Source organism: Glycine max, chromosome 18 (assembly GCF_000004515.6).
Source record: "Glycine max cultivar Williams 82 chromosome 18, Glycine_max_v4.0, whole genome shotgun sequence".
Classification (NCBI taxonomy): Eukaryota; Viridiplantae; Streptophyta; class Magnoliopsida; order Fabales; family Fabaceae; genus Glycine; species Glycine max.
Window position 1 is genome coordinate 2,613,628 of NC_038254.2, and position 71,079 is coordinate 2,684,706.

At 32.7% G+C, this 71,079-nt stretch overlaps 7 protein-coding genes and 2 pseudogenes across 21 annotated transcripts in view; 3 read left to right on the plus strand and 6 right to left on the minus strand.

Moving 5' to 3' along the window:
* Positions 1-196: 196 nt before the first annotated feature.
* Positions 197-5,198, minus strand: LOC100798829 (protein DA1-related 2). Of its 2 annotated transcripts, none has more exons than XM_006601915.4 (12): positions 4,953-5,198; positions 4,241-4,398; positions 3,263-3,350; positions 3,066-3,180; positions 2,608-2,746; positions 2,315-2,398; positions 1,767-1,886; positions 1,444-1,656; positions 1,303-1,365; positions 1,082-1,197; positions 795-853; positions 197-703 (listed from the first exon to the last, which is right to left on the minus strand). In XM_006601915.4, exons 1-12 carry the CDS (start codon positions 4,999-5,001, stop codon positions 378-380), a joined length of 1,530 nt encoding a protein of 509 aa, XP_006601978.1. In that variant the 5' UTR covers positions 5,002-5,198; the 3' UTR covers positions 197-377. The 2 variants fall into 2 exon arrangements, with proteins under 2 accessions (XP_006601978.1, XP_006601979.1); XM_006601916.4 differs by lacking the exon at positions 4,953-5,198 and adding an exon at positions 4,762-4,933.
* A 6,187-nt stretch (positions 5,199-11,385) lies between these two features.
* Positions 11,386-19,091, plus strand: LOC100810539 (folylpolyglutamate synthase). 3 transcript variants are annotated; one of them, XM_003552685.5, is made up of 16 exons: positions 11,386-11,568; positions 11,709-11,851; positions 11,960-12,025; positions 12,518-12,627; positions 13,315-13,375; positions 14,422-14,505; positions 14,613-14,669; positions 14,798-14,858; positions 14,965-15,011; positions 15,390-15,467; positions 16,094-16,258; positions 16,363-16,653; positions 17,017-17,095; positions 17,312-17,464; positions 17,919-18,067; positions 18,751-19,091. In XM_003552685.5, exons 1-16 carry the CDS (start codon positions 11,559-11,561, stop codon positions 18,808-18,810), a joined length of 1,614 nt encoding a protein of 537 aa, XP_003552733.1. In that variant the 5' UTR covers positions 11,386-11,558; the 3' UTR covers positions 18,811-19,091. The 3 variants fall into 3 exon arrangements, with proteins under 3 accessions (XP_003552733.1, XP_040867959.1, XP_040867960.1); XM_041012025.1 differs by having other exon boundaries at positions 11,712-11,851; XM_041012026.1 differs by lacking the exon at positions 11,386-11,568 and having other exon boundaries at positions 11,726-11,851; positions 11,937-12,025.
* Positions 19,092-23,194: 4,103 nt separating this feature from the next.
* P5CS (delta-pyrroline-5-carboxylate synthetase) lies at positions 23,195-28,670 on the plus strand. Its single transcript, NM_001251224.1, is given in 20 exon segments — positions 23,195-23,254; positions 23,395-23,466; positions 23,573-23,676; positions 23,789-23,891; positions 24,077-24,238; positions 24,392-24,669; positions 25,198-25,348; positions 25,442-25,606; positions 25,716-25,793; positions 26,134-26,223; positions 26,572-26,658; positions 26,776-26,862; positions 26,965-27,061; positions 27,165-27,268; positions 27,344-27,419; positions 27,572-27,722; positions 27,847-27,915; positions 28,132-28,198; positions 28,290-28,360; positions 28,595-28,670. Coding segments are annotated over 20 exon segments (2,148 nt in total).
* A 1,999-nt stretch (positions 28,671-30,669) lies between these two features.
* LOC100818016 (glucose-1-phosphate adenylyltransferase family protein) lies at positions 30,670-34,685 on the minus strand. 6 transcript variants are annotated; one of them, NM_001255333.2, is made up of 6 exons: positions 34,307-34,454; positions 32,750-32,858; positions 32,444-32,579; positions 32,105-32,167; positions 31,756-31,995; positions 30,670-31,604 (listed from the first exon to the last, which is right to left on the minus strand). In NM_001255333.2, exons 3-6 carry the CDS (start codon positions 32,552-32,554, stop codon positions 30,933-30,935), a joined length of 1,086 nt encoding a protein of 361 aa, NP_001242262.2. In that variant the 5' UTR covers positions 32,555-32,579; positions 32,750-32,858; positions 34,307-34,454; the 3' UTR covers positions 30,670-30,932. The 6 variants fall into 6 exon arrangements, with proteins under 6 accessions (NP_001242262.2, XP_040867581.1, XP_040867579.1 ...); XM_041011647.1 differs by having other exon boundaries at positions 30,675-31,604; positions 32,750-32,823; positions 34,307-34,685; XM_041011645.1 differs by having other exon boundaries at positions 30,675-31,604; positions 32,750-32,835; positions 34,307-34,685.
* Positions 34,686-38,929: 4,244 nt separating this feature from the next.
* Positions 38,930-42,020, minus strand: LOC100799352 (probable mannose-1-phosphate guanylyltransferase 2; annotated as a pseudogene).
* Positions 42,021-42,191: 171 nt separating this feature from the next.
* LOC102660119 (blue copper protein 1a) lies at positions 42,192-43,012 on the plus strand. The gene is made up of 2 exons (XM_006603039.4): positions 42,192-42,357; positions 42,627-43,012. Exons 1-2 carry the CDS (start codon positions 42,192-42,194, stop codon positions 42,929-42,931), a joined length of 471 nt encoding a protein of 156 aa, XP_006603102.1. The 3' UTR covers positions 42,932-43,012.
* An 861-nt stretch (positions 43,013-43,873) lies between these two features.
* On the minus strand, positions 43,874-52,465 carry LOC100799880 (wall-associated receptor kinase-like 20; annotated as a pseudogene).
* Positions 52,466-52,652: 187 nt separating this feature from the next.
* Positions 52,653-58,943, minus strand: LOC100781488 (ultraviolet-B receptor UVR8). 2 transcript variants are annotated; one of them, XM_003552714.5, is made up of 11 exons: positions 58,542-58,943; positions 57,344-57,417; positions 57,170-57,254; positions 56,811-56,942; positions 56,351-56,575; positions 55,956-56,183; positions 55,482-55,525; positions 54,562-54,744; positions 54,262-54,352; positions 53,444-53,487; positions 52,653-53,265 (listed from the first exon to the last, which is right to left on the minus strand). In XM_003552714.5, exons 1-11 carry the CDS (start codon positions 58,729-58,731, stop codon positions 53,143-53,145), a joined length of 1,419 nt encoding a protein of 472 aa, XP_003552762.1. In that variant the 5' UTR covers positions 58,732-58,943; the 3' UTR covers positions 52,653-53,142. The 2 variants fall into 2 exon arrangements, with proteins under 2 accessions (XP_003552762.1, XP_014626592.1); XM_014771106.3 differs by having other exon boundaries at positions 54,262-54,355.
* Positions 58,944-65,508: 6,565 nt separating this feature from the next.
* LOC100786636 (BTB/POZ and MATH domain-containing protein 3) overlaps positions 65,509-71,079 on the minus strand; it is a 5,731-nt gene continuing 160 nt past the window's right edge. Inside the window, exons 1-6 of one of the 6 annotated variants that reach the window (XR_419311.4) lie at positions 70,465-71,079; positions 68,975-69,320; positions 68,136-68,412; positions 66,321-66,610; positions 65,828-65,897; positions 65,509-65,716 (exon numbers count right to left, since the gene is read on the minus strand). The exon at positions 70,465-71,079 is cut by the window's right edge and continues 156 nt beyond it. Coding sequence is in view for 2 of the 6 variants with exons in the window: in XM_003552724.5 (XP_003552772.1) it covers positions 66,396-66,610; positions 68,136-68,412; positions 68,975-69,320; positions 70,465-70,871 (1,245 nt within the window). In the remaining 4 variants the exon portion in view is untranslated. Of the gene's footprint in view, positions 65,720-65,827; positions 65,898-66,055; positions 66,611-66,827; positions 66,869-68,135; positions 68,413-68,974; positions 69,321-70,464 lie in introns of those variants that run through there. The other 5 variants (XR_001386190.3, XR_419312.4, XR_419313.4 and 2 more) reach the window with 5 other exon arrangements.

Below are 71,079 nucleotides of genomic sequence, written 5' to 3' on the forward strand. Positions count from 1 at the left end.
ACAACACCAAAGTGTGAATAAATATGTTCGAAAGTAATAGATATAGTAGAAAATATTCGTTGGAATTTTTTATTATCTCATCTAAAAAGCATATAAAATGAAATAAAAAAATAATTTGATGATGTTAAAATTGAACATACTGAGTTTATTGGCTTATTGCTAGCAAAAAACATCATAAATAATTTTCTCTCATAAATTAAAACAAGGAATGCATAATATTATTCAACTTGGACATAGACATCCTTACATATATAGGGACATCACATTCCCCCGGGGAATGAAATAACAGGAGGGAAACTGTCCAACCTTGTCTCTTATATTTGAAGCAATCCAACATCAAACACTAGATTGCAAACTCCTATGAGAACGTGTCCTTATTACAGTGGGAAATGACCAGTCAAACGAATATGCTCCAGAGTGCAACGCAAACCATATTTATTCACAGCCTCATTGGCTGCTCTAAAGCCACCACCATAAGCTGGGGAAGAATCATTGGCAATCTGGTTCATGAAAAACTCACCCAATTTATTTTCAACATGAGATTTCACACCTTTCTTTGATGAACTAGAGTAGGAGGAGGAAGAAGCTGCTGCTGATGTTGATGACATGGTTCTAGCACATGACATGACCTCTGCATCAAGCCACATGTAAGAAAGAACCTGACAAATACCTTCCTCTACTTCAGGACTAAGGTTTTGGTAACCTGCTTAATTGGTTCAAGGCAAAGTGAGAGAAAAAAAAAATCATGTGATACTTAGAAGTTGAATACCAAGATAAGATCAACATTATATAACCTTTGAGGCGTAACCAAGCATGCATCAACTCATGTGCAAGTATAGCACCTGTGAGTAACCTGCATCCAGTAAAAAAATATCATAAAATTTATTATAAAGTTTGGATCAACATTATCACAAGCATAAAGTAGCGTTGCCTATCATTGGTTTTGGCCATTGATGGCCTACTATACTATATTTATATGAATTCAATAGTTGAGCACGAGTTATTGTAAACCCATCTGACACCTGTCTTCAATTCCTATGAATAAAAAAAATGAATTCAATAGTATTTTAATGTTACTTACCTTGGAAGACCATACAGAACAAGAATAGCTGTAACTTCACACTTTCTAGGCAGCCGTTGAGCTTGAGATCTCATGCCTATTAATCGATGGCCTCCAATTTTTGGCCATCTATATACCTGAAACAACAGAAGATCATAAATCAGAGGAAATACCTGACAGATAATTTATAACTTGGTTCATGAAGGCTTTATAAAACAAGAAAATAATAATAATTAACATACACTTGTGACAGTTTGCTCTTCTGAAAGGCATAATCCCCTTGTTTCTGGTAAGTGATGGAAGCCCTGGTAAAAGCCAATAAAGAGTAAGAGGAATGAATTAATTCTATGACTGAAAAATGAAAGAGTGGATGGTTTCATTACATTCTTCTCCCCAACAATGGCTTCATTAAGTGCTTCTCTCCCAACGAGAAGCATTGGGACTTGTTGATCAATTTTCATATTCATTCCTTCATAATAGTCTCTGATAGCATGATAAAGGGGTTGACATTCACCAGTGTCCGTTATAGCAGATTCCATGCACTCAAAGCACAAAATCCTTCCATCTTCCAATCTATAGTATCTTTCATCCCGTGACTTCAAGGAGAAGATAATTTAAAAGAAAATGAAAGATCAGAAAAAGGAAGAAGCATATAGCAAAATATTATTTCCCTGTTGTGAAAAAAGTAATGTGATCATGTTAGTACCTCTAATCTTTCACAACTACAGCAGCGAGCTGTATTATCATATTCATGAGATGGACAATACTTTTGATTCCAATAGGGGTGGCATCTATACTCAATCAAACCAGCAGCATTTATTGGTATCTGAAAGTGAAAGACAATACCACAAGTGTTAATGTTGCTTATTTGTTTTTCATCAACTGTAAAGATTACAAACCAATAGTAGTAGACACATAGGAGAAGTCTTCTGATAAATAAACAAAATTATCAATGGAAATCTCTTATGTAATGTCATCTGATTAACTAATGTAAAAAAATATAAAACATAATTTTCCCAATCTTCTAACTATTCATAAATGAATAGAGAATAGTGATATTATGATGACTGTAATTTATAATTATTTCAAATGTCATACCGTCATTATAAACTAACTAGTGTAACTGTCACTTATAAGTTTATAACTATAAGGTATATGAAATTCACTGAAATTTAATGACCTTATTGAAGAAAACTAAAAGTAACAAAAGCAGAACAAATGTGAATAAGCAAAACAGAAGCAGACTAATCTTACATATTGATGGCAAACTTCACATTTAGGGTGTGTCAATTCCTTAAAACAGGTTTTGTGATATGGATGCTTCCCTGACAAAGAAAACTTGGAGCAACAGGAAAAAAGGAAGTAAGAGACAGATAAAAGAGTAGTGTTAAAAATTAAAATCAATACTTTTGCAAGCTTAGATTTGAAAGAGTAAATAACATGAATTTGTTGTGGGAAAATACCGGAGACAAGTATAATATATGTATGAGCACATATGTAAAATAGAGTATATCAGATTCCTCTTAATCTCAAGAGGATCAAAATACCTCACGCTCAGTAATGGGGTAACGACAAGAGTGACACCGAAAGCAGTCTGGATGAAAATAATTATGACCAACTCCTAAACAATTGCCATAGAGTATCTCTTGGTTGCACCCTCCACATGTTCTATTATGCGATTGCATACTGCACATTACCAGTTGTCAATAAGAAATGATTGAGCACGGTCATCATAATGCATTAGCATCACAAGAATGAAATCAAAATTAATTACATGTATGGAGAAGTCAACAGAGAAATCAAAACTTATTTTAAAATTTTGTTCAAATTTATGCTAACAACACAATGACATACATATATACACATTGCCAGAGAAATCCTTTGTGATTTTGAATAGCAGAAGCCAATTAAAAATTTCAACAATCATGCTATTGATCAATTTGGGAATACTTGATGTTTGGCCTACATATATAAAATACAATGTTTAGGAGAGCAAAAAATTTACCCATATCCCCGGGTATAAAAAGGTACAGGGGCATATGGTGGATGGGCAGATGAGAACATGCGATCTTGAAGAGCCTTTGCATAATCTTCATCAGTTCCTGTTCGCCATCTATATCCTTGATGATCAAATAAAACCAAAAGTTTAATTAGATCACAATAGCTAGAGATAAATTACATTTTTGAAAATTTAGCACCTACCAGTTGGTCTCTTAAAATTTTCGCCTAAAGAAAGTGCAATTGCATGATCTAGATCCTCTTCCTCCTTCCGAGATCTAGCACAATCATCCTGATGACATCAAGAATGTTACTCAATACTTCTTCAACAGCCACAGTTATGAACATATGTTGATTAAAAGAAACAAAAAGATTATTGCATATCCAGTTACGAACATATGCTGCATTACTCATCACTACATGATGCAGCACAACTCATGTTGTGGTGCACAATTAAGATACAAGTCAGCATTGCTTAACCAAATCTTTTGAAGGAAAAAGTGTGGGAAAAATTCACTATGTGCTTTAAGCTGTAACCCCGAGTAACGAGAGGATATCTAATCAACCAAACAAGCCAATAGAAGTCAACTTTCCAGTACTTATGATTGAGTTAGTAAACCCCTATTTTAGTCCTTAAAATTGTAAAGTTGGATATTGTAGGTCCTCCTGACTTTACAAAATTCTCAGTTTGATTCCTGACTTTTCAAAAAGTCATACATTTTAATTGGTTTCCACTTCATTTTCCACATTATTGTTTTACTTCAATAAGGAATGAATGTGGTTTTACAAATCAGGACTAAAATGAGAATTTTGTAAAGTTAGAGATGAATGCTTACAATTTCAAGGACTAAAATGAGATTTTACTCAATTGAGTTATAAATTTTTTTTGGGTGAACCCATTGAAAGCCAAGGACTAACAATAAGATCAATTTAAGAAGCTGGACTATCTGATACCCAATTGAGTTATGAATGATGACAATTAAATCATCTTGATTCGGCCTAGAAGTAGCATATTCCGGTGAACTAACTAACTATTCTCCTTTTATTTTGAGCAAAACAATAACCATACTTATGACTTATGAGTGACAAGAACAACAAGTAACAACAATTGATATAAATATCCTTGAATAGCAGTGTTATGAATGGAACGGAACAGAACAGAAAGTGAATGCTTCTGTTTACCAAGGATTTAGCTGGAGCTGGCCAAACCATGTTTTCCTCTACAGGCTGCTGCAGATGGCGACCACCACCCCTTCCTCTACTGGACCCAATGTTGAAAATCTTACCAAACCATTTCATAAAACCAGACTTTCTCTCTGTATATGAAGAAACAAAGTCCCCTGCTTCCCACCAAATTGCAAAAACAAAAAAAAAAAAAAAGTTCAATTAGAATTTAGAACCGCAACTGTTAAGTCATATTATAAATCGAATTTGGCTTATCAAGTCGGTTGTGACTTTATTTGGATAAATTTCTCCATAAGAAAAGAAAATAAGAAAGTGAAATGAATCACGCAAGCTTACACATAAACTAATTTATAGAACCTCTTTGATTTAACTTCTCCATAAGCTAATTTATAAAAATTCTACCTAGACTGAATTTTAGCTTTATCTAAACATGGCCTATATCTTATTACACACTTTACATAATCTTCTAGGATCGTATGCAAAGTAAAATGAGAAATTTTGAGAACAGCCATCCATACCCATTTAGTAAAATTAACAACCACCCAAAAAAAAGGACTTAGAAGTTCAAAAAAAGTTTCACGTGGTTAATCTGAACTTTGCAAAATCTATTTTGTCTTCCACGTGATGATGGCAAGTGTTAGGCACATGAAGCTCTAGTTTGTGTGTTTTTCTTTTAACAGAAGGAAGAAGGAGAAGAAAGAGAAAATACCGTATATACAAGGGTGAGAAAGATGATTGATATCTGAGGGAGGAGCCATAGGTTATGTATAGATTTTCTGGTTACGTGAGAGGTGGAAGAGGCAAAAGGAAGCACGAAAAATGAAAATGATAGAGAGAGAAGGGGTTGGAGAGAGAGAGAGGAGCAATGAAAAACAAGGTTCATTAGAGATCGTTAATAATGGTTGAAAAGGAGGGATAGGAATCTATGAGGAAGTGGCAGAGAGAGAGATTCTTGGCTTCGAAAGCAATGAAGAGAAAGTAGACAATTGCAGAAAGATATGTTCTTGAAGAATGGGAGAATATTAAGTAACGGTGGATTGTTGAGAATCAAACTGGAATATATCTATGAGAGAGAAAGAAAGAGAGAGAATAACACAAAAGAAAAAAGGGGGTTGTGTTTGCACGCATGGAGATTGGAGTTGAAGACATAGTGCATGAAAGTTTTCTCTTTATGACTTTCTTGTTGGGAGCATTTTGGCGGGTAAGATGACAGAGACAGAGTGAGTTCAAACAGTTTCATTCTTCTCCCCAAATGGTCAACTATTTGTAGGGTCATTTTATGAGCTAGCTCCTAGCTGTAGATGGGAGAATAATGTCATCATATTCGACTAATCGCCTATTACCAATCAACTTTCACATACAAGATACTTCGAGGAAGTGTATGTAATTGTAGTGAAATTAGTGTTGATGGGATTCAATGATAATTATAAGATTTTTTTTCTGAGTCTTTATGTTATAAATAGAAGTAATACTAAAAAAATACTTTAGATATTATAATTAAATTTTATCCTTGTTGTTATCACAAAATTGAATTCAACTAAATAATAATGTTACGTCTAAGATAAATGAAATTTAAAGTTCATATTTTACCTAAGTTGGACTATCTCTTTAAAAAGTCAACACATGATATAAGTTCTTGTTTTCACAAGGTTTAGCACTTGAGGGACTAAAGATTATCATAAGAGGTCAATTGTATAAAACGATCTTAGAAAGTTAACATGATACAAGTGCTATCGCTTGTAACTTGTAAGGTTTAGCATTTGAAGGATTCTGATTATCCTAATATATTGACCTTTGGAAGGTTGACCAACGATACAAGTACTTGTTCATGCAAGACTTAGAACTTGAGGAACTGTGGATGATCATATGATACAAGTGCTTGCACTATGAGGCATAATTGCTTAACACTTGATAAGTTGTAAAAAATCCCAAGAGGTTTAACCATGGAAGGCCTACCTCCAACACAAACATGGTTGGCTAACAAAATACAAATCTTAATATGACAAACCAATCTTGGATCAACTCCCTTTGACTTACCAATAAATAAATTCCCAATAAATTATCTTAGATTAACAAAAAGACAAAAACTTTAAAAAGGGCTCTTGATTTGAACAATTTTGGTCACTTATGATTCGTATAGGAATCTTCAAAAGCATTTATAGTGGTTTAAAATTGTTAGAAAATATCTTTTACTTATTAAAAAACTATTACGTACAAAATATATTTTAATAATTTTGAATCACCACAAAATTAATTATAAGATAATATAAAATAAAATCATGTCATTTAAGGTGATATTTGACGACAAAGATCAAAAGTGATAATAAGAAAAATGTTTATGAAATTTCACCGATCTTTTTTTATGAACTTATGAATCCTTTAGTCAAAAATCAAAGATTAATTCTTCGAGTTATCTATTTAAGAGGTTGACTTTTCTCAACATATATTTTTTGGGTAATGTATATGGGACAGAAAATAATCTCATAACCATGTGTTTAAGAAATAAGATCACTTATCAATGTCACACTATGTTTATTGGAAACTTTTACCAATTAAATATTAATTGAGGGATTAAAAAATAATTTAAAAATTTTCAACGAGTAAATATATTTAATCGTAAAAATTAAAGTTGTAATTTGATATCCCCTATATCATAGCCAACAAAACTCAACACCATTAATATATAAATAAGTCAATATGAATTAAGAATTACTAATTTGTGCTTCTTCACAACTCAATAAAAAAGTTTATCATCGAGATGAAACAAAAGTATTAGAAAGGGGAAAAGAAAGTACTCCTATGAAGTATTCACTATAAAGCAATAGTTTGTAAATTAATGGTGCTCAAAGAACAAATTTAGAATATTAATGGACATTAATATCTATATATAGTAAATAGTAATAGCGTTTTGACAACTGCACTCTCTTTATCTTTTTCAAATTCCGTTGATCCTTAGCTACGAATATAAATCGTTATCCTATTATTCCTCATATCAAAACAAACCCTTTTCTTCTGTATATCTTCTATTTGACATGACAAGCAACAAGCAAAAAGTTTCTTCATCATGCTCATGAGTTCACACACAAAGGGAATCTACGTGCACTTAATTAGGTATGTATCATTTATTGGAAGGAAAGAAAATTAATCCTGCCTTCGTTAACAAATTAAAAAATTAATAAATAAATACATAAATGGGACGAGGATCGTAGATTCGTAGTCGTATATTTTGTTGTTATTGTGATGCTGTTTTGTAAATGAGCTCATGATACGCTAGCTTTTTCTTTTAGTTTATGGACCAACCATAACATATGAAATAGAAAGCGAGAGGGTTATATCGCTTATAAATTATAATATCATTTTTTTACAGTCACTTATAATATCATTAACTAAAGTTATTTACTCAAAACAGAAAGATATTGAACTAACGAGTGAAAGTTACCCAAGGGAAACATTGCTCATGCTGATGGTAAATAATACGAAGCTAATGGTGAACGTCAAAAATCGGAATTAATTTTCATATTCCTGCACAAGAGGAATAATAACAACGGCGTGGAAATAGCAAATACAACTCATTTTCTCATAGGAATATAAATGGAACTTACCTTAGAATAATCTTTCAAAACTTAAACCAAATATAAGAATCAATTTTTGCAAGATTCTCAAGAATAAATTAATAAAGCTTGAAACAAACCCTCGAAAACGTTCGAATGGAAATGTCCTTGTAGGGGGTGACCGAAAATTATATTTATTATTTAAAAATATATTTATCATTTTATTAAAAAAAATGATGAGTTCAATATGGGGATTTATTAGGGTACGACAAGTCTCAATCAAGATTCATACAGTGTTTACAAGTGTAATTATCAAGGTTTTCACATTAATAGCGATCTTTATGATTTTTATCAGCTAAACTAATTTTTGTTGGGAATTGAAAATTATATTATTCTTCAATTTGGAAGGCTAAGAAATATGTGTATGCGTGATGGTATTATTGTCCAAGGTGTTGTAATTGCATACTTGCAACGTTTCGACTTCCAAATACATTGCTTCAAAGGAAATGTCAAATGTTGGAAACAAAACAGAGAAATAATAATTTCTAATACTCAGATGCAGCTTTATTAATATTTTCCAGTTTTTTGGAAAAGAATCTTTGCCTTTTACTAGCTTCATGTTATAGTATTTGTATGAGATAATTAAAAAGAAAAAGTACGAAAGAAAAAATAAAAGAAAACTGAAAAAGCCTTATCACCTATTAGAAAGATGATATCATTGTAAATTTATAGAAGGGGCACTGAAAACTAGGAGTTTCAAAAGTAAACAGTAAAGAAAAGCATCTTACAACCATGCCGTCTTCCTTTACCTGGCTTTGCAGCTATATCCGATGCATATATATATGGATCCGTTTACCAAACAATTGGGTAGTATTAACCTTTTAGTCTTGGTAACATTTCTCTACAAATCAAAGAATTAATTTACTTTGCTGCAAAATGGTTAATTAATGGAAGTTCGGACTAGTTAAACTAGTACTACTACCAATGCGAGTTAGCACAAATAGTTAAAAATTTGATATGAACTCCCACCTTCTCAGGGTCTGAGTTCAAATTTTCTGATGCCACTTTTCTCCCTTGCGGGTAAATTTCCCAAAGAGATTTCCCAACACCTAGAGATTAGTTCTATTACTTGTGTAGTTGTATTCAGGTGGAACGTACTGTTTAAGAGCGGTTGGAGCATATGTAATAATTCTTTAGGTAGGTTTTTACTAGTAACGTCATCATGCATGTCATTAACGTCCTATGGCTAGTTTGGAGTGTCTCTCCATTTTACCGCTTTATGTTATCAATAAAGAAGAAGAAAAAGTTAACCTAGTTCTTTTTTCTTAATTTCACATGATTCTTGGAGGAAAAAACTCTTAGAATTAAGCTGAAGCACATGTTTCATCTGGATAAAGTGGATGTCTGTCTTCATTCTCCAAAGTGGATATGTACGTCGCCTTTAAGCATGTGTTTCTGCTTTGGCAGCTTTGAGCTTTATCCAGTACTAGTAGCTATCTATATATAGAAGTTAAGATACATATTTTATAATGAAAACAAGGGAAGAAGGAAAGCCATCATCCTCAAATCTCTTTAAATTTTCTTTACGAGAAAAGCCATTATTTATGACTCAGACCACATGTTAGGGTAACCTTGTAGATACTAATTTTCTCTTACATGTAAAACACGGGCGTAGAATCTTTAAATTTCAAGTAATTGACATAGCCATATGTTGGTCACGAAATCAGAAGAAATTGCGGTACAAATGCAGGATTTGTATCTAAGCACCAATTACTAACTAATTGCAATTTAGTAACTAGCAATAATATGTATCCTTTGTTCTTAGCTCCATAATTTTGCTTCCTCTTGTCTAAAATAAGATCATTTCAATCAAAAATATAAACATGTTCCAAGTTTTTATATAATGTATTTTTTATCCATAAATATTAATTATTAATTTTATTAGTAAATAGGATTGAACATGTGACTTTTTTTTTTAATCACCCAACCAATCTTATCTTATATCTCCCGTTTTTATATGATCTATAAAAATAAGCAAACAAGCTTGCAAAACCTTGTGGCTTCCTCTAACAAACTGGAAATAATTTTGCAATTTTGAATAAATCTAAATCAATTTTCCATTAATATTACATTGTCATGACAAAATTATTTATCATAGCAGAAATCGAAGTAGCAACATTAGGGCGAACAAATTTATATTTACCATAATCGGTCAATTTGTTTAAATTTAAAAATTAATTTTATATTAGTATTTTTAAAAAATTGATTTTATTTTTTAAAAAATAGGATTTGGTTCTTAAAAAAATAGAAAATTACTTTTTTTTTTATAAAAAATAGTTTAAGTATAAACATTAAAATATAAAATTTACTTATTTTATTAAAAAAAATACTTTTTTTACAAAATAAACTAATTAAACAAACGACCCTAAATATGCTTGCCGTGAGGTACAGAGTTCAGATGATGAAGACAAGGGGAAACATATCACGTGCATGCAATCAGAGTTAACTAATATATAATTATATATTATATATTGATAAAAATGAGGGTCTTTTTATCTTCTGAAGGAAAGCTTTCATTAATCCGTAATGTTACTTCCATATTTTCATCTGTAACTTATTTCTGATTTGGAAACATGACCGAATTGATAACAAATTCAGTTTCTAATTAAACCGAACCAGACGGTCCGATCCAAAATTTAAAATACCGATTGAGCAGTTAGCCTATAACTTTAGGGTTGTGCAAAATTCATTTTTCTAAACCAGACTATTTAAAACGGTTTGATTCTTAATCCAAACTTGCAAACAGTACTAGAGAACTGCTTCTGAACTAAACTATTTTTTGAAGAATCAGTTTTTTAAACTAAATTGGTTTAGAATTGATTTTACAAATCAAACTAATTTTCAAACCGAACTGAATTAAAAGTTTTTGTTTTATTATACGGCTATGAAGATAATAGAGGGCAAATCAATTATCAGTGCATTTAACTGTTTTTATAACAGTTTGATTCAATTTTGATAAATTGGTTGGACTATAAACCAATTCAATTCAATTGGGTTCTAAACCAATTGGGTTCAAACTTATGGTTGAACACTAATAGGTATGAATTAATTCATATGAATCATAATTACGTAACTAAGTTGAATGAGTTAAATCATAAGGATCATGTGTTTTTTAATTTATTAATAAATTATTTTTTTAATAGTAAATATTTTTTATTTATAAAAAAATATACAGATTAAATAATTTGTATGATTTATATCAAAATTAATTATTACAAAATTAATTATTTAAATTTATATGTATATTAAATATAAATATACATTAGAAATTTTAATATTATGTATAACAATATCATTTATTTTAAAACTAATTGGCCTATTAGTTTTTATTAGAGCGTTGTATTAATTACCTAAAAAATTACTAGGTGTACCAGCAATTTCGCTCACTTCTACCATTCCATTACATTCCCAAAACCCAATCCAGAAGGCAATGGAGTGGAGTGCCGAAAGAAATATTTGGAGGTGCAGGTAGCAATAGTCCAAAACCACACCTAACTAAGCACGAGCGGTAAAAAGAAAATTTTTAGGCAGCTCTGGGTTCTTCCGTAACAAGAAAGACTCTATGACGTGGCAATTCCGCTAATGTTTGGTCAGCATCGTTCAGAAGAGAATGTCATTGACATTCTAAGTTCTAACTCAAGACAAAACACTACTCTTCTCTTTCCATCTTTCGATCCAACCTTCAGTTTTCTCACAACACCCCCATGGCTCAAGGTATTTCCTTTCATCTCACGTGTATTGTTAATTTCCAGATTTGGGTTGTTTCAATCCTAGTGTTTCTTTTCAACTTGAATGCATTCTGCTTTACTCAGCTTTAAATTTTCATGCCCTTTTTTCTGTCGATTTTGCAAAAGGAGATAATGGGTCCTCCAAATCTTCGTCAGTGACTCCGTATGAAGAAGCATTGGATGCCTTGTCATCTCTGATCACTAAACGCACTCGTGTCGGTGATGTCAATATGGAGGAACGATTCAACGTGCTTTATAAGTACCTAAAGGTGCTATTTTTGTGAATTGGGTTTTAATATACATATTTGCTCACATTGCTGGAATAACAGTAGTAATAATAATAATGAAGTCTAGTTGTTTGGTGATTCATTCCATAGATGCTTGATTTGGAGGAGGCGATTTCAAATATGAAGATTATCCATGTTGCTGGCACCAAAGGGAAGGTACTTTCATTCAACTTCAATGGTTGCTTGGAAATGAAGCCATGTTAGCAGTTAGAGAATACATGCATTCACACAGATGGTTAATCAGAACAGTGGATGAAGATTGGACAGTTCATATATCATGTCGGTAAATCCCACTTAAAATACACATTTAAAATACAAACAATCCGATCTTCATCCAAGAGCTATGAATCTGTGAATGCATGGATTTCATTTCCATTAAGAGCTCTAGAGTATTTGGTTTGCTGTTCACATGGAGTTTTTTTTATTGTATAGTTAAACACTTTAACTAGCTAAGCCTGAGGAAATTCAAAGTTTTTGCAATGATCGATGTGGTTGGTGGTTGGTGGTTGGTGGTGCCTTAGAGGAGTAGCTATGGATTTCTACTTTCATGTATATATAGACAGATAAATACATAGATAGGTTGCCATATGTATTTCTACTCGTGCATTTGTAACGATAAACATTTTCCTCTTGGCTTTGCTTCCACAGGGATCTACATGCACCTTCACAGAATCTATATTACGCAACTGTGGATTTCGCACTGGGCTTTTCACTTCTCCTCACCTAATTGATATCCGAGAAAGGTTTCGTTTAGATGGGTGAGTATTTCAGATGCATAGATTGATTTTATTTCTATTTACTATAGTAGTCAGCTTGTGTTATTTTGCATATTGGGTTCATTCTCTTTTTTGAATTGGCCATTGTATTCATTTTTAATCTTCATTGTGTCTGTTATTTACTTTTTTAAGGTTGCATATTAGTTAAACATGAATTCTGATTACTTTCTTCATACTGGAGCGGTTTTGTAACAAATGGATCTTTTTATGTTGGTAGCTACTGTAATATCATCTTGTACTTTTAACTTTTAAGTCATACTCCCTTTGGACTCATATATAAGCAAAAGAGTGGTCTTGTATGTCGGACTTAAATATAAGCAAATCTAACTAATTTTGTCCTATTTAATACTTTCATTCCTAAAACACCCTTCATTTAATTCTAATTCTATTTCCAATAACTCTTTTTTATTCATGATAACAAGTTCCAATGAAGGACATTTTAGAAATAACCTTATTTTTTATTTGAGATTAGTAAAATTAAATGATGTGAACTAACTTTCTTAATAATGTGAAATTAGTTATTTTTTCTTATATACGAGTCCAAAGGGAGTACCAAATTTCACAAATGTACTAAAATGTATTATATGCTTCTTTTTAATTCATCTTTGCTGCATAGCTACTTAGCTACTGTGCTCTGATCTATTAACATTATTCTCGTTGCTTCTGCAGTGTGGAAATCTCTGAAGAGAAATTTTTAGTTTATTTTTGGTGGTGTTATGATAGACTAAAGGTATATTTCTGTGGATAATTACTTCATTATAATTTTTACAAGCAGAACTTATAAAAGCAGATTATCATTTTTCCCTATTTTTAATCTGAACTCGAACCAAATCTTATTCCTACATTTTTGAGCTGGTGGAAACTTTCTTTCAACTTAGTTATACAGGTCCATGTTAGGATCTGATTGCTAGGTATGAGACTTGAGTCCCATGTTAGATGTATGAGATTCTAGTGTAGGGTTTATAAGGCCTTGGACTCTCTAACTACAATGACTAGCTTTTGGGGTGTGAATCTCTTAACTTTTGTATCAATTGGTATCAGAACTTTTCACCATGTCTCTTGGCTGCAAATGAGCAACACAGGTCATGACAACAGCTTTGCAGTGCTTACTTGAGAATAGTCAAGGGCTAGTGGCCTAGTGCACAGCCAGGCTCTGTGAATGCCGTGACTGCAGAGTATGGTGGTATGTTAGGATCCAATTGTAAGGTATGAAACCTGAGTCCCACATATAAATATGAGATTCTAGTGTGAGGTTTATAAGGCCTTGGGATCTCTAACTACAATGGCTAGCTTTTGTGTAGTTCTCCCAAGATTCTTATCAGTCCATAAATGAGTTTACCAGTTACAGTTAAGAGTGACAAGATGGATATTTCCTGCCAATTGTGCTGATGTTTTGAAGCTATTTCATTTTTCTTCCTTTTTGAGTTGTTGCGTGGCAATGGCTCTCAAGTCAGGAGACAACTGATGGAGAAAATACCGAAATCACTCAAAGTATTATTGTAAATGTTTTATCAATCTGAGCATCATCCAGAACAGTAGAAAGAAAGTAAGAAAAAATGGTTTTTATTGTCACTATGGTGCTTTTAGCACAATCAACTTCTATTCTGTGCTCCAACAAGATGCTGTCTTAATAATTAGACTTTGGTGTTGTATAACAGTAAAGCCATATTAAATTCATGCATGACTAATCATCACAGTGATCTCTTCGAATTGATGTTTGCAGAATTTTAAAAAGCTTTCATGGTCTGATATGCTTGCTAATATATGGTTTCACAGGAAAATACTGATGACAATGTTCCAATGCCTACATTTTTTCACTTCCTTGCTTTACTTGCCTTCAAGATATTTGCAGCAGAGCAGGTTTGATCCATGTGCTTAAATACCTACATTGAGTCGTTCCATTCTGATACCACTTCTTGTATATTTTACTACCAATGAATAGAAGCAACTTTATTTCTTTTATGCAGGTAGATGTTTCTATAATGGAGGTTGGATTAGGTGGAAAATATGATGCAACGAATGTGGTATGCATAATTATCATTTCAGAAGAAATGTTTGTTCTTTAGCAGACTACCACTATAAAACTGCTTGAATATTGATATTTTCTGTGAAGTTAATATTGGAACAAGCTGATGATGTTTTGATTTTTCAGGTCCCAACACCTATTGTGTGTGGTATAACCTCCCTTGGGTATGACCACATGGAGATTCTTGGTTAGTTCTCTTTTTCTGTGTTCTGGGTAACTACTAATTTAATGCATATCTAGTTGATTTATTTAACCAGTCGGGTTTACCTCCATTTGCTGGATTCTACTAATAGGGAATACTCTTGGAGAAATTGCTGGTGAGAAAGCTGGTATCTTCAAGGTAATTTTTGGAGTAGAGTATATTTTCTCTCTCTATTCTGATGTAGAGAACAGCCCAGTACTTAAAGCCAGACTGTTAAGAGGAGATAGCCTCAACTTTAAACGGGAGTTCTGTGTCTTACAACCATGAGCCAACCAATAATGTAGTCACACTCCTGTGTCATTTTATTTTTTATTTTTGAAACAAAAGAAAAACTCCTTTTGAAGTTTGTATCAACAATGTGCACTTTCATGTGCTGCAATTTTATGTATCTTTTCTCTTGCAGTTTCATGTCCTCCCTTGTAAGTTGCAACACCCAACACCATTTTCTATCCTTTCTTCCTAAATATTTCCTTTTATTCCTTTTATGTATTTATTTTATATTTTGATTTGGTGTAGCATCGGATTCCAGCATTTACTGTGCCTCAACCTGATGAAGCAATGCATGTACTCAGAGAGAAGGCTTCTCAGTTAAATGTAAGTACATTCTTTCATGTCCTTACATCCTCCAGAACTTGCACAAACAACTCTTAACTTGGCATAATAGTATAAAATTGTTATGTCAAAGTCCAAAAAGAAAGTACTAGCTGGTGCTTGTTTTTCTTGCAACAAAATTTTAAATATATCATGGTTATAGCTTAGCTGCATTGTATTTGATGTAAAACTTGTCAAACAATGCAAAATTTGTCAACAAATTTCACATTTTCACTGATGTTTTATTCTTTGTACTTGAATGTTTGACTATTTGCCTATATATGCATTACTTAGTCGCTTTGCCCAAAGTTCTGTCCCATGATTCTATAAGTATGTCTGTTTATTGTGTCATAAGGATGATATATCATAAGAACTTAATCGATGGTAATTTTTTCATTGCCTTGCAAAGAAAAATAATTGCTTCAATAAGATTTAGCATGTTTGGCCATACTAATGCTGCATGTTATCAAGTCGTGTCTCCGTACTCTCTGCATGTTACATTGGTCAATCATCTTTTGAAAGTTTGGGGACTCCTAACTTCAAATGTAGATAGCCTTCCTCACTTACCTAGTTGGAGTAGCTCTTTGGTTTTCACATTCAATCAATTGAGGTGATTTTCCTGACTGTAGGTACCTCTTCAAGTGGTAACCCCATTAGATGCCAAATTGCTAAATGGTTCAAGACTAGCGCTTGGAGGTGAACACCAATATATAAATGCTGGTCTTGCTATTGCATTATGCTCTACGTGGCTGAAAATGAATGGGCATCTTGAAGACTCGTACTTGAAACATATAGTAAGTTCTAGATGTGAAAAAATAGTTCTTTTATGACCTTACCCTTTCGTGTTTATGTCTTGTTTTTGTCATGCTTCTGAAGTGACTCATCTGCCTGTATGAAGCAACACACTTTACCAGAGAAGTTCATAAAAGGGTTAACAACTGCAAGTTTGCAAGGAAGGGCTCAGATTGTTCCTGATCAGTTCATCAATGATGAAATACCAAATGAACTTGTCTTCTTTTTAGATGGGGCTCATAGTCCTGAAAGCATGGAAGCATGTGCCAGGTGGTTTTCTCTTGCTATTAAAGATCAAGACCAGATTTTGTTTCATCAGAAACTTGATAATTCTAACTTCTCAAACCAAGTAGTGAAGATGCACAATGGTGAAACTGTACAGAAGAAATCCACACAGGTAGAAGAATAAGCTGTTGTTGAATATTCAACAAATATAACCTGACAAATTAACAGTAAAGTTGAATGTCTAATTTCTGTTGAGCATGTTACGTGGACTGAAATTAGAAGAATGTCACTACCTGTGAAGAAAACAAAATAAGAGTAACTAATATTTTTTAGGTAGTCAGTAGTATGGCAAATTGCTTTGTTGAATGGAAATCATAAATATAAGTTCTTGGAAGTGGTTTGCATGGCTCATGTACAGAATGATTTTAAAAAACAATTAAAATCTGGTGAGATAGGATGGTAATGCTAATGTTTATTTCAATCTTCATTATTTTTCATAAATATATTTAGCTGAAATCATTGAATTTTTTTGCAGATTTTGCTGTTCAATTGTATGTCTGAGCGAAACCCTCAGTTGCTTCTTCCCCACTTGATGAAAACATGTGCTGATCATGGTGAGTAATATATGGACTTTGCTAGAACATGGTTTAGTCCAATAAGGATTAAAAAAATCCATGGATTAATAAATGTTTAGCAAATGAATGCCTTTGTGTCCATGTCCTCAATTAATTCTGTGATAGTTTAGGTCTATTGGGAGAAAAAAAAATGCCAAACATTTTTCCAACTGACAATTTTTTCTGAAGAAATAAACAACTATATTGAATCTGTAGGTGTCTACTTCAAGAAGGCACTCTTTGTACCTGGTTTATCAGTGTATCACAAAGTTGGATCCCATGCTTTACCAGCGACAGATTCTGATGTTGACCTGTCGTGGCAGCTTACTCTACAAAGAGTGTGGGAAAATCTCATGCAAGGGAACAAAGGTATTGTTTGATCACATACAAATTATATGTTTCTTTTCAAGTTCTTCAATAATTAGGCCCTACTCTTGCCATAGAGTGGTCACCAAAATTTGATCCAGTAGGCATATAAAATAAAGCTAGGCCCTCTAAGATTATTTTTGGATTTTTTCTGTCTCTGTTGGATCCCTGTCCATGATCAATTTAAACTCAACATGAGAAATTCTTAGGCTGGCATTACTTACACCTAGTTAACAGTTTACATATGTAAAATCATTCTTTAGAGAAACATATTTATAAATGTTATTGATCATTATGTACTTATGACTAACAGAGCCTACTTTAGAATTTCATTGAGATTTACTGCATCATAGGAGAGTCTTTTTCCTTACTCATTTATTTCTCCTTCATATTATTTATTTAATTTAGAGAAATGGACAATTCTCTGACTTTAGTCTGTTTTGAGTCACTTGGCTAGAAGGCAAGAGTAATAATTCTGCTCCTGAAGAATTAAACATGGAAATGAGTGCCAGCAATTGTGAACACAGTGCCGTGTTTTCCTCATTGCCACTGGTTCTCAAATGGCTTAGGGACACGGTGCAACAAAACCAGTCAACTCGTTTTCAGGTAACATTAATTCATGGTTACACTGGAGAATTGTGAATATCTGATATGGTGATATGTTAGATATTGATTCCTTTTTTTTTTAAAGTGCGTTAGTTTGAGTATGTTGTAACTTTGCTTAAGTGACGGGGTTTGTCATTTGCACAATTGCACAGAATAAGTTTCTTCAACAGACTCACAAAACTGTCATCTCTATGATCCCCCCCTTTTTTTTTCTCCCTCATAAATGGGTCTCCTTTGAACTCTGAGGTCTGTGAAACACACAACTCTGCAAGTAAAGCAACTCCAGTAGGCTAGTAACAGTGATAGTCCCTATCATGCCCTGAAGAACTCCTGTATATAAGCAGTAAAAAAAATCAATGCAAGTAGCACTCCTCGGACCATTTTGGTACAAACCATTGGTTCATCTCTCTCATTTTAATCCCTATGTTCTTACCAAGATAAGAAATTCAGGAACTTGCAAAAAAATTGTATAAATAATATGAAAGATTCAGTTTAAGGAATGCATGTGTTGAGAGACATATAAAGTGAAAGAAGATAATCTTGACCATTCAATCATTCATGAATGGTCAAGATTAGCTCCATTTAATGTTACACGGATGATTAAGATTAGTTGCTCCTTTGTTCTGTTTATTATATGCCATGTATAGGATCTGACTGCAAAATTTGTCTGGTTGATGCATCAGGTCCTTGTTACTGGTTCTATACATCTTATTGGTGACATGTTGAAATTAGTCAAGAAGTGATTCGTTGGGCTACTTGAAAGATTGGCTTTCATTCAGATTTTTTAAGTACCACTATTTGAGTCCATGAAAGTGCTGTTACACTTGGTTCAAAAGCTGTTGACAGAAGGTTATCAATATAATAACTACATTCTTGATTGTAGACATTGATGCATCCATTACATTGGTTTAAATCAGCATCACTCTGGCTACTTCGTGGGTCTTTCAACTTTCATTTCACTGTAATTGAAAATAAAGGTGGATTAAGGGACATGAATAAAGAATAACATCTATCAATTTTCTTAGCATCATTCTTTAAATTTTTTTAATCATTTAACTTATTAATTAATCAATAGAAAATCACTTTTTTACACTCATACAAATTCGTTAGTAAAATTGTCGTGCTATAAAACAGTACTCATGTTAACTTTTCTGTAGCAAAAAGTGATAAAGTGGAGACACTTTCTTTTCTTTTTTTAGATAACAAAAGGAAAAAATGGAAACACTTTCAATAATATCATATAGGGTATCAATGACATGTTAGAGCATCTTCAATAGGAGATCAAATTTTGTGATTTTAATCAATTTTTTTGATGAATCTTGTAGTTTCACATCACTCGGGAGATTTTTATAATTTTTTGCTCTAATAAAAGATTAAATTTTATAATTTTGAAATACTTTTCTAAGTCTCACAATAGATTTACCTTTTAATATTTATTCACATTTTATTTTAAAATAATTATAACTAATTATATATATATATATATATATATATATATAAATTAACACAAAAATAGAAAACATATGAATGACTAAATTTAATCTCCACCCTCTCATCCCTCCATTGTATGTTAATGACATGTTAGAGCATCTTCAATAAAAGATCAAATTTTGTGATTTTAATCAATTTTTTTTTATGAATTTTGTAGTGTCACATCACTCGTGAAATTTTTACAATTTTTTGCTCTAATAAAAGATTAAGTTTTATAATTTTGAATCACTTTTTGTAAGTCTCACAATAGATTCAGCTTCTAATATTTATTTGCAATTTATTTTAAAACAATTATAACTAATTATATATATAAATTAACACAAAAATAGAAAATATATGAATAATTAAATTTAATCCCCACTCTCTCATCCCTCCATCGCCCCCCTCCCGGTTCAATCTTGATGGGATGATGTGTAATACTATATTTTTATAAATAAATTAAAAAGGTGTTTTATTTATAAATAAATAGAGTTTTAAAAAAAATGATGAGATTTTTATAATTAAATAAATAAGGAGAAATAATTTTATTAATTAAAATAATAGTTTGAAGGAAAATAAAAAAAATATTTTATTTATTCATTTGATAAGAAATAAAATAGAGTAAATAATAGACTAAAATACTTAGCTATAAAGAGACATGTTAGGTATGAGAATACGTCTATAAGACGTGATCCCATTTTTTTCATCAGATTCGAGTAGAGACCAAAAGTCTTGAGCGACCGATCCGACAGAACAACTCAAAAGATAAAAAAGTATCATTAATTTCTTCATACTCTTCCAAGTTCGAAGTACCATTTGTACAAATAAGAATGAGTGCTTCCAAGCGTCCTTTTCTTTTACAACACAAGCCAAGTCAAGTGAGTGCTTCTTCATCCTACTAATGCCCCGCCACCCATACCAATTGTGCCTCTGCATTAACCACCCTAGATCTATCCCAAAACTCCCTCTCCGCTGGATTTCATATTTTCATCCCCACAATTGCTATTCTCACCATTCATGTGGGTGAGTTTTTGTGATTCTAAAAATGCTCTTATCACCAAAACATGATTCCTTTATGTAAATTATACAATAGGATCATGTTTTTGCTCGTATCTATTTTTCACCTCAAATAATTTTATTATGTATATGTCTTATAAAATCATGATTTTGTTATACATAGTGGGAAATATGAAAAAAATATAAAATAGAAATATATTTTTGGTATTTGTGTTGTTATTCTCTTTTTTTGTCATTTTTAAATTATCTTACAGATTTTATAATGCATACTCTAAAACTATTTGTTTACATGGTATCCTATAATAATTTCTGTTGTATAATAATAACCTTTATATAAGCATAAGCTCTAATGTAAGTCATAGAGCTTATAGATAAATATATATTCTATTCTTTTAATTTTTTTTTGCTTGTAATCTAAGAGAGAGTACAAAAGACTACAAAATAAAAATGTTTCAATAAAATATATAAACAACGAAAATATATTTCTATTGTGTATTTTTTATTTCTCTTATACAATGAAAATACATTTTTATGGTATATTTTATAGATATGTTAAATTCAAATCGATCCAAAAATACTACAAAATGGTGAAAATCAATATTTTTTTATTTTGGTAAACTATGTTATTTCACTTTAAATTTTTTGATATTTATGATTTTGGTCCTTTTATAAAAATTGATTAACGTCATTGAATTTTTTTCCATCCAATATTTTGTTTGAGCTATTTCAGTCATTAAGTGATGATGTATTATTAGTTTTTTATTTATTTTATTATGGTTAATTTTTTAACAAATAAAAACATCCAGAAATTGCATGAATGAAGATATTTTTAAAAGGATTAATTTGTAACAACTTTCAACCAAACAAAGATTTGAATTATATATATATATATATATATATATATATATATATATATATATATATATATATATATATATATATATATTCGTATTTTGAAAAAATCAAAAGAATCATATACAATAGAAAATTAATTCTTATTTCAATCGAATTCTTTCTTAAAATTTGTCAATGAACTAATGCTTAACCATGCCACAAATTGCAAGAACATGAAAAAAATAAACTAATTTATCCATAAAAAATTGTTCTTATCTATGTATCACAAATTGATCTCATTTATGTTCTTAGGTTTATAATACGTGATTTATAATTTTATAATATGCGGTTTTTGTTGTTCTATAATAAATATTCAATTAATTTATAACGTTCTTTTGATATATAATTAAGATGTATAATTTACTCGTATTTGTTAAAAAAAAGTGTATCATCTGTTCCTAAATTAAATTCTTTCAAAAGCCTCTAAAAAAAACTATTTCAAAAGTATCCAATTTACACTGCATGCGGATGAGGAAGAAGGGCACCATTAAGAGACATGTACTTTGCACATATGGATTTGTTACTTTACTTTTTGACAGGGACAAGAGTAATAAATCGGAGTCATATGATATGATTTTTAATTGGATTTTTAATGTTATATTTTATATTTTTGAAATTTTAAATTTCTTATTTATACAATTTCTCTCTCTCTAAAATTTTCATTTCCGATGCATAAACTTTTAAAAAATTAATCTTGTACTTTGAATTTTTAAAATTTAAATTGTTTTATACATATATTAATCATTTTTAATATACAGTCACATATTCCTGTAAAAAAAATATATACAGTCACATTAAATAAGATATTCTTTAAAGCTGTAAAATATATGCTTGTTGGTTCAATCTGTCATAATATTTTTGGAAAAGAAATAGTAAAATATTATACCCACATTTAATATTTCTAGTGGCTTATATGACAGTTGGCTCAAAAACATTCAACCGTGTGGACTTAGGTTTAAAATGAGATTGCCTGCAATTCTCTGCAACCTTTTTCGTTAGGAAAAGAAGAGCAACAATAAATATCAATTAATGTGAGGCATTGGTAACACTAATTAACAATTACACTACTTCCGTTTTGGTTTTACTTTAGGCCAGTCTTATTCTTCATTTTTTTAGAGTGTATAATCATTTATTTTGTTTTTATATAGAAAGTTGTATTTATAAAATCAAAACGTACTCCACTGTAATCTATTTTCTGGACACAATTTTTTCTTATTATCAACTTGTAACTAAATAAATCCTTTAAGAATTTTCACTCTTTATATAACTAGATAAGTTTTAATGAGAATGCATGAGTTGTTATAATTTTTTATATCTGAATTTGATTTTTATAAATAAAAAATATTTTGACAATACAGAAAAAGCTGATAAAAAACGTGAATAATATATATAATAATCCAATTATAAAAATTTAAAACTAAGCGAGGGAAAATGATAGAAAAAGAATAAAAAACTACTCCATAAGACGATTGTCATTATTAAGACAAATTCAAGTATGATTCGAGACCAAAAGAGTATACAGTAATTAGGATTTATCTGGAATAATTCCTCTAACCATAGGCTGTAATAATTAAGAATAAATAAAAGAAAATGTAAAAATATATGTGGTGATAGGATAGTGTAAAGTGTTAACCTTTTTATCAACACGTGACATTAAGATTAAGAAGTAAGAACTGTTCACGGCTACACTCTCTTTCTTCTCTGCCAACCACACTGAACAACAAACACAGTCTGTTTGGTCAGAATATGGAGAACACAGATCCTTGTAGACATTTTCTCAAGGATGTTAAGCGCATCATAATCAAGGTTCTCTTCACTCTCCAAAAACTACTATCACTATGCTGTTTCGTTTTTTTTTTTTTTTTTGTGTAACAAATGGTTGGCGTGCAATGCTTGAACCATAGGATTATGCAAATGGTTAAGGATGTTTTGTTTGGTTTTTTAAGGTTGGGACTGCTGTGGTCACTCGCCAAGATGGAAGGTTAGCTGTTGGAAAATTAGGGGCACTCTGTGAGCAGGTTGCTTTTGTATATTTTTGTTTTGAGTTTTTTTTTTTGTTTGTTCAAGGAATAAAAATTGGATTTTGAGTTTGGCATGTGTGACCCATTTGAAAATCAATGGCAGATTAAGGAGCTGAATTCTCTTGGTTATGAGATTATTTTGGTGTCATCAGGTGCTGTTGGCCTTGGTCGCCAAAGGCTTAGATACAGAAAATTAATTAACAGCAGGTAATAAAGTTGTAACACCTTTGTTTTTGTTTTGTTTTGTTTCTCTCAGCATGCACATGTGAGGTTGGTTGAAATTGTAATTTACTTGGGTCTTTCATGGGACATGTCACAGCTTTGCTGACCTTCAGAAGCCGCAAGTTGAACTTGATGGCAAGGCTTGTGCTGCTGTTGGACAAAACAGCCTTATGGCTCTTTATGATGTTTTGTTTAGTCAGGTAATTGTTGTTGATTGATGTTCATGACTGAACTATCATCTTATGCTTGCTCGCTCTAATTCCAAATGTCATCAAGATTTTGTTTTGTTTATCCTTAATGCCATTTCATTTTCCTTATAATTTGTTGCCTTATTTTAGGATAGCTGACAGTGATGTGTTAACTCCTTTCTCTACCTGTCTTGCAGCTGGATGTGACATCTGCTCAGCTTCTTGTGACGGACAATGATTTTAGAGACAAAGATTTCAGAATGCAGCTCAGCGAAACTATGAAATCATTGTTAGCATTAAAAGTTATTCCCATATTCAACGAGAACGATGCAGTTAGTACTAGGAAAGCTCCATATGAGGTTTGTTATTCTACTTGTCTGGTTTGTTATCAGAGCAGAACTTAATCTTAGAGCTGATTGCTTCAAGCTATGCACCTTTATAAAAAAAAAAACAGGTGACGTATGAGACTAGACTAGAGAATACTTAAAGTGTCACTAAATCATTTTATGCAGGATTCTTCTGGCATATTTTGGGATAATGACAGTTTATCAGCTTTATTGGCATTGGAATTAAAAGCTGATCTTCTTATTTTGTTGAGTGATGTAGAGGGTCTCTATAGTGGCCCTCCAAGTGATCCACGTTCAAAACTTATTCATACATACATTAAGGAAAAGCATCAAAGTGAAATTACTTTTGGAGACAAGTCTAGAGTGGGAAGAGGTGGAATGACTGCTAAAGTAAAGGCTTCTATTCATGCAGCTGAAGCTGGCATTCCTGTTATCATTACTAGGTGCTCTATTATACGATGTTACCTATAAAAATTAAAACTGAAACTTGGTTTTTCATTTTTCAAAAGCACTGCTATTGACAGCATATTTGTATCCCTTCTTTAGGTTTTATTTAAATCATTTTTAAGTGGCTCTGGTTTCAATTAGAAATATTTTATTTAGGACATGACTTGTGAAATCACTAATCACAACTTTCACTAAACCACAGGCTATTTCGAGAAATGGAAATAAAAAGGCTCTTATCTATTTAATATTGTATACAGTTATCTCTTGATTTGTTCTATTTGTTTTTCTCTTTGGATGACTTTTTGTTGACCACATGTTTAGTCATTAAATTTAAATGAGACATGCGTGCATTGCATGCGCAAGGATGGGAAAGATCACTCTTGAAAATTTCCCCTTTCAATTTTTGATATATTAAAACAGAAATTTTAATTCCAAGAACACTATGAAATCCATTATTTATGCTACCCACTTTATCTGATTTTCATCTTGCAAATTGGTTTTTCCTTGGTTCTGCCACATTTTAGTGGTTATGCAGCTGAAAATATCATTAAAGTTCTCCAAGGACAACGGATTGGAACCCTCTTCCATAAAGATGCACATAAATGGGCCCCGGTAAAAGAGGTTGATGCTCGTGAGATGGCAGTTGCAGCTAGGGACTGTTCCAGACGGCTTCAGGTCTTCCTTATGTCTTAACACTAAACAAATACTACTGAGCTGCCAGTATACATTCCTACTTTAGCCTTCTGATCTCCTTATTCTCCATTACAGGCCTTATCTTCAGAAGAGAGGAAACAAATTTTGCTAAAAATAGCTGATGCCCTGGAAGCACATCAAAATGAGATCAGGATTGAAAATGAAGCTGATGTTGCTGATGCAAAAGAAGCAGGATATGAAAAATCCTTGGTTGCTAGACTGGTTTTAAAGAATGAGAAGGCAAGAAAGTTCACCTAAAGAAATTGTTTAAATTTTACCTAACTGTACATAATGATTTAAATTTCAACAAACTGTAAAATTTGTGATAATAAATCATGATAACTGACAGCTTGCAAGCCTTGCTAACAACATTCGAATTATTGCAAACATGGAAGATCCAATTGGTCGAGTGTTAAAACGAACTGAGGTAATAAAAACTTTGCTATAGCTATATATTACAGGTCATGGTAGTTTTACATTATGCTAAGTTGAATTGTTTTCCATTTTATTTATTGTATTTATTACATATTCTAGTTTTACATTACGCCTGTCAAAAACAACGAAATGAGTTGTGTTATTTAAATATTGTATAAGTTGTCAGAACTCCCCAGTATGGGACTGCAATTGTTGCTTAGTCATTGTTCATATAATACATAGTTTATGATGTTTTGAAGAAGCTTTTCAAGGACATTTGATTGTACTGAATTTTTAATTTTTAATAATAGTTATTGATCTATAATATTTCTGACAGCTACCTTTTTATTTAGCTTGCAGAGGGGCTGATTTTGGAGAAAACATCATCTTCTTTAGGAGTTCTTTTAATTGTTTTTGAGTCTCGCCCTGATGCACTAGTACAGGTAAATTAACATTTTCATTTTTCTTTTTCACCTTCTGTTAATACCTGGTTAATTATTCTCAATTTCTCGCTTTTACCTTTCCTCTTGCCTTTATTTATGATTCTTTTTCAATTTGCTGTCTAGATGACATGCTTGGACAACTTATATTACCTACTATGCCGTGGATCAGGCCTTACTTTAAAATAATAATATGCATTCTTCTCATATCACATAAAAAGATTAATCTTTTTTTTTAGATTAAAAAAGATGTCTAAGTTGCAGTTCAGAAAACTAAAAGTCTAGATTGAATATCTTTTAATTTTATGTTTATCTGCATCCTAAGCCAGTAGCTTCATGTAATCTGAACAGATAGCTTCTTTGGCAATCCGAAGTGGGAATGGGCTTCTCTTGAAAGGAGGCAAGGAGGCTAAGCGATCAAATGCAATTTTGCACAAAGTATAGTTTCAAATTAAATGATAATTTGTGAACCTTTTTCTTTTTAAATTAGATTTGATTTTTGCAGGCTCATTAATAAACATTTTTCTGGGCAATTTGTCATTGCTGGAATATCAGGTAATTACTGAAGCCATACCAGATATTGTTGGCTCAAAACTTATTGGACTTGTGACATCAAGAGCAGAAATTCCTGAGCTACTTAAGGTGAATACAAAGTAGATATTCATTTATGATTTATAGTCCTGCTCACTTTGAACATTGGTACCTTTAACAAAAGCTAGAGTTTGCATTCTACTTTTCTTTCAGTTGGATGATGTAATTGATCTAGTGATTCCAAGAGGCAGCAACAAACTTGTCACTCAGATCAAGAGTTCCACTAAAATTCCTGTCCTGGGTCATGCAGGTAAGACCTTTCTGCTTAACATGCAAGAAATGCTTAATGTGATATGGTAAATCCTTTTGTCAAAAGAATTTGCCATAACAAGGCCACATTATTGTCCAACCAGATGGAATTTGTCATGTCTATGTTGATAAATCTGCTGATCTGGAGATGGCAAGGCGGATTGTACTAGATGCAAAAATAGACTATCCAGCAGGCTGCAATGCCATGGTAATTTCTATGTACTGGATGGCAGTGCTTTGTTTGCTGGCTATTTTTTCTTACTCTTCAAATTTCAATTTTTAGGAAACTCTTCTTGTTCACAAGGACTTGGTAGAGAAAGGTTGGCTCAATAGTATTATTATTGACCTACGGACAGAAGGTATGACTTCTGGCTAACATTTCTATTAGACTGGTGAATTATCTGACTGACATCTTTTCCCTGATTGAAGAATGGTTTCTTGAAGTCAAATACACTGTTAAGTGTAGTTTGTAAGGTTTCTGGAATGCTGAAATGGTTTAAAATTTATGCAGGTGTTACATTGTATGGAGGACCCAAGGCAAGTCCTTTGTTAAATATTCCAATGGCTCGTATGTTACATCATGAGTACAATTCGTTGGCATGCACAGTTGAAATTGTGGATGATGTTTATGCAGCTATTGATCATATAAATCTTTATGGAAGGCATGCCACTCTTTATTTCTTGATAATGTGTTGGAAGCATATTTTCCTTTCATCCATCTAATTAGATCTGTAGCCGTGCTGTAGGCTTAGATTGAAATTTTTCACATTTTCTCCTTTGTGGCAGTGCACATACTGATTCCGTTGTTGCAGAAGATCATGAAGTAGCCAATGTGTTTCTACGCCAAGTAGACAGGTAATATTTGAAATATAATGTCTTATTATCTTGTGTTACTAATCACATTATCTACTTTGCAGCATTTCATTATTGTGTAATTTAATTGCCTTTTATGACTGAGTTATGTATTTAATAAACACAACAACCCTTTTTCTTGTAAGCAATCAACCCTTTTTGAGATATCAGCACATTGTACAATGATAGCTATGCAAATAATGTTTGCTGTATTGGCAGTGCTGCTGTTTTCCACAATGCTAGTACAAGATTCAGTGATGGGGCACGATTTGGACTAGGTGCAGAGGTATGATATTCTTTACATTCTTTTAATAATCATTCTCTTATGCTAAAGTCATTGATTTAATTCATAATTCTCATGTCATTGGCTTTTATAGGTTGGAATAAGTACAAGCAGGATTCATGCTCGGGGTCCAGTAGGAGTTGATGGATTGTTAACAACCAGATGGTATGAGCTTGATGGTCATTAATTCATTATAATACTTTAGAAACAGTACAAACATTTTAGTTTCCTGTACAACTAGCCATTTCATTCTGTCTCTTATTTAGTTGACATGATCTATTAGAATCACACAAGGTACAAAAGATATGTGAATAGTTATATCATATACAAACTAACATACCAATAGGCTTATAAAAGGATAATAACTGACACTACAACCATTCATTTCCTTGTGTGCAGGATTCTCAAAGGAAGTGGACAAATAGTGGATGGTGACAAAGCAGTTAACTACACTCACAGAGACCTTTCTATATGATTCATGATTGTTGCAAGTAAAAATTCATGGATTGGAGGGATGGGAGAAAAGGAGGGTTGCTAGGCTGTGCTTTATTTTCTCTAGAGTGGGGCTAAAGTTGTACAATTCAGTGGAGGAGGGATATTTATGCTATCTGGTGCTGCTGCTTTTACGTTCAAGATGTTATACAAGGGAATTGCTATTCTCCCCAACGTTAGAAAATTGATGTTCATTGTGTGAGTTTTTTTTTTGCTATAAATTTAAACGTCAGTATAAATATTTATTATAAAATCAGTATGAATGTTTTTTCTCCCCAACGTTAGAATTGTAGTTATTCATAAATAAATAATATCAATATTAAATTTTAAAATACAATGCAATTAAGAATATAGAGAAATGCAAAGGATACGAGGATTTTTTTTTTTGGCTAAGTAGGCATATTGTGTCATTTCTTTTTCAGCAGACGTTGCAAAATGAACTTTTGAAGCAAATTTCTTCAAAAAAAAAAATTTGAAATATCCTTTGGATGACTTGGGTAAGACCTATTTTTGGAAACAACAAATTGATTGAATATTTGAGTGAAAAAAGGAATTCATGATTATTCATTGTTATATTTCTCTCGAGTGCATATATATAAAAATAAATTTCACTTCAATTTTTTCTAATCGTTAGATCGATCATTTAACTTTATAATATTTGTTGGATTCAAATGAATCTAATGTTTTTAACTGTATTTAGTGAAGAATTAAGTTGTTGACATTAATATTATTTATATATATAATTTTAATAATTAAATATTAATTTTGACAATTTTACCCTTAATGTTGAAGGACTAATTGAGTAGCAGCAATTGGGTGGAACTACTTGTAATTCGAGCATAATTCTTTTAGGTGAACCTTTGCTAGCCGTCCCAACATGTTATTGGCGCTCTCCATAGTGTTGGGAGTGTCTTCCCGTTCTACTATTTTCATTCAACAAAAAAAATTATAACATGTTGAAAGTCAAAATTTGTTTCAAGGGTCTAACAGCTATTACTTAATGTCAACAAATCTAATACACCCGACTTAGTCATCATCTAGTGCTCTCAGGATAAATCGTTAGACAACAACAAAATAGGAGTTACACCTATATGACAGGTGTAAGTAAAAAAAAATAAAATACTACAGCTTCAATTAAAGTTTAAGTAAAATAGGAATATACATTATACAACACTGAAAAATCTAAAATAGGTGGAAATTACCACCAACAAGAAGAACAAGGGGTATTAGACGACTGGAAAGATGCTAAGTAGCCATGTTTCCTACCAATAACGTATTCTAGGACATAGACATCAATCAATTTACATTTAGTATTCGGTTAAAAAAGCTTCCTGATTGTCTACTAAGCGAGAAAAGTGACAATAGGAGATTCAAATCCGCACCGCACCCATGGAAAAGGTGAAAATTCGAATCTCCTGTTGCCTAATATACTCTCAAATGCTTTTTAGGTAGATAATTTTTCATGAGCTTTCTAATGGCAGATACTGGTGTTGCCTCCTCACCGGCACAAAAGGTTATGATCCGTACATTCTAGATGTGCTAAATGATTGTCATATCTGAAAATTTACCATGGTTATCATTAACTAATGTCACGTTCGTCCCGTGAATTACAAATTTCACAATCATATTACTGCAAGAACTAGATTAATCATATATTGCTTTATTAGTTTTTTTTTTTTTTGAATCCTATTAGTTTTATTTATGTAGACTTTTGGATTGTAAATATAAGATTAGAATTTTGACTCAAGAAAGGCTTGAAAGAAATTTGCTGAATAAGATCCAAATTGGGTCTCTCATGGTCCCGGGTGGATCCAACACAGAATGAAAAGTGCAGAACACATATGCACACCCATCAGGATCCGTAATATGGAAATATACCTAAGACTAGGAAAATTCTGTTTCATGACAAAGGCCCACCATTATCTGGTTGTTGGCGGAATTAATCTCAAATAATTACAGAGAAATCTTGGCAAAAAAAAAAGAGAGATAAACAACACTGAATATATTACACAACTTAGGAACAGTAAACCAACTTTATACCCTTTACAAAGACACAGACCTTTCAACATTGTAAATTATGGCATCACTCATTCTAAACTAAACGAAATTGACTTGTACAATACGTAACAAAGAGAAACGGATTGGGATGCGGAAAAAAAAGGAAAAACAAATGAAACAAACAAACACATTTCAGACACAAACTTAGAGCTTCCTAATCACATGCTATGAATTTAAGACAGTAACCTCACATGACAATCTCTGGCTTTAGAATGTTTGACTTGATCTCCTTGTGGGGCAAAACTACACCACCATTGCTATAAACTTCATCACAAACATGGACATCTTCTCCAAGGATAGTCATATTCTCCACACGGGCCCATTGCCCAACAGTGGAATGCCACCCAATGATACTGTTAGATATGCAAGTATGCTTTTTAATCCGAACTCCTCGCATAACTGTGCAGCGTGAAAGCCTGACACCTGACTCAACAACACAGCCAGGACCGATTGCAACATCAGGTCCAACGAGACATCCCTCGCCAATAGTGGCAGTTTCATGCACAATGACATTCCCCACAAAGTGAGGACCACTGGCCAGTTTAGAAGGAGACTTTTTCCTCAGCGAGTCCAGGTAAAGTGTCAGGCCAGAAATATAGTCCTTTGGTTGTCCAATGTCCATCCAGAATCCTGGCAGGACCATTGCATATAGCTTTTTCTCTGCTGCAATCTTTGGAAACACCTCTTTCTCGATAGAAGTGGGCCTCAGTTCAATTCGATCCAAAACTGAGGGGTTCAATAGGTAGATTCCAGCATTGATTTTGTTGCCAACAAACAACTTTGGTTTCTCTACAAATCTCTCAACCTGCCCGGTAGTCTCCTCCATCACAACCACACCATATTTTGATGGCTCATCGACCTGTATAAATAAATGAAAAAATAAATATTGAAAGCTCCAATCTGTATTATATATAATATATAATATGCACTATATATATATATATATATATATATATATATATATATATATATATATATATATATATATATATTCATTTCAATTTTGTTACCTTTGTCACCATTATGGTAGCCTCTCCTCCATGGGTTTTGTGGAATTCAATCATTTCTTTAAGTGGGTACTCACTGATAACATCACTGTTGAGAACAAAAAATGGCTCTCCAGAGTCATCTATTAGCTTATCCCTCGCAAGAGCCAAGGGGCCTGCAGTACCTAGCGGTTCAGTTTCTTGAGAACAAGTGATTTTGATACCAAGTTTTGCCTCAAACTCCTTCAAGAAATTCAACATGACCTGCAAGAGGAAATTTTGCAAAAGTCAAATAAAGAAACTTTATTTACATTAATCTCGTGTAAAGAAAAAAAAAACAGCATAGCGTGGTGAGGGGATATGAAATCCTTACCTCTGGTTGGTAATTGATAGCTAGTACCACTTCATTGACGCCAATGGCCTTGAGAGCTTCTATCTGTAAATCAAGTATAATTAAAAGATAAATCAGCAGGGTGGTATACTAAGAAATACTTATGACAAATATACATATAAGGCACACACATATTCAAGTATGCATCTGTGCATACACAGACATCAATAGGATGGCGAGGAGAACAAATACAAAACAAGTACAAAATTCTAGCAAAAATAATTCTGGCTATGTAGAATTTCCCTAAAAGCTCATCTCTAATTTACTCATGTAACACACAGATGTAAGACTTCAAGAAAAGAGACATAAAAAATGCCTTACCTGATGCAGAATCATGGGCTTGTTAGCAAAATCAACAAGAGGCTTGGGAACACTGAGTGTCAATGGCCTCAACCTTGTTCCAAACCCTCCAACAAGAATTAGTGCCTTCATAGTAATATGATGCCCTTTGCTTTTCCTGTAAATTATAACTTTAGAACCAGATCAAGGAGTAACAGAGAACACAAACTCAAATATGAGAAATAAATTTCACTCTGCTCTATTATAAATATGCATGCCAGGAAAGAACTTGCATGGAACTCGTCACTGACATTTGTAAAAATTAAACAACTGGCAAAGAATTTGCACCTGAGGTGACGGGCATTCAAAGGAGCGTGACACGAATGCAGCTAAAGATGGTAACTTAAATTAGAAAGAACAGTCTGTCAAAGAAGCTTAAGATGTAAGACCCTGTTAACTTTACACTCGTCCAAATTCCAAAAGAAGAAACAAGAAGATCAGATTATGTGTCATTACAAGAATCATAGATCTACAAAGGAAAGTAAAATGACACGTAAGGTTTAGCGTGATGTGAAAACAAAGACAAAATCCAGCTATACAATGGCACTAGCTTTTAATGAGAACGACAAAAACGGTTCAATCCAGCAAAAGGTTTATCCATAAGCGGTGCTATGTATAAACCAGAATTGTGGTACATTGTAAACTTTTGCATTCTGCTGATAATTTCATAATGAGGCTGTTTCCTTCTTTCAAATTAAGAAGATTTCCTGCTTAACTTTTGGATAAAAAGATCTTCACATAAGAAGCCTTCAGAGTAAAGTGCATTGCTTAGAGAAACAAATATTCTACAGATACGGATATGTGAAACAATGATATATTATTAATTACAAACAGTCATCTTTTGCTACATTGCTTGCTCTGTCAAAGAATTGAGCTAAAAGAAAATGCACAAAATGGTGTATAACATTGAGCGTACTCTCATAAAGCAGTTAATCCTCACCATATAACCATATATAGATGGTTGATATTGGATTTAAGGATAATCATTGTTGACTATTTGTGTATAGTTATATTGTCAAAATTAGTTCTTTTCAGGCTTCCTCTCACACTTACTCGCCTCCTGTATATAATTATATATATACATCAAGCAAAAGATTGAGCATAGCATTAGAGCAAATAGAACTGAGTTTACATCAACACGGATAAAAAGCTCCTTCTTTGTATTATTATCAGGAATAAATTTCTCAAAAAGAGCACATCTTGGAGAAAATACAGGAGGGGATTATTTATCTAGCTGAAGCTTTCTTGTTGGTCTCTATCTAGCTGAAGCTAACTTTTACAAGTAACTTGTGCTGTATGGATCTCCTAGATCCATTGGACCCAAGTTCAATAAAGCCAGCCCAATTTTGCATTGCATATGAGAACCCTATACAATTTACTCTTATCTCGTGCACGGCATCAGAAAGTTCAGTTGTATTTATATTTTTAATAATTTGCATACAATACACCACAAAAGCTTGAATTGAAGCAAAGCAGGGAAGGACACAAATCCATGAAAATGGAAATCAAATTACATAGCATATAAACCAAAAATAAAACACATAAAGAAAGGTACATAAATGAAGCATTAATACCAGAACAGATCTGATACATACAAAATTGTTTTCATATAATTTAACATAGAATGAGACTAAAGCACAATACAATTATACAAACACCATGTGAAGAAACAACAAAACAGAGTAAACACGAATTCAAACAGAAACGGTGAATTCGAAATCATAACATACGCAAATTACATTGTCTGATAACTCATTCACCTCAACTTAATTCATGCAGAATGCTAACATAAAAATAAAAAATAAAAAATAAAAATAATCCAAAGATGAAGAGAGCAGAATTCACCTGAGACAAAATTGAGATCCGTCCCCGGGTGAATCAGAAACCCCCAAACTCGAGCGAGTCAACCCGGCGAGTCAGAGAGGGTCTCGAAGAACAACCCAACGGTCCAGTACGTGAGGTGTTACGATGGTGTTGGCCACCGCTCGTCATCATCCTTGTTTATATACGCGCCAACTATACATTCTATAACCATGCACGCTTTTTTTTCTAATTATTATAATTAATTCATAATTAATTGGATTCCCTTTTCAGTCTGTCAAGGAACCTTAGGCCTTGTTTGGTGAAAGCGTCGGTGGGTACGGCTTTTGCGATTTCGCTCACTAATGGTGGCAGTTTAGCTTTCCCTCTTCAGCTTTGATTTTGTTTTACGGGTTCATGTTTCATTTTCTTCCTTAACTCTTTCTTCTTTTTATGCACAATTTGTTAAGAGTGTGTTTGGATGGAAAAATTTAAAATTTCTTGAAATTTTAAATTTTAAGAATTTTAAATACTTTAATTGAAATTTTTTTATTTTTAAAATTTTGTGTTTGGATAAAAAAAATTAAAATTATGAAAATGAAAAAAATGAATAAAAAAATATGGTTGATATGCTAGTTATACATGTTCTTCCAAATTTTTAATTGTTTAAAATTCTGTTTTAAAATTCCAAAATTTTAAATTCTTCATAAAAAATATCCAAACAATGAATTCCAAATTAAATTCTCTGATAAATTACTTTCCTCAGTCTATTAAATGGTAAATGACTAAATTTGTTCAAAGTGCAAGAAGTTAACAAATTGTTTTTAAAAGATAAAAAATTTAAATTTAATTTTTTAATGGATAGAAAATATGATAAATTAGTCTTATAAATAATTTAATAATTAATTAATCTCTAAACTTTGTAACTTAATATTAAATTGATTCTCAAAAAATAAAACATATTTTTAAATTGGTTCTTAAATATTATAATTTAATGAAAATAATTTCACAAATTTAAGAATAAGACTAATTTGTTGTATTTTTTTACATATTTAATAATTAAATTTGTATTTTTACTAAATTGAATCACACTTTCAAAGTCCAAAGTTAAATTAGGGAAAGATACTAGAAAATAAGTCATCATGTATTATCGTTATTTTAATAATTTTTTTAGGAAATAGTTAAATTTATCATTTAAAATATGACGGGATAACAAATTGGTTTCCAAAAATGAAAAATATAAATTTAGTCTCTAAGTTAACAAAAATTGCGATAAATTAGGCTTATCATTAAATTTGTGAAACAATTTTATCATCAAATTGTAACATTCAATGACTAATTTGACAATAAATTTTTTCGAGGATCAATTTTTTATATAAGTTGCAAAATTTAGGGACTTATTTGTTATTAAATTATTTGTAGGACTAATTTGTCATATTTTTTGTATATTCAGAAATTAAATTTAATTTTTCATCCTTCAATACTAACTTATTAGCGTTTCACATTTTCAAAGACGAATCTAGCTATTCATAATTTTTTTTCCTAAAATATATTTTTCATCCTCATAAATATGAAAATATTTGAAATTCATTCCTATTTTTTTTTTCAAAGCATCTTTCCTTCTCACAAAATTGAAATGTATCATTTTTTTTGGTTCAAAAGTAAGTTTGAATAAATTTGAACCTAATATGACATTTTATATCGATTATACATATAATTGATATAAACATCAAGTTTTTTATATCAAGGATACCTATAGCTGATATCAAATGTGATATTTTTTTTATATCAATTATATATATAATTAATGTAAAAAAGTCATAAATATAACCTATTTTGAGTCAAAAAATAATATATTTTAATTATTTTGAAGATGAAAAAGGATAAATTTAAAACATTTGTGTGAGGATGAAAAACTAGATGTTTTTTTTCTTGGTTTAAATGCAAAACCAATTGCTATTTTATTTAAATTTTACCTTTTTTTTATAATTACGCAACAAAAAAACCGTTTGTGTACGAATTTGAGTAAATTCATGTGTTTATTAAAAGATAGATTTATTTGGATAGGTCTTTTTAAAAACGCTACAACAGTCAAATAACGATTTCTGGATTCCTCTTAAAAAAACGATTTCTTGATTCCAAGCCACGACTGTTATTAAGAAAGAAGACAACCTGTTTATGCTGTCGGTAGAGTTGAGAAAAATACGAGACGAAGGAACTTTAACTAATAATTCAAAACGACTACTTTACGTGTTTTTATTGTGAGATTTAATTTTAATATATAATACTGTAATATTTTTTTCTTTTATGAAATTCACAAATTTTTAACATAGCTAATAATTTTATATTTTGGGGGTACAACTAATAATTTTATTTTTGAAAGCTTTTTGTAAATTTCATGAAAAAAATAGTATGTTGTCGCTAAGATTACGTAAAATGAGTTTAATAGTGTAAAAAATTTACATTATCAACTTATTAATAAGTCATCTTTTATATGAATTTTAAAATATTTATTATAACCTTATAATATATTGTAATTTGTTATTGAATAACTGTGTAATTTTTTTAAATAATAACGGTGTAAAATTGCTTCTACTAAAAGATTTTATGTAATTAACTTTTCATTAAAGAATTTGATAAAAATGAGCAAAAGACTTCAATTTTGCTTCAACCGAAAGATCCCTAAAAGGTAGCAAGCATCCATGGTATCAAGTCCGTTTAGATTCCAGTTATTGTTCACATTCATCCCTTACATATGAGAATATCCCTATAAGCTGAAACTAACTTTTACAAACAAACATGCACCGAACCTGTAAAGTTTGACTTAATATCCGGGGTATAATGACCTTAATTCAGAAATTCACATAAATAACTAAAAATAAGTTGTATTTCATTTATGTCTGGATTTACTGCACAAACTAAACAAAAGTTTGTGGATTTAGACATAAAAAATACCAATGCTGTGTGAAAATAAGAAATGGTGGTCATATAGACAAGTTTCTTTTCTGTTTTCTTTAAATTGCAGTCAAAGCCATCAGGAGGTTCATGTAATTAACCAAACTAGACGTTGACTTTTGGTTTTATCCTTTTGTAGAATAGCAAGCAAGTCATTATAAATCTGGCCATTGGGCAGCTTAGTTTAACTCCGCCGCAAATTTGTTAAAATATTAATAATAATATCACCTAAATAATATTTGTCATTTTATTTTGTTTATGTAATATTAATTATTATTTTTTACTTACATCCTTTATAATATTAATGATGGACACCAAAAATTATAAATACATTAAAGCTTATATATATATAATTAATCCTTTAATTATAATTAAAAATTCATTTAATTTTTTAATTATTAAAAAGTTCAATCAAATTCTCTAATTATTAAAAATATTATAATTATATCTTTTTCATCATCAGTTTCATTAATCTAATTGACAAAAATAAATATTTTTATATTTATTGTCAATACAACATATGTAAAACAATAATTTTTTACATCAAAAGCAATGAATGTAAAAAGATAATATTTTACATTGGCTGCAATATATGTAAAAAGATTATTTATATTATGTAAAAATATCTATTTACAAAACTTCTATCAATTAAACTAACAGAGTTGGTTGAAAGAGCATAATTATAATGTTTTAAACAATAAAGGATATGGTTGATTTTTTTTAATAATTGATGATTTAATTAAACTTTTCAATAATTAAGAGACTCAATTAAATTTTTAATAAAAGATCAATTATATAATTAAATCATGAATTAATCATGATATAAGGTTAAATTGTAAAATTATCACTTTTTTATTTATTTATTAATTTTTTATAGGTATAAAATAGACAATAATTATTTTGAAACAAAGCTAGTACTTTAAAAAAGAAAACAAACAAGACAAAATTGTTCTGAAGGCAAAATGTGAAATGGGTACCTACAAGCTAGAACTTATAAGGTCTCTACAAATTAAGATTGGTGAAATTACGAGAATCATAAACATGAATTTGAAGTGGTACTTCACTAACGCATGCATTCAAAAACAAAATTCCTCCCTAATTTATTGATGTAAGCAAAATCAAGAAGACACCTGGGAAGCTTGCATATATATCAATATATTAAAGGGTGTTTGACGCTCTCCACTCAGAATCAATGCCTTCATTGTGAATTGCCTTCATTGTAGACAATTTAACCCTGAACCAGATTAAAGAACAACACATAAAACTCATATAAAGCGGAAACAAAAAAGCGTAAGCTTCAAACAGGAAATTGGATTAATACTGCATGTGGTTGCAATTCTTTTTTTAAAACTCCATAGGATCCTAAACCCTTTTTCATTATTATTTGGTTAATTTTTATGGAAACAATAAATGGAATATATAAATATTTATACATTCGCTATAAAGAAAGAAAAAAAAAGGTGGTGCGCGCGTTTGGAACATACAAAAAGAAAGTGTTTGATATGCCATGGGATCAACAATGCATCCAACAAAGAGTAAACAAGAATTAGACGCAAATCACATTGTCTCAGATAACTTACGCAATCCGTGTAGAACTTGAGAATACCAAAGAAAAAGATAAAACCAAAATCAAGAATCTAAACTCGCCTGAGAGAAAATCTAGAGAGCGAGTCTATCTGATCAACAATGCAAATAACAAAGAGTAGACAAGAATCAAACACAAATCACATTGTCAGATATAACAAAATGCTTTTTAACACGAGTGCTTCACATAACAGTGTAAGATTTGAGCCCAACTCCTTTCTCAATGATACATCCAGGATGGACCAATTTGACATGCATCACCAATTTGGCAGTCTCATGCACAACCACATTTCCCACAGTATGTATGAGGGTCATTGGCCAGTTCACTAAGAGAATTATTCCTCAGCCAGTTCAGGTAGAGTCTCATTCCAGAAATATAGTCCCTTTGTCCAATTTCCATCTAAAATCCTTCCTGTGGAAAGACCATTGCATACAGCTTTCTATCAGAAACAATATTTGGAAACACCTCTGTCTTCAAAGAAGTGGGTGTCAACTCAATTCTATCCAATACCGAGGGGTTCATCAAGTAGACTCCACTTTGTTACCAACAATTGTTACGGTTTCTCTTGAAAACTCTGAACCAGTCCAGTGATATGGTTCATAACAGCTACGTCGTATTTAGAAGGTTCAACAGCCTTATGAAGTAGATGAAAAAGAAAAATCTAACATGCAAATATATATATATTACTTGAGTCACCAACATAAAAGCCTCTCAACCACGTTCTATATGAAAGTCTCTTTCAGTGGATAGTCACAAATGATATCTGCATTTAGAATGAAAAAAGGTCCCTAAGAACCATCTAACAAAAGATCCTTGGCAAGAGTCAAGGGGCCAGCAATGCGAGTGACTCAACTTAGACATGATAAACAAACTCCTATATCCGAGTATATCGGCCGCATCCACTTTGACTTTGATGGGAAATCTGCACTTTGATCAAGCGCAGGTATGGGTAATATCCAATTTTTTTAAAACGAGGACGGGGACGGATATCCGTATATACCTATCCATACCGTACCCAATAATATAACTCCTAAATTACCCTTAGTTTATATTATGTATATTACATAATTAATTTTATTAAACTTTTATATTTACTAATTATTAGCTATTTTTTCTATTTTTTGAAGACTAAAACTAAAATTTTAAGGAAAACATAAGTCATAAGATATTATGGTCTTTCTTTGAATTCTCATATTTCAGGATAATTTTTAGAAGATAAGAATATGATTTTCATAGAAATTTTTTTATTGTGATAAGATTTTATATTAGGTAATGGCTAGATATTTTTAATATGTAAATCTACATATAATATTAAAAGACTACTTAATTATTATAAAAAAGGTTATGATCCCCAAGTCAGACGTATCAATTTTCTTTTCTAACATCTCATCTCTAAAGAAAATCAAGATGGATTGTGCATAGAGACTTGAAAGATCATTGTGTCCAATTGTTTCTTTCTCTTATAATTATCCATGAATACTGATATGCTTATGCTAGAGTCTTGTTTTTTATATTCTTGACAATTTAACATAAAAGTTCATGTATGATTTTTATCATAATCTAGTTTATCTTTTTCTGCTACAGTCTTGGAAGATTCATGGAATTCTTCTTCTTCAAATACTTGTGTTAAGTATTTTGTTTTGTTAAATCATTTTCAATTCATGGATAGATATGATCGTGTTAAGTATTTTGTTTTGTTAAGTCATTTTCAACTCATGGATAGATATGATGCTTAATTCTTCTATCATTGTATTTGGTACTATACACAACCTAAAGCTAACGATGACAAGAAATTGCATCATGGTTCGGTGATTTGTGGTTTCTCCCTGTAAGTGTTGAAAAGAAGGAAATGCCTTAATTGACTATGCCATTTGGTTCAATTATGATGTTTTTGAAACTTAAATTGTGTGTGTTTTGGGCACTACACCCCTAAGGACTTCTGGAATGTCATGCTTAATGATGATTAGACTCATTCGATTTGAGTGATCTCATTTCTCAAAGTACTTCCATTCTCTAAAGGAACTTGTATCTTTAAGAGAAGTAGGTTGCTCAGTCCGTAATGAAAGGTCTAGATCCATGCAACCCAAAAAGTGAGACAATTACATATTATTAAGAAACCTTACATGTGTGTTAATATTTTATTTTACGTTAGATTCAACTTATAGATCAAGTGTAATCCTATCATGATGTAGTAATTGAATTGTCATTCAAGTTGACTCCCAGAGGAATAAAGGAAGAATTTCATATCATTATTTAACTAAGAACTAAGTGAAAAGAATATTTGTTTAGGAGATAAAAAAAAGTAATGATTATAATATTATTAATTCTTCTAATGTTTATAATGATTAAATATGTTTAGTTACACTCTCACTTATTAGGATGGGATAATAGAAGAAGTCTTATTAATTAATTAAGTGAAGAGAAAAATAAATGAATTACCAAATTAGTTAGTAATTCCTATAAGGCTTCCTTAGACTTATTCAACTCCAAATATTTTACATCTAATTAATGCACCACTTAAGTTTTTCACTTTTCCTCGGTATGTCTTCTCACACTCAATAGGCTTGATAAGCAGTGGATAATTCAAAAGATAAGTGACCCAATAAAAAATACTACCTTTGGCTCTTTAATATAAAATCTTTTATTCAAATTTGTTTGTCCCTTATATTGGTTTATAAGACTATTTTTGAATTTTCTCTTATATTAATTTTTTTCCTACCAAAACATCTTAATTACTTAACAATAGATACTAAAATTAATAAGATAAATTCATTCTCTCTCCAATGAGAATGGGAGATGATAACAAACACACATTAATTATTTAGGTAAAAATTAATTAAATGAAAAAATAAGATGATAAACCCCAATAATTTTAAAAATAATATAAATTGTTAACAAATTTAATATTATCAATTAAAATAATTAACTTTTTCAAATGATGTAAATTAATTAAAATAGTCTTGCATTTGAGGACCAGTTAATATAAAATAGTAGATTCAAACACCATCTTTAAATTTAGGTTTGAGGATAATTCAATTTCAAAAACAGTTAACATGGTTTTTTCAACCGCTTTTATATATATATATATATATATATATATATATATATATATATATATATATATATATATATATAACATAGCACTTTTTGGAGTATTGACATTCAACACACACGACAGTTTGCTAATCAAGTTAATTCTTTTTTCTGCATGCCGTCCATAGCCGTCCGTGTCTGCAGTCTCCAACATAGAATCACTCACATCACAGCATTGGAATTCTCTTCTTCCAAGCTCTATATATACGAGTTCAAACATACACACTGCCACCAGACACGAGTAACATAGAGATTTATTAACAACACAGTCATAACAGAGAAGTTAAGTTGTCTTTAATGGCTCTTTCACCACTCAGCATGCTTGTGGTCATTGCCACCATCTTCCTCCCATCCGTTGCTGTGGCCAAGGAATTCGTAGTTGGTGATGGTCATGGATGGACAATAGGCTTTGATTATGCAGCTTGGGCTGCAGATAAGACCTTCCAAGTTGGGGATGTACTTGGTAAGTTCAACTCATCAAATTATTTTATAGTTTGCTCGCTTCTGCTAATTTCGTTCAAGAATTTAAATGTAAAGTTTTAAATAGTTTCATGCATCTAATCATAAATGATCATGTATTATAATATTATTGATTAAATTTTTATACTGATAATATATCCAAATTAAACTCTTACCTTCAATGGTTCGATTAAATTTAAACTCTTATGTCATATTATTGATAATAGAGTAAAGTGCTTCATAATAAAACCCGATTCGTTTTGTAATTTGTAGTATTCAATTATGCTGTTGGAGAACACAATGTGTTCAAAGTGAATGGAACTGCATTCCAGAGCTGCACGATTCCTCCAGCAAGTGAAGCATTGTCTACTGGAAATGACCGTATTGTATTGGCAATTCCTGGCAGAAAATGGTACATATGTGGTGTTGAAGATCACTGCAGTGCTGGCCAAAAGCTTGTTATCACAGTTCAACCCCAAACACTGCCTCCAACTCTACCACCATCACCTACTCCTGCACCTTCGCCTCGTCAACATCGTCCTCATTTTGGTCGATGGGTGCCTAATATTTTTCATTAAACGTCATTTGTTGGTTTAACCTATGTTTTGAGAGTGATATTTTTAAGTTTTATACTTTTATCTGCTTTTGAGAGAGTGATATTAGTCCTCAGAATAAATTATTGTTTCTATTTCAAAGTTCAAATTGGAAGTTTGTGATTGTGCTTACTAGCTCATTCCATCTACCATTTAAATAAAATTGCAAATTTACATTTGATTCTTCTCTAATCTTCCTATTCCTTGAGATCATCACTCTTGTAGTTTTCATTATAATTTTATCCATTTTAACAGTCTCTAGGATTTTATCAACTTACTTTTGTTATTTTTTGTATTTCTGTGAAAAAAAGGAAACTAGATAGAGGAAAATCGCTCTCGTTACATTCTCCTAGTAGGCTGGACGATCGAGGAGGCTCATATTGAAAAAGTCAATGATCCATAACGTATATCTGTCTGTTCAGTTCAAGAATTACAAGCTAACAGAACCTACTAGGCCAAATAAACTTGAATTTATTTCTCACAGATTGAAACTACCTTTTGTTATGGACTCATGGACTTGTTAATCCATATAAAAAGCCAAACCCAAGAAAACTTGAAGACACAAATCCTCCAAGATAGGATTTCGGACAATGTATTGAACTTCAGTCTCATTGCAGTTATGCAATCAAAAATTGGTACTTGTGTGTATTTAATAAAAGCAATTACAAAACCTTGAATATTTGATGCTTCAGCTTAGCAAGGCAAGGATTTAAAACAGCTTTCGTAAATTGTGTTTTACAGCAGAACTTCTTTTTATTCAGCGAAGGTAATAAAACATTTTACATATACATAATACATGTGCAAAACAGGAGCCTAAAGTCTGGAACTCAAAATTTAGCCTGGCAACAACAAACACAAGCATAAGTTACAAAATCCAAAAAAAAAAAACATCAGACAACTCGACAACATCATTCACATCAAAAGAAACTAGTTCTCCACTACCTTTGCCGAGGCAATATTAATGATATACTCAATCTCCTCGGCTACCTCTTTCATTGAAGGTCGATTCTGTCTTTTTTCCTCCAAGCAACCCAATGCCAAAAATGTCACTGCCTTCATCGTCTAGATCTCTGTAGTGGTAGCTCCATTCTTCTGATAGTTGTAATTCAGAATATATTAGATATAATATAAGTGTGAGTTTGTTAAATCTATTAGTTGACATGTCAAGGAATCCGTACTTAGACTATATAAATGGTCTAATGTGTAATTCAGTTTTTTTCAATAATATTCATCTCACCATTTTGAGTGTGTGTGATTCCCTTATTTCTCTCCTTTCTCCAATAGAATTGGTATCGCGAGCTCCATGTTCTAGGGACCAAGAGGGACGAGAGAAGTGGGTTCTTATCTGAGTGTGACTGTAATCAGTGTGAGAGAATTGTGAGATTCAAACACTGTGAGGATCCTTCAAGTATAAACTATTGAGGGTTGTGAGATTGTGAGTGAAGTGATCTTGTTGAGTGTTAATTTTCAAGATTCACGTGATTTCAGATCCTGTGTGAGATTCTTGGCAAATTCTTGAAGAGTTTTTGTGAAGATTGATGAGACAGCATCATGAATGGTCACATACCTGGAAACTTACCAGTTCTTGATGGGAAAAATTGGTCCAAATGGAACGTGCAAATGAGGGCCCTATTTGGATTTTAGGATGTGTATAAGGTTATTCAGAATAGAGTTGAAGAACCTACAGCCACCACATCAGATGCTTAAAGACAAGCGTTGAAGGATTTGAAGAAAAAGGATTGTAAGGCACTTTTTTTCTTGCATCAATGCATTGATTCCGCACATTTTGAGAAGATCGCTACTGCCACAACTTTGAAAGAAGCATGGAACATTCTTGCAAAGGCTTGTTCCGGTGATGACAAGTTAAAGAAGGTGAAGTAAAACACCTTGAAGAGACAATATGAGCTCCTTCAAATGGAAGACAATGAGAGGGTCTGTGATTATTTCACAAGATTGTTTAGAATTGTGAACAAAATGCAAGAATGTGGTGAAAAATTCAAAGATCAAGATTTGATGGGAGAGTTGTTGCAATTGAGGAGGCCAGGGACTTATCTGAGATGAAAATTAAAGAGTTGCAAGCCTACTAGAGGCACATAAGTTGAAAATGAATGAGAGAAGCCCAGTAAAATTTCAAGATCAGGCTTTATATGCTTCAAAACAGAAGCAAGGAGGAAAGAACAAGAAGTGGAAAGGAAATTTTAAGAGGCAGAGCAATAAGCAGGAAGGAAAGAGCTTTTCATTTCAAGGAAAACATGATCATACTGATTCTGATCAGGATCAATCAGAATCATATGGGAGAAAAAGGGAACCAGGATCAAGTAATAAGGGTGGAAAAGGAAAGTTTGACAAGAGTAAGATCAGATGCTACAATTGTCAAGGCTGGGGACACTTTGCAAATGAATGTGGAAGTGCAGATGTAAAAGAGAAGAAGGAGAAATACAGTAAAAATGAGGCTCATATGGCACAAGCAAAGCAACATGATGATAGTGAAAGTGATTCAAACGGAGAAGCAGTTGTATTAATGACAACCACCTGCAACTTTACCAGTAATGGAGATTCAGAAACATGGTATTTGGACACTAGTTTCTCAAATCACATGACTTGTAATTTGAGTTGGCTAGTGAGTCTTGATGATAGTAACAAATGCACTATAAAGTTTGCAGGTCAAAATACTATAAGAAGTGTGGGAATTGGGAATGTTGCTTTCAGAAGGAGTAATGAAAGCCTTGTAGTAATAGAAGAGGTGATGTATGTGCCAGATATGGGGTGTAAGCTGATGAGCTACGGCCAGCTTCTTGAGAAAGAATTTTCAACATCCTTGAAAAACAAGTTTCTAGATTTGCTAGATCTAAGTGATGTGAGAGTGTTTAAAGTCCCATTGTCCAGAAATAGAACTTTTCAAGTGAACATGAATAATGCTGATGTGCAATGTCTGGCATCAACCGTCAATGAAGATGAGAGCTGGCTTTGGCATTCAAGACTTGGGCATTTGAATTTCAAGGGACTGAATAAACTTCAATAACAAAAGTTAGTTGAGGGCTTGCCCAGGATCATAGTTTCTAATAAGATTTGTGAGAGATGCTTGACAAGCAAGCAACCCAGGAACTTTTTCAAATCAGAATCACATGCAAGAGCAACTGAAGTGCTAGGAGTTGTTCACTCTAATGTGTATGGCCCACTGGAAGTGTTTTCAATGGGAGGTAACAAATATTTTGTAACCTTTTTTTATGAGTTTAGTAGAATGATGTGGTATACCTAATTAAAGCCAAAAGTGAAGTGCCCTTTGTTTTCAAAGAGTTCAAAGTGTTGAATGAAAATCACAGTGGAAAGTCAATCAAAATCATTAGAACTGATGGTGGAGGAGAGTACACATCTAATGATTTTGAATCTTTCTGTACTAATCATGGTATAATGCACGAGATCACTGCTTCCTATACTCCTCAGCATAATGGTTTGGCTGAGAGGAGGAACAGGACAATGATGAACATGGCAAGGTGTATGTTGAAAGAGAAGCATTTTCCATCAACTTTATGGGGAGAAGCAATGTCCACTACAACATATATTTTGAATAAGTGTCCCACAAAGAAGATAAAAAATAGAGTTCCTGAAGAAGCATGGACACGAAGGAAGCCTACAATGAAGCATTTGAGAGTGTTTGGGTCACTATGTTTCAAGCATATGCCTGATGAAAGGAGGAAAAAGCTTCAGGACAAGAGTGTACCTATGATACTGGTTGGATATCATCCAACTGATGCCTATAGGTTGTATGATCCGTTAACTCACAAGATCTTCATCAGCATAGATGTTGTGATTGATGAAGATGGCTCTTGGGATTGGAAGAGGAAGTGCACTATCAGCACCTTGTTTGGAGATGAGAACAATGAGACTAGACTCAGTGAAGTAGAAGAAATAGGAGCTGATCATGAAAAACCTGCTGATGTGCATCAGAGACCACAAAGAGACAAGCACCTGCCTTTGAAGTATAAAGATTATCATGTTGATATGCCTAACATTCTTGGGCATGCTGCAGTGGCAGATGAAGAAGAGAAGGAAGAAGCAAAGAGGAAAACAAGTGAGTTTGTGCATTTTGCCTTTTTGGCAGACACTGAACCAATTGATCACAAAGATGCACTACAACAAGATCATTGGAAAGCTGCAATGGAAGAGGAATTGAGAGCAATTGAAAGAAATCAGATCTGGAAACTTGTTGACTTGCCTCCAAACAAGTCTTCAATAGATGTGAAGTGGGTGTTTAAGGTGAAATTAAAGCCTTATGGAATTGTTGCCAAGCATAAAGCAAGGCTAATTGCAAGAGGATTCCTCCAAAGAGCTGGTTTGGATTATTCAGAAGTGTTTGCTCCAATAGCTAGGCTAGAAACCATAAGGTTGGTGATAGCTCTAGCCCACAGTAGAGATTGCCCCTATACCAGCTTGATGTAAAGTCGACATTCCTCAATGGTACTTTGGAAGAAGAGGTCTTTGTGAAACAACCTCCTGGGTTTGAGATCAAGGGTGAAGAAGACAAGGTGTTCAGGTTATACAAGGCTTTGTATGGCCTAAAGTATAGGCTCCAAGGGCCTGGAACAAGAGAATAGATTCCTTTCTTGTCAAACAAGGTTTCCATAAGTGTGAGAAGGAATATGGAGTTTATGTAAAGAAGAATGGCAAAGATGATCTGATAATCTTGTGCTTGTATGTTGATGATCTATTGATCACAAGGAGTAATCAAATTCATATAGAGAGATTCAAGAGGAGTTTGAAATTTGATTTTGAGATTACAGACCTGGGGATATTGTCTTATTTCCTTGGAATTGATTTCAAGGAAGTCAAAGGACTTCTGATTATGCACTAACAGAAGTATGCAACAAACTTGTTGAAGAGATTTAAGATGATGAGCTGCAACCTAGCATCCACTCCAGTTGATCCAGGCTTGGGATTAGTGAAAGATGAGTCAGAAAAGTCGGTGGATAGTACCCTATTCAAGCAGGTCGTAGGGTCATTAAGATACCTCTGCAACACAAGACCAGACATTTCTTTTGCAGTTGGTTTAATTAGTAGGTTTATGGATAATCCTAAAGCCTCTCATTGGGTTGTTGCTAAGAGAATTATGAGATATCTAAGAGGAACACTCAGCTATGGTGTTCTATTTTCTAAGGATTCTGATCAAACTGCTCTCACAGGCTTGGTTGAAATTTTAGAATCTATAACTATGTTGATGGGTTTCTCAGACTCAAACTGGTGTAGAGACAAGGTGGAAAGGAAGAGCACTACGGGATATCTCTTCAAGTTCCTAGGTGCACCAATAAGTTGGTGTTCAAAGAAACAACCTATAGTGGCATTATCTTCCTACCAAGCTGAGTACATTGCAGCATGCTATGTTGCATGCCAAGCACTATGGCTAGACTCTTTACTTGAAGAATTGAAGATAGAAATTTAGAGGTCAGTCGAATTGTATGTGGACAACAAATCCACTATCAGCTTGGCCATGAATCCAGTAGCACACGAAAGATCAAAACACATAGAGACAAGATTTCACTTTATTTGTGAAAAGATGAGCAAAAAACAACTTGACTTGAAGTACTGCAATACTGAAATGCAACTTGCTGATATTCTCACAAAAGGCTTGAAAGTGAAGAGATTCATAGTATTGAGAGACAAGCTTTGAGTGTCATCCATAGAGATTCTGAATAAAGGGGGTGTGATAGTTGTAATTCAGAATATATTAGATATAATATAGGTGTGAGTTTGTTAAGTCTATTAGTTGACGTGTTAAGAAATTTGTACTTAGACAATATAAATGGTCTAATGTGTAATTCAGTTTTTTTTCAATAATATTCATCTCATCATTTTGAGTGTGTGTGATTTCGTGTTGTCTCTCCTTTTCTCCAACATCTTCAACACTGGATCAATGACATCCAACAACTTTTCCTTGGTCACCATCCGATGCACGTAAACCGCCAAGTTCACATCATCAACAGCCCTATTAAAATCTAGTGCCTTCTGAGCTGTCAAAACCTCAAGTAGCACCACTCCAAAACTGTAAACATCACTCTTATCAATCAATTGGTAGTTCCTATAATACTCAAGATCAAGGTACCCAAGGGTCCCCTGAGCACAAGTAGAGATATGACTCATATTTGTCCGAGCCAACCTAGACAAACCAAAATCTGAAACCTTGGCATTCAGCTTGATATCTAGCAGAATGTTGCTGGACTTCACATCTCTATGGTAGATAGGAGGCACAGCCATGAAGTGAAGGTAAGCGAGACCCTCAGCGGTGTCGTGCAACTTGAAGGCGATGAGTCCATGTAAGCCAGTCACGGCCCTTAGGCATTTGACCTTGCAAGTGATCAAGAAGGGTCCCATTTTCTGTGAACTCATAAACCATAATAGGCTGTTCTAGTTCCACGCAGCAACCAAGTAGACCAACAAGGTTGCGGTGGTTAACTTGGCATAATATGCCAACCTCATTGAGGACTTGGTCAGTGCCTTTGGGGTTGCCAAGCTTGGCACACTTGACAGCCACAACAGTGCCATCTTGAAGAATCCCCTTGTAGACTTCACCATAGCCTCCAACACCGAGAAGCCGATCACAGGAGAAGTCGTTTGTGGCTTTCTTTATCTCTTTGCCATTGAAAAGTTTAGCTGCTCTGTCCCCATTACTGGCATTCAGAATCCCTTCACGCTCTTTGGCTATCCGTGCTTGTGCTTCTTTGATGCGCCTGTGGCGTTTGTAGAGTAGAAAGGCAATGATGGCAAGGATGAGTGCAGCTCCAGCCCCACATACTGAACCTGCACATTGTTGCCATCAAAGTTTAAAAAAATAAAAGAAGCCACAAGAAACCAGTGTTCAGAATAGCCATCCAATTTTCATTCAACAAGGTTATTGAGAAGACTTTTTTTTTTCCTCAATGGATGAAATATATGAGCAATTTATCAACTCCTAGTTCACATAAAAATGTACACATTTATTAAGTTCTTTTCATATAAATTAAAACTCTATCTCTTATAATTAACTCAAGGCTTGGGTAGGTAGATGATTCCTTTGACCTGTATTTAAGTTTCAATGCTAGTCCACCTCCCTACGCCGTCACGAGAGAATATATTACTTGGATGACAGGCATGGCGATGCCTAAAACCCTCGGAAAGCAGCTTCTGTTATTTGACTTAGACTCCATAGATAACGCAAGGATTACAAAAGAAATACTAGTATATCTCTATCACTTCACATCTATATCCGTCGAAAAGATAAAATTGAACATTGTAATATCTTACACCTGGAGAGAATGAGGGTGTTTTGATCATTATGTGTAATTTGGAAGAGAATAAAATGCTGGCCAGTTATACGAATCATTAATAGGAAGTCAAGTAATCTTGATCAACACTTCATGTGATGTGACTCTTAAAAAATACTATTAAACACTGGATCCAGTTGAAATAATTCGTTAACGTTAACTTTGAGCTGAGATGAGGATGTGACTTTTTATTGTCTAAATAAATGTCATTTATGGACATTTTTAATTTCAAATAAACTGTCATAGTAATGGCCATTTATTGTGAAATAATAATAATAATAATAATAATAATAATTATTGATGTAAGCCTATATTAAAAATAATTTATACCGGATAGTATCCTTAACAAATTCATTAACATTTGCCTCTTTTTTTTACATAGGACGAAAACAATAAATAATTTGAATTTATTTTTGGCAACAAATAAATAATTTGAATTAAGACCGGTATAAACTATAAATCATCCAAATTCATCGATATTAGGCCTATAATGGTTATTAACTTATTATTACATTTTTTCTCACAATGATATTAATAAGAAATTATCCCTCCGCAAGCAATAATTAATCTTCGTTGGGACTATGCTACCACAAGGAATGAATCATGTTAAAAATAAATATTCAGCTTGTGTATTTATAATTATCAATAAAGATTAGTCACTACTTCCTACAATAAATACTTTGTATCAATATAATAATAATAATAATAATAATAATAATTTAGTGTAAAATAATCATAACAATATATAAAATGGAAGCATTCAAAATTAAATAAAAAATCTAAAATGGACATTCTATATTGTTGACTCTTGGTATAAGTATAAGTAGGGGTAAAATGGGATTTTTGCAAAAACTGGAAAGAGAAAGAGAACGGCGGGAGAAAGAGAACACTTTGTATCAAACATGACTTTTACATAGGGCAGGGCTTACCGTGTCCGCGTAGCAGTCAGTAGGTGATGGAAGGATCTTAGCCTTTGATTTATAATGCCACGTGTTATAAGAATGAGAGTAAAGATGGAGATGTCTATCTTTTTTTAGTAATAGAGAGGATCTAACTCCTTTTATTCACCAAAAAGTAGTTTGAAAAAAAAAATACAAATGATTTTTATACTTTTTTTTACAATTTTTATACTTTTTAATCTAAGCGGAATGACCCATGTGTATGCATGAGTAATCTATATCTATATCTATATAAAACTATATAAAAGAATAGATCGTTTTAAAGTTTAAAATGAACATTCTATATTGTTGACACGTCGCTTGAACAGGAACAAAATGAGAATTTTGTGAAATAGACCGTCAAAAAGTTCAAAATAAACATCCTATATTGTTGATGCGTGCTTAAACAAAGGCAAAATGAAAATTTTGAAAAAATTATTATTGAATGTTAAAAATCAAGCAACCCGTTCATACGCATGGGTAATCTATATCTATTTATATTATTGCACGTCGCTTGAACAAGAGCAAAATGGAAATTTTGTAAAATAAGCCATCAAAAAGTCCAAAATGAACATCCTATATGATTGACACCTCGTTTAAATAAGGACAAAATAAGAATTTTGAGAAATACATATGGGACGGGATGTATACGCGTAACAGCCAACAAGTGAGAAAAAGATCTTAGCCTTTAATTTGTAGTATCGCGTGTTATGTGAAGGATAGTAAAGATGGATATATCTATTTTTTTAAGTAACGGAAAGAATCCAACTCTTTTTATTCAACAAAAAATAATTTCAAAAAAAATACAAATGATTTTTTATACTTTTTCTTACCATTTTCATACTTTTTGAAGTATTTTACTTTTTAATTTAAGCACAATTTCAATATTAAAGACAAAAAAATAGTGGAACGACCCATGCATATGCATGGATAACTACTAGTTTATATATAATTAGGAAAAAATAGTGTTTCAAATCTGTGGACGGTGGGTAATTCATTTTCAAACTTTGCGTCATAGATGAACATTTCATATCTCCTAGAAAAAGAAGAAGAATACACAATCATCTCATCAATTTAAATACATCTAAAACATCTCTCATTTTTCTCCATCTATCTCTTCCTATTACCGGTGGCAGACCTACATGGTTGTGAAGGTGTGCACTTGTACCCCCTCATTTTTTTAAATTCACTAAATTTGTAAATAAAATCTTATATTTTTATATTTTATTTTATTTATATTTATATAATTGAACCCGCTGATTTTATTTTTTATAATTTATACCCATTGACTTAAGGTCTTGGATCCGCCACTACCTATTACATCATAAATCCTATTATACTTACTCTTTTCTCTCTTTTTTCTCCCTCTCTCTAGGTATTAAACAGCATTGGATGTTCATGTAACATTTTTCTTACCTGAAATCATAATATTATGCTGAGTTTCTATTGTCGGTCGAAAACAGAATAGAAGAATTGAGAAAAACACTGGAGTTTGCATTTGAAATTTTTTTATCAATGCCCATACATATTTAAAATGGACCTCAAAGACGAACTTGCATGGATATATATACTAAAGCTAAAGAACCACCCCATAATACCCCCTAAAATACAACTACATGCCAGGGGACAGTACCTAACTTGTAGGGTATCTAATTACACTGGTTAGTTAATACAATTAAAAGAAAATATACACTATGATGAATAATGTTACATGAATGAAAAGGACCCAATACTTTCCTTCCCATGCAAACCAGAAATCTCTATTGGATGTTGTTTAAATGCTAGAGCCAGTCATGATGATTCACACCATGAAAGAATACAAGCATATATACATATGTCATATGTATACCACTAATGTATGTACATATACATATGCATATGGACTTTCATATGATTTTTACCAAACAAAAGAACAGCTAACTAACAAAATTGGGTCATGAGTCTCGAGAAAAGCCACATGACATCAAGTGGGTGATTCCGCCAGAAGAAGAGTATGCCACCAGCCGCATGCAACGTTTTTAGCTACACAACCTTCGATGGTAACTTCAGAAGGGATGTTACGGTCTATCACGTCCCCAAGGCCAAGCTGTCACATTCAGAAATTAAAACTTAGAATAGTATGTTCAGTACCAAGAATGCCAACAATTCAAAAAACAAGTATCAGCTAAAATATGCAATGGTCAGATAGAAATTTCAACAATATTGATTGTTTAAAATATGAAATTAAAAGGAGACACATAAAAATGGTAATGCAATATAAGCACCTGTCCATACTTGTTCCATCCCCAGCAGAAGACTTTTCCATTATCTTGAAAAGGGAAAAAAAAAGGGAGAGCTAATAAGAATCTATTAATAATAGACACGCAAATTTCCATCTAACAAAATACAGCATCGATGAGCTCAACATGATTAGTAACTAGCCTCGTAAGTATCCAAGACTAATGCCAAAAAGAAGATCGTTTGTGACTTGTGAAAGCAGAAAACAGTAATGCACAGTCTGAATTTGAAGTCCTGCTTTGCCATTTTATTCAGTTACATTATGGTAGAAATATTTTCATTGGGTGGGCTTAGTAAATTATAGAGACTACATTTAACTAACAATTTGCAGTCAATCCTCCCCAAAGATTATTCCGTTTCAATGTTTCCACCTATGTCACTGTGGACTTCACAAGATTAAAGAATGTTTCACCAATTAACCACCATTTCACAGTAGCATCATCACCCAACATTTTTTAAAGAGAAAAAAAGACTACCTGTTCTATTATTTTCTATCGTTCCAATCAGTTATATTGGCAAAAGGTAATGCAACTAAAGGACAAATAGCAATCTCAAAACTTTTGGGCAAAGGCGCTAAAGAATAAATTATGAAAGAAAAAGGATAATGTTAAGTGTTCACCGTCAATATTTGAACAATAAAACCTTCCAGATTCTATTATAGAAAAGAGATGAAGTTGAGAAATCAAGCAGGTATTCAAGTCTAGCAGTATTTAGCTATGCATTAAAGTGACTTTAGTCTTGGAAGGATAGATTTCCCTACATGGTTATGCAAATGCCATAAGCAGTTCGGTGTGTTAAAGTATACCTGCTATTAGAGCAGTGTGACGAGCCCCACAAGATATCCTCTTTACATTCACATTTTCCAAGCTCGGACAATCCAAGAGCCTCGGTATAGTCTGCTTCAAAATTCAAGATAAAAATTAACATCACAGAATGCTTCAATTCAACTACCTAAGAACATGACATGCATTATGGAGCTTTAGGTGACAACAATAATGATATTGGTAGTTACAGTGCACTGGTGAATAATATAATCACATCATTATGTTTGATTTTTTTAAGTTAATGACAAGAGAGGAAAATCTAAGGGATGGCAAGGGCATACCTCAGCTTGATCACCACCAGTTCCCAGCTGTCCAAACTGGTTTCCACCAAATGCATATACATCACCATCCACAGATGTACACACAGTATGCCACAGTCCTGCAGCAACTCCCTCTATTTGAATACCCAATAAGGAAGATACGCAACTCGGGCTCAGTTCATCATCTGTACTTCCTTGCCCACACTTTTCCAACACAAGATGACATTAATTTAGAATAATTAACAAGCATTAGCATGCAACAACAAAGAGAGCGAATAGAAATATAAATATTGTAAAGTAACAGAATAGATATTATCCCTTGTTAGAGTGAACCTCATCTTCAACATCTACATTGCTTTTGCCCACCATATTCTACTTTACCTACATGTTGATCCTAAACAATGGTTAACAGTTGATGATATAGAAGGTGAATATATTTCAACTGACCAAACTCTTAAGTATAATTTAGTTAATTCTAATGCAATGAAGCCTCAAGCAATCCTAGGCTAATCAGCTCACAGAGTCACAATTTTGATCAGCTGCATTTTACTAATTCACAGTACCAGGGAAGTATTAGCTAGCAAGAATAAACATGTGGTGATGTGCAAACTTAAGCAATAGTTTACACCTAAAAGGAACTTAATGGTCTGCCTCTAGAATGATTCATCAGCGCAGAATATGCTTTTCTAATGAAGGCCCAAGCAAACTAGCACAGATTAGAACACATCAGAGAGGAAATTATTTACAGGTAACACTGATGAAATTTTGAGGGAAGGAAAAGCTCTACATGTGTAGTGTTGTTAACAATATATGTAGTTAGGTAGCCACAAAAGAAAAGGGAATAAGTGGGTGGTAACTAGACAAAGTTTACACGCCAAATAGGATATGTAATTTGAGAAGAGAAAAAGATCCAAAGATATCCCAAGTTCACCTTAAATTACCTGTCCATAAAGTCCCCAACCAAATGTAAGAACAGCTCCAGCATCTGTCAGTTCAAGAGGAACACATTGGGATATCAGTATATTATGAATTGTAAAATTCACCACAACTAGATGAGCAGAATTTTAGGAAATAATAAGCAATTATGGAAGTTGTGACCAAATTTCTATATTGTAAATTTTTTAACTACTCAACTCTTAATCTAGCATCTAAAAAGACTCAGTGTTCATAGATATTTCACATATTTATTAGGATATAGTTTCTCCCTTTCATCATCAAATCATACAATTCCTGATCTAATTGTACCATCTAATGTAGAACTATTTTTCTCTTTCTAAACACCAATACCAGTTAGGAAAATAGCATTACGAATGAACGTGGATATTCTGACTTTTGGTTCCAGAAAGAAACTAATGCAGACTGTCCAGAAAGATATTAACTTGAGATACAGAATAGAATACATGATACACATTTACCTGTGATTACTGCACTGTGTCGACCTCCGCAGGCAATTCCCTTAATATAACTTCCAGGAACTCTGAAATTTTGCCCATCTGAACTTATGCTTACTCGAGCCATATCTTTACCATAAGAAGAGGAATTAATACAAGGAACTAGATGAGGAGAGGACACCATTCGTATTCTAGAACCCAAACCAAGCTGCCCTTCACCACCATAGCCCCAACCCCACACCTGTCCTATATCTGAAACTCACAGAAAATTACAATCAATGACATGTCTTAGATTGCATAACTGATCTTCCATAACACAAAAAGTTCTGCTTCAACCAAAAGATTATCACATCATATACGAAAATAACAGATAAAATTTTAGACCTAGGTTGACAAATAGTTCATAATAAAGTCAATACCTGACAATGCTAAGGTATGGCGACCACCAGCAGCTACACTTGCTATCCTTACACCAGGATTTAGTGTGACAAGACATGGCAATGCAGTCTGAGTATCATCACTAGATGATGAGGTTTCAGCTGTTTGCTTTGCTGAAGATACTCTTCTTCTCTTTGAACTTTCTTCTCCACTGGTACCAGAGGCAGTTCCTCCAGTAGATTTTGAACCTTGAGAACGAGGGCTCACTGTTACAAAACCACTCCACATCAGTTAGATAGATAAAGGCTAAGTATCTTTTTTTTATCATTCATCATAAAGGGGAAAAACTCTTCTTTTTCCTTTTAGGTTCTCAAACACCCTATCCAATATCATAACAGTTCCCCTCTTGCTCCTTTTAGTACACTTTGGCTACCTTAGATCACCTCCTGGGAGGGAGAGGTAGCTGTAGACAAATGGTCATTACAAAGAGGTCAAACATACCTTGCTCCGTCAAGAATGAACTTTGCCTTCTGGGTACATCCTTTTCAGGGCTTACCCCAGTTAATGATTCACCAAACACCTTCCCAGAGGGTACACATTCCCTCCATCCCCATGTGTAAACTTCTCCACAATCTGCATAGGAACAACAAAACAGGTATGTAGGATGGCAGAAGTAAGAAAACATGATGGACATACAATCTCCAGAATCCATTTTGGATTAATTAATTGTGAAATTTTGCAAGTATTTGGATAATTTATCCAGCAGGACAATACTACCAATTCAATTAGACTTTATCCCTTCCCCTTTCAATCACATTATGTTCCTTCGTTGCAAGGCAAGATAAGTAAATAAACCTTACCCGTCACAGAAACACAATGTGCCCATCCAGCTGCAGCTTTAACAATAGTCACTTCAGTTGGAAGAGGGAAAGGCTCTGGAGTTTCCTTTACAAATAAATTATAAAATGTTAGTTGAGTGAAAAAGAAACGAGAGAAAACAGTACCACTCTAAATGGTTATGCAATATGCATTACCCCATGTTTGCCAGATGTAACATAGCTTTGGCCTAAATCATCTGTTGAACCCCATGTTATGAGCTTTCCAGGCTCTGATCAAGGAAGAAAGTATAAGTAATGATGATTCCTTTACGTTATAAGAAAAGGGAAGAACAGAGAGATATGCATTGGGATAACTCCCTTCAAAAGAAAACAAAATAAAAAAGAACAAGGCTGACCTTAATTACTAATACAATAACATTTAATAAATAAATAAAAGAATTACACTCATACTGAAGACATTAAACAATAAACATAAATACCAGCATATTAGAAGAACAAACAATAAGAAGTTCCAACAAAGTGAGAGTGTAAAAGATTGACGAAAATAAGTAAAACCACTTCAAGTGTTATAAGGTTGACTTGGTGGTTAAAAGGAGAAGGGGAGCGCCAGAGGTTGTTGGTTCGAATTTCTCCCATCTTCTTATATTTAACCAACTTAACAAAAAAAAGAATAAGAATAGCCTGTGGTGGAGATGAGCATTTAACAACAAAAGCTCAAACAGAATAATTTAATCAAACAAAAAACTAAGTGGCTATTAGGCAAAACACTAGAATCAGTTCTTCCCGCTGTTGCACAAGTTCCAAAGTAAAACCTATGGTTTAAATTAATTTGGACGCATCTTATGGTGCAAAAAAAATTATTCATTTTTAAAAGAGGCACCATACGAGAACTTCCCTATCAATCCTAATACTACTGTCGCTTGAACACACTTAATTATGAGGGAATTCAGTGCATTATTGCTGGTTACATTCAAAATTAACTTTAGCAGTACCGATGTTACCTAACTTCAAAATATACGGGAAATTGTTTAGGCCCACAGAGAGACACACAGTTTCATCGAAAAAGGAAAAGGATTTTGTCCAAACAAAACCATACACACACCAAAAAGGACTATTCCGAGAACAACATCAGTATGCAGCTCCGGCTACTGAACGGAGTCCAGTGAGGTTAGATTCTCACTCCATTAAAATGGAAAGAGACAACAGATGCAAAATCCCAAGTTCTCATTTCAAGCTTCTCAACAACATATAAAGAAACAAAACAACACAGATATAACGGAGAAGCAATCACTTCCATTACCACAGCAAAAAAAAAAAAAGAAGAAGAAGAAACATTTTTCCCCCAAAATCTCAAATTAAAAAAGAAAAATGGAAATTAAAAAGAGTTAGGTACCAGAGATAGCCATGGCGAATCCACAACCACCGCCGCAGACATCCTTCCAAAAGTAACCAGAGGGCGGAACCCTAACAAGAAGCGGCGTCAACAGAGGCGTCCTCTGCGGCAGAGCTCCGGGCAGGTAACCCCACATGTACACCAAGCTCTCCTTCTCCACTTGCATTGCTTCACTCCCCTCGCCATTCATGCCGATTCCCACCAATAGTAAAATCTCTTCTTCCCCTTATTTTCAGTTGTTTCCGTTTTAAAAAAATGCGGAAAGTGCCCCCAATCCTTTTCAGTGCTGGTGGGCGTATCATTTTCGGCGTAGGGCGGGTGCCACGTCGGATGCTCACGTGGTTCCTCTGCCACGTGTCGCCTTTCTGGCCGCTATATCTTGCGTCGATTTCTGGCCATTATTTTGGGCGCAACTTTCTGGAAGGTCTCTCAGCCTCTCTCCTAACGCCCCCCGAGGCCGTGTGGGTTACCGGCTACCGTGTTCGCTCCCTCCTCGCGCCACGTGTTGCTCCCTCCGTACCCTCCAATGATTGCATATCGCCACGTTTCGACCTCTCCGTGCGACACGTCAGCGATGGTTGTGACGCTGTGATGTGACGTGATGTGGTAGCGTCATTTCAGCCCATGGTTTCCTCGTTTCTATTATTCTCAAAAGAAAACGCTAACTATTATTTTTAAGTTATTGATTAAAAAATTATTAGAATGCTTAAAATTATATTATTTATTATTTTTATAATAAATATTTTTTTAATTCCTTAATTAATACCTAAAAATATGAATCAGCGATACCCACCTGAAAACTTGGATGTGTCACCGTGTGTTTAGCTAATTAAAGGCTAAAGCTATATTAGTATTAGGTTTCTTGGGGGAGACAGCAACTATGAGGATGATCGCTCTAAGTTATCAGTTATATTCTTTTTATGGAAAAGAAATCATGTGGTGTTTGATTATGAACCATTAAGATTAGTTTTATATAAATCTTGTTCTAATTATAAACTTCCCTTCGCCATTTTGGATCATATACTATAATAGTACATGAATGTGTGTGTTTGTGCTAATCTAATCGATGTTGCGTGACCAAAGTCTCGTGACTTTTGTTTATTTTTTGGGGGGAGCGAAATTGACAAGTTGTTAACGGAGAAAACAACTGTGCTACTTTGATTGGTGTGTAGCTTACGTAGGTCACTCGTCCGACAAATTTGATTTTGAAAATTGGACTTTACGTATACGAGTTTTGTTCAACTACTAGTTTCATATTTTCTTGCTTTTCTAAGTTCTATTATTATAGTTATACATTATGTTTTAATATTTGTCACTAGCCAACAGTATTATATTTAATATCCTTTATAATTATACATTATATATGTCAAAAACAATTGTTTATGATTAAAGAAAAAAAAATTGCCTCGCTTTCATTTTACACAAAATATTTTCCTAATAACAACAGCAGAAGCCATTCTTTTTGTTCTTGGCGTTTTCCCCTTGTAAACGCATTGAGCTATTTTCAGCATATGCTTAGTTTTCTTACTCCCCCCTCTATTTTTGTTTTTGGTGCTCCACCACGGCACTACGACCACTTACAACTTTAATGTGCATATAATTAAATACTGGTGAGTGGTGGGGCTGACTGTGATTTTCAATTTCGGGCTTCTATGTGAGAGTTAACAACACCAAAAAGAAAAGCATCATGCATGTTTCGAAGGTTTTGGAAAAGACTTTCCAATGCTATATGGTATCATTGTCAACGTGCTAGTGCGTGTGAATATATATATATATATATATATATATATATATATATTGCATTAAACAGCAGGGATTTTTATTGCATACTAATGTGAATATGGTATAAAAATATTGGATGTAAATTTAAGTATTACATGAGCTTTTATTTTCTCTTTTACATGAGTCTAGTTTCATTCAAACCAATGTAACAATGGTAAAATACGAAATTAAGTAATCACCATTTTCAAAACTTTTGGCATATTCGTCATCTGCTTGCAACGAAAAGTCTAGACCTAGACCCACCTGAGCATTCCATTTACATCAACTTCAACAAACGTTTATTAGTCACGTCCAAAGTCTGAAGTAGTAGGACAAGAAGAAGAAACGCGTTCAATGGAATTGGAAAGTGTAAAAAGCAAATACACAGAACCCCATAGCCACAGGGTTTTCTATTGGATCCCTTTAATCATCACACACTGCTCCTTCTCCACTAATTTGTTTTGTGGCACTATAACACTTCTCACACTAATTTCAACACATGGGCATTAACAAGCCACCTCAATTAGAAAACACCATGCCCAATAACAGTTTGTAAATTTGGGCCCTCTTTCATCTATGTGGCTACGAAGCCATCGCCAATAACCGTACGGACTGGGTTCTTAGGTTGAGAAATAGGTAATAATTGAATGTGGCTGGGCCCAGGGTAAGGTGATAGGCAAGTGCTTCTTAATCGTTAATCAAGTTATACAGACAAAAAGTTATATAGAACCGTTGGATGTTTGTATTGACAATCATTAGAGGTTGGTGTTATCTTATGATAGGTTGTTGATTATCAATTATTTTGATTGTCCTAGTCTTTATCCTTACCTGAAAAGTCATGGCCATCGAATTTGAGAGGAAACTCCCAAAGTCATTTTTTTTTTTTGTACATGCTCTCAACTGAGTATAATATAGAAGAACTCGACCTAAATATAATATACAAATTAGAATAATTATTTTTGACGAGAAAACGTTCTTTAGGAATTATTTATCAAAATTTGAAATGTTTTTATGCATGTAAGTTATCCATGATATTTTCAAAAAAATTTGTTTAAATTATAAAATTGCGTGTCTGTTTATATGCATTCAATTTAGACATGATATTTGCACTTGGAATTTAGTTCCACACACTATTACAACCAAAAACATGCAATAAGAACTTTGTACAGTGAGAGTAACATAACTGTTACATTTTTTTCTATTTAGATTTTCTTATGTTAGATTTTCTTATGTTAGATTTTTATATAATTTTATAATGTGAAAATTCTATATTTATCTCATTCCTAATAAATATTTACAAATTTTGATGTGGTTCAACTTATTATTGTTATTAAGAAAAAATACAAAATTTTCAAGAGAAAAAAAAAGGCTATAAACTAATAGCGTAAAATGATTTTATATTATCATTCAATCAAAAATCAATAGTAAATTTGATAACTTTTATAAAATTATCTTAAAAGTTATACCTACGGAAATTTCTGATTGAATGATAATGTAAAATTATTTTATAGTGTAATAACTTGCCATTAAAATCAATTTTCAAATGCAAAGACCCAACATAATATAATTTATCCCCACCTGCATGTGTGCCTCTCTAGATAACTTGAAGAATCAATTTATTTTAATGTTAAATTATGTGATTAAAATTAATTTGGACATGCATTTCAATTATATTAAATAATCTAAAACTAACTTTATTAAACTTAATTTCATAACTTTAAACCAAAAGTCATTTGCACAAGTGATTCGACACTTAGATCTTTCAATTAAGGTTGAAATTCAATATGAGATTCAATTAAGTATGGAGAGTCACAACTAGGGATGTCATTTTATTTCAAGAAGGATCAATCTAACGAGAAGAGGATTAGTTAAATGTGAAATATAAGCCTATGGTATCTCCTAATTACACACAAAACTTAAGTTACATGTGATTTATGATTATTTTATATGAAATCATTATATTGCTTTTAACATAAGATAGAAAATCTATACGAAACATTGTATTTTAATTAATTTGACTACATGATAATGAACAAAAAATAATATATGAATTTTACAAAATGGCTTGTATTCTTTGGGTTCCTATATTTCATTGCTCTATTCTGCACCACCATTTTCTTTTACTCTTCCACCGGTTTTTTCTTTTACTATGTGTGTGCGCATATGTTTCAATGTACGATCCAAATGTCACTTCCTCATCGAACCCTTCTAATCAAGCTATTGTGTTCAGACTTAATTTTCAGTGGTAAGCCTTTAGAGGAGCTCAAGCTCGGAATGAATGGTGTTTAAGCAATATATTCTACCCAAGCTTGGGTTGACCCATGATATTAGTATGAGAGATAACAGCTGAAACCCTAATGTATATGATTCAGTGACTTATTGTGGGTAGATTCTATGTCTGACTTTTAAATAAAATAATCATGGAACCTATGTGTTTATATGCATGTAATTTAGCCATGATATTTTCAAATTTTGGTTTGATTTCTAAAATTGGGTGCCTATTTTTTTTTCATATAATTTAGACGTCATATTTTCAAACATGTTATTTGGAATTTAGTTTCCACACACTATTACAACCAAGACAAACATTAATGATATTCTCTTTTTAAGACTCTCTTAATGATTGGTTAGAATTGATTGAAAATGATTATTTCTTATAGGTTTAACTTCTCATTTAATAATTTTATCTCATAATTTATATTAAATGAGAAGTAAAATCTACCAAAATTGATGATTTCTAATAAATTCTAACCAATCATAGTGAAGAGTGTAATAAGGAGAGAGTGTCACTAGTATTCCTCTTTTAACCAAAATATGCAATAAGAATTTTATAATGAGAGTAACATTTACATAATTGTTACATTTTTTTCTATATGGATTTTTGTATGTTAGGTTTTTATATAATTTTATGATGTGAAAATTCTATGTTTATCTTATTCTTAATAAATATTACAATTTGATGAGGTTCAACTTGTTATTATTATTATTGAGAAAATAAATTCAAGAGAAAAAAAAGTTATAAATTGACTCTGTAAAAAAAAATTTATATTATCATTCAATCACAAATCAATGATAAGTTTGTTGATTTTTATAAAATTATCTTAAAAGTTATACCAATAATAATTTATGATTAGATAATAATATAAAATTATTTTATACCATCAATGCAACAATATTAAACTCAAATTTCTAATACAAAGATCCAACATAATATAATTTATCCCCACCTGCATGTGTCTCTCTTTAGATAACTTGAAGAATCAATTTATTTCAATGTAAAATATGTGATTAAAATTAATTTGGACATGCATCTCAACTACATTAAATATTATAAAACTAACTTTATTAAACTTAATTTTATAACTTTAAACTAGAAGTCATTTGTATAAATATTCGACAATTAATCCCTCAATCAAAGTTTAAAATTTAATTTGTAATTTGGATATATCGTAATTAGAAATATTATTTTACTTCAAGATGGGTCGATCTAATGAGAGAAAAATTAGTTAAATCTTCCATAAGAGTCTCAGGTATTTCTCCTGATGACACCAAAATTACATGTGATTTGTGATTTTTTGTTATGTGAAATCATTAAATTGCTTTTAACAGAAGAGAAAAAATGTATTCGAAACATTTTATTTTAATTACATTGACTCCATAATAATAAATAAAAAAGTACTATATGAATATAAAAAAATTGACTCCACAATAGCATTTGTAAAAGAAATAAAGATTCTTGATAACTTTTAATTGGTGTTCCTTTACCAAGTTATCTTAATCATTGACTTTCGGGTGTATATTGAGTTTCAAAGGTCCATTTCATTCAGCATTATAAAGTGGCTTCTAATTGGGTTTGGGACCAAGGATTAAAGGTTCATGTGCGAAAGTAGCCAACGAATAGAGAGCCATTATTTAACTTCAATTTCACGAAGGGTTTTAGACTTTTGGTGTCATGTGTGACAAACTGACACTGACAAAGCATCTTAGCAAAAGTAATGCAATATTTTTATAATTTTTTAAAATTTATAAAGAAAATATTCAATAAATTATATAGTTAATATCTTACTAATACTTTTTTATTTAATAAGTATGAATATTATTAAAATAGTGCTGTAGAAAGATGTAGAGTTACTCTTAAAGATTTTTATATAAAAAAAAAACTAGAAGCGTTCATAAACCAACCCTTTCCAACAAAAATTTAAATAATTGATAAAAAGAACGAAAAACCAAACAATTTGAAAACTAAAAAAAATTATTGGATTTGATCAAATTTCAAATTTAATTTTAAAAGCCAATTCAATTGAATCCAAACTGAACTTATACATATACATATGTATATATATTATTATTATATATTTATAAAATTATCACATAACTTATATTTATTTATAAAAATATATTTAATTAAAATTATTTTTACAACTATTTGAATAAATGTGTATAAATGTAATTAATAAATGTAATTATCTAGTTATGTAAATTTATTCTTTAACGGTATATATTTAAAGATTTATACTATTATAAGCATCAAATAGTCTAATATTTTCATCAGTACTAAGATTTCTCTATGGTTTTAGCAATTGGCATTTCTTATCTTAAAATCGAATAGTTTTTTAATTTAAAATCGATCCAAATCAATCTTTGAACACTCCTCAAAGAAAATGTTAATGGAAATTTTCATAATATTTTATAAAGTATTAAATAAAAAATAATATATTTAGCATTTTGAAAACACAAAACATTTTATCCTAAATTTAACAAGTATGAAAATTAGAAGAAAAAAAATGAGATTTAAAATTATTCACCACATGCATAGTGTCTGAAGTTTTCTCTGAGAAAAATATAAAACATTTATCCATCCATTATCTATCTATCTATCTATCTCTCACTCTGTATTATTCTCTTTTCATTCATCATTTTAGGGTGAACGTTCCAGTGCTCTTTCTGTAAATTTTCCTACATGTTATTCGTTGGCCGAGCGATCACGTTCTCCATTATGGACTTCCCTGCTAAATGTTTGAAGTAAGTGTGTAACTAAGATAAACTTCCCTACCAATAAATGTGGAAAAAATGGAGAATGTTAATAATAGTGCTTTTTGTCGCGAACAATGACATTACTGATAAAAATCAGTGGTTGGATATATAAGATTGACCCAGTAGTTAAAAAAAGATGAAGAAGGAAAAAAGAAGGAAAAGAGAAGTCACGGATTCAAATCCTCCTACATTTCTAACAAAATTAACAAGTTAACATTCGTTGATAAAAATAAAAAAACTAGAGAAAATCAGAGGAAAAAAATATATAAAGAATAGGCCAATGGACCAAGCCGAATTTGATAGCTATGCCTAGCAAGCATACGAGTGTTTGCATTATCGGTTCCTTGTCTTCGGCCTAAGTTCCCTCTCAACTGCGTTCACTGCTGAAAGCAATACATTAGTACACAACAAGAAATAGTTGTAATTTAAAATTACTACCATTAGTAATTAACGCATAATAACGTTACTCAAGAGTTCTAGGTAGGATATACCATGAAATCACATCATATCCTTGGTCATTTTTTCTCCCTCCTCTATTTAAACTTTTCAGCTACTTTGTCTCTGAATCAGATACAGATAGACAAGGCTGTTTATCAGAAAATGGTGAGATGGATTTGAAAATTTTTTATATGGCAGGAAGTACCGACAGATTGAATCATAAACCCAGTGGTTCAAGTTTGGAAATTGGAACCTTCACTGGAAATCCTGACACTCGAGGATAAACAAGTTCTATCATTCATCTATTTTTTCACTTAACAAGAGTGTTTTCTTCCAAGGCGACATTATAAAAAACAAATATATCAGCTATTTACTTTTTATTAACGTCATCAAACATGATATACCCTACATTAGAACTGCTCTAATGTCAAACTACCATTGAAAATGCTGTCCAAAGTAGCCCCTTGAGACAAGGTGCGAAGGCCAGAAAACTTGACATATAAAATCTCAGGGATCAGGTGGAAATGAAAATGGTGAATCACTTACATTGACAGGACTAGGGGGTTAACTATATCACACTTTTAAGTTTTAAAGGTTGCAGATTCAGATTGTAAACTATGCTTATGTCCGCCTCCTTACTCGCCTGCCATTTGGATTAACTGATTCAGCAGCTGCCCCGTCTGCTAAATCTTGCCCATATATGCTACTGCCACTTCTCTTTCTGCTCAATGTCTGGCCTGAGTTATCATCCACTGATGCAAATGTCTCCAGCAATTCCAACAGCATTGAGGGGCAGCTCTCTTTCAAATGCACAAAAGCTTCTGACTGCATTACAGCTGCACAAGGTGTAACAATATATCACTGAAAACTCAAAGTTTGAAATTCAAGGGGCCCAAAAGGCACTAACAGTAAGGAAATAAACTCCCCAAGAGTATGAAGTGAGCCAAATTTAAGCGACAAGACACAAAAACCTGAAAGTATTTGAGTTTTTGAAAACAATACACGAAACATTTATTTCTAGAGACCCACAGACATAAAGCCAGTAACTCACTGTTAAAATCTGGATAATTGACACACCACCATTTCCTTTTATCCTAACACCAATTAATTAATAAAGAAGAAAAACGTAAGGACATTAGTCGTTGATAGGAATAGGATACCATATAAAAAAAGTACAGATAACAAAAGTGGTTAAAAAAGTTACAAGTCATATAAATTAAAATTATAAAAAAAACTACCATCAGTTGAATAAATGACATGGTACAGAAATAAAATTATCCCTCTGTATGTAGAGGGAGGAGGGGTACAAGTTTAAATTAAGTGTAAAAAGTAAATTGACAGAAGCTGCAAAAATAACAGGTTCCAACAAATAAACAAACTTACTTTCTCAAACTACAGAGTACAAGGGAGCACCAAAGGGTAAGAAAATTTCGCTTGAACTTTGAACATTAAAGTTATACACACCCTACTAACTGAATAGATGATGAAGAACTTGTTATTTGAATGAGCAATGCAGTAATCTTGTAACTAACACAGCATAGAAAAGGGCCACGTATGGCAACATCATAAGCATAACAGAACTAGATCTCTGGATGATTGTTATGTCAAGTTACAAGTTTATGGCTTTATGCCACACTGGATGACAACATATATCTAAGCCAAACACATTTTTAGCTCAAGCAAGCTCAACACATCAATAATTAGTGTTAGCTTATTCACAAAACAAGGGATAAAATTATTCATGCACGAAACCTATATAAATGTTGCATTTTATGTGCATGCACATGTGGGTGCACACAGACACATAGAGAACCACATCCTTCTCACAAAGTAGATACTTAAGTTTACTTCTATTGTTCCCTTAAATCAATATCTTTTCATTTTCCCTCTTAAACAAAGATAACTAGGGAGCATGTGGGAAGAAATCTACTAAACAATGAACAGAAATAAAAATGAAATTTAAAACCAAGCTTACAGAAGGAAGGAATGGGATTCAAAAGAATTTCAAGTTATAATTTATTTTGAATGACATTGTATATATTATGAATAATGAAAGTAGAAAATTCACATTATACTACCAAAACACAGTAACAAACTCCTCGAATTATTATTAGAAACCTAAACCATAACCCACTTAAAAGTTTTAACAGAATACCGTCGCTCATAATGTTATTTGACCATATAGCATATCAAACATCTATCCTATCAACTTAAAGAGACTAAGAGAAACAAGAAAATGTACTTAATTTGGAAAGTGTCAGGAAACATCAAGACTGCAATACACATTATGCTAATTTCCAAAAGAATCTTAAGTTGAAACAACCACGAATTTTTACGTTCATATTCTAAAACGATACGCACCTCCCAAGTTTGCAGGATTTGCAATATATTTTAAACAGATTGCCTTAAGCTGTGGACAGTGATGTTGCTCTGCCAGCGCAAGTGTTGTGGCCACATTGTCAGTATTGATTTCTTCACACAATTTTGATTCGCAAAGCAGTTTGAGCCGATCAAGATTATAGAGATCAGCAGCAGCCAAGAGATGCTGCACCATGACGGTGTATGAGCACAAGGGCATTGAGTCCATAACCTCATATATGCCAGGAAGTTTGTCAGAGTAAACAAAGAGAAGCATTGCCTGGAAAAAACAGATGAAAGGATTTTCACTTAATCAATCTGATTAACAAGATAATATGAAAGAATAATTAATTCAGTTAGAAATTGTCAGCAAGCATATAACATGATGAATACTACTACAGCTGCAGGAACTGACTATGTCTTAAAAAACCAAACACAATTTTCTGAGTATTGGAATGGAATGAGATTACAATTGACATAAACAGATCTCATTAGTCATCACTCAACAAAATACTCATGCTTAGCCATTTATTTCACATACAACATTCTCCATACTAAATGATTGCAATTTAACAAGCGAAGTTGTTAATTAAACAACTTATTTTGTTCCACCACAAAAAACTATTTCGGCAAGATACACCTAGTTCCAACCGACTGCTTCAGAAACAAAAGCAAACACAAATAGGTCAGACTCTGAAACTAAGAATAAAGAAATAATTAAAGTTTCACAGTTCATATGTCACAAATAGAGTAAGATGGCTATTTATCATGATGTAAGAACAAGCTCAATTATTTCACAGTTCAGATATTACAAATGGGAGTTAATAAGAGTTGAAAGCTACCTTGAAGATAAAGGGCTCAATATCCTCTACCACTACTTCCTCTAAGGTAGGATCCCCAACAAGCCCAAAAAACTGGGCTCTAAACACAGGAGATCGGGCTGCAAGTATCAACTTATGAGCTTTGAAGCTTTCACTTTTGACCTTGAAAAGTATGTCACAACCGACCTCAGATTCCAACAAGTCCTTAAAATCCCGGCCCATGTCTGACTGTGGCACAATAACACCCTGTTTAGATCCCTCAAAACGAGTTTTAACAACACCAACAGTGCAATGCATGACAAGGCAATCATTTTTTAGATACTCTGAGGTTTCCAGTTGTGTTCTTCTGAAGAAGCGTTTGTAACCCCTGCAATGAGCAAAGAAAAGTTAATTGCAGGAAACACCCAAGACCAGATACAACCGCATTCTGTCCACCATCCCCAAAAAATTAAGTCAAATATAGATAAATAAAATTACAATAACTATTTTTAAATGCATTGCTCCTCTCTAACTTTATATACATATAGCACACAATTCAAACCCTAAACCCCAAATAAGCCATTATTCCAAATTTACAATCAAGTCAATGACAATAACAAAAAAATAAGCAAAGAATGATGAAAAAATGCCCACCAAAAAAAAAATGTTGAAAAAATTCAAGGTACCACAAGCTGCCAGTATACTTCAACATGCAAGGACCATTCTTAAGAAGGTGATCAAAATGTTAATAACAAGAACCACCAAGACCAGAGATAAAAACCTTCTGCCCGCCAGCCCAAAAAAAAAGGCGAAATACAACCAAAATCATAAACAAATTAAGAGACTAAGTTGCCCTGTCTCAGGATTTGACTCCTTTGAAGTGAGCAGGGAACTTTAGATGATAAAGTGCATTTAAAATCATGGTTCTAAATTGCGGTCCGCAACAGCAATAATATTGCGGTTGCGGAGCTGCCCACAATCGCAGCAGCCCACAATTGCGGTGTGAATTTCAATCACACAAAATGCCACTATGCAGCCACAATGGAAGCAGAATGGAGCCACAAGGGAACTTCAACATCATTTTATTCCACTTTTTTGTTTAAAAAGACAAATATTCAGATTTCAATCTTATATTCTAACTTCTAAGTGCCAATGGTCAACTGCGTGTGGCCATATAGGATGTTGAGGGATATCAAATCTTAAAATGAATGAAAAGTTGTACTACCTTATAAATAAAAGATATAGCAATAGTTAGAACAATTACAAAAAAAATTACATTGAATGCAAATATAAAATAATTTCACGTCGCAGCGATCACAATGGTCGCAACCACAATTTAGAGAATTAATTAAATATAGTAATGCACATATATACCCAACAAATTATAAAGTTATTAAACTCTGATCATCAGTTCACATGCCAACATCACTCAATTCAGAAAACCCTAAACCCCAGAATTTCTCTATATCACCATTCCCCACAGCCAACCCGTTATTCCAAATTTCAGAATTGAGGGAATCGATGGTACCAACCACATGCTGCCTTTATACTTCAAGGTATAAGGTCCACTCTCGAGAGGGCGATCGAAATGGCTATGAACTTTATCATTCCCCTTCTCACTCTGATCCACCAGCGTCAACTTGAACAAAGCCCTAACATCGGTTCCGTCGCTAGCGAGCGCAATAAAGACCGAAACGTACATGGAATTGTCCTCAGGGTTCTTCCCATCGGGGTAGAAGTAAATAGCCCAATCGTAACCACCAACGGTGAAAGTGTCGCTCATGATGTACTTTCCAGCACCCATCCCTTTGGCCAAAGAGTAACCCTTTATCGTGAATTGGTGCGAGCCGTTCACGGTTTCGCTGATCGAACGCGAGCACGAAGAACCTTCCGAGAAGGGCTTGAAATCCCCCATCCGCTCCTCCTCCAATTCCGCCATCGCAGCAAACCCTAGCGACGGTGGTGGTGGCGCATCGATGAATGGGGCGGCGAAACCCTAATTCCCCTAGCTGGGGGTGTGGGGAATTGGAATTGGGTGAAGTGAGGGCAGAATTCGGGAAACGGAGAGAGGAGAGGAAGAAGGGAGAAACAAGTTACGTTACGAATACGAAACTTGTATTGTGTTGTGTTGTGTTGTGTTGCGGTTT

Coding starts and splice junctions, on each gene's coding strand:
- LOC100798829 (XM_006601915.4), bottom strand. CDS start 5,001: ATGGCTCCTCCCTCAGATATCAATCATCTTTCTCACCCTTGTATATAC. Junction 2,399..2,607: donor ACCCCATTACTGAGCGTGAG/GTATTTTGATCC, acceptor TGTTGCTCCAAG/TTTTCTTTGTCAGGGAAGCA. Junction 704..794: donor TGCTTGGTTACGCCTCAAAG/GTTATATAATGT, acceptor CCAATTAAGCAG/GTTACCAAAACCTTAGTCCT.
- LOC100810539 (XM_003552685.5), top strand. Junction 16,654..17,016: donor TACAGAAGAAATCCACACAG/GTAGAAGAATAA, acceptor ATTTTTTTGCAG/ATTTTGCTGTTCAATTGTAT. Junction 18,068..18,750: donor ACCAGTCAACTCGTTTTCAG/GTAACATTAATT, acceptor TTGATGCATCAG/GTCCTTGTTACTGGTTCTAT.
- LOC100818016 (NM_001255333.2), bottom strand. CDS start 32,554: ATGAAGGCACTAATTCTTGTTGGAGGGTTTGGAACAAGGTTGAGGCCA. Junction 32,168..32,443: donor AGCCCATGATTCTGCATCAG/GTAAGGCATTTT, acceptor CTTGATTTACAG/ATAGAAGCTCTCAAGGCCAT. Junction 31,996..32,104: donor CTATCAATTACCAACCAGAG/GTAAGGATTTCA, acceptor TTCCTCTTGCAG/GTCATGTTGAATTTCTTGAA.
- LOC102660119 (XM_006603039.4), top strand. CDS start 42,192: ATGGCTCTTTCACCACTCAGCATGCTTGTGGTCATTGCCACCATCTTC. Junction 42,358..42,626: donor CCAAGTTGGGGATGTACTTG/GTAAGTTCAACT, acceptor TGTAATTTGTAG/TATTCAATTATGCTGTTGGA.
- LOC100781488 (XM_014771106.3), bottom strand. CDS start 58,731: ATGAATGGCGAGGGGAGTGAAGCAATGCAAGTGGAGAAGGAGAGCTTG. Junction 56,943..57,169: donor ACATTGTGTTTCTGTGACGG/GTAAGGTTTATT, acceptor GTTCCTATGCAG/ATTGTGGAGAAGTTTACACA. Junction 54,745..55,481: donor GTTGGGGACTTTATGGACAG/GTAATTTAAGGT, acceptor GTGTTGGAAAAG/TGTGGGCAAGGAAGTACAGA.